A 72,089-nucleotide genomic window follows, 5' to 3' on the forward strand; every position below is an offset into this window, starting at 1 on the left:
CTCACACAATAATTACACGATGTTTTATTTTTATTTTCTTCTTCTTTTGCTGTTGGCTTTTATAAACTTATAACGCGGCCACGTAGTACACTTTTTATAACTTCATTCTTATTATATTTTTAATGTTATTTGCACGTATTTACTTTTGAAACATGAACCTTACAACAACAAACACACCTCAACATTGATAGCAGCACAAACTGTCAATTTCAGTGATACCAAGCTTATAAAAACTTCCAATTTATATCTGGATAATCTGTATCCTCCAAAGTGAGTACAGAATATATTGAAATAAGAAGTGGTGTTATTTTATACGATTATGCTTACTCTATGCTTTCAAGACTATTATTGATTACAACTGTGTATGTAATCAATTATTTGTTTACATAGATTACAATTGTGAAAATTTAACTTTGCAATATGCATTAGACTACTGATCAAGAACTTTATAATAATGTAATCTAAATGTAAACAAATGTTTCTGCCTCTTTGGTGAACTTCAGCTGAAAATATTCACAGCTGTTAAGTATCAGTTCACTTTGTATTACGTGTGGGTCTTCAATGCCTGTATTCCAATATAAAACACTCCAACATCAACAACAAGTTATTAATTAAAAATTTAATTATATTTGACCGAATAAATAACTATAATGAAATTCAGTAGTTTGGATAGGCTATTCAGATATCAATATAATTCGATTGTGATGGTGGCTGCTTATTATACTTCAGCCTTTAAATAACTATAATCCAATTCGGATAGTAGTTTGACCATAGGCTATTCAGAAATATAAATAATTCGATGTGATGGAGGCCACTTATTATACTTCAGCCCTATCAGAAAACCATATAATTTGTTTATGTTACATTCCTGAAGGATTAACAAAAAATATTGTTACATTCAATAGCATTTACGATAAATTAAGTTGTAAATTAAAAAAAATATACTTGTTATAAATTAGTAATTTAAAATTACATTATAATATCGGAACTGGCCAACAGAATTTATTTAAAACCAATTGCTACATATTAACATTAACAATAAGTTATTCACACATGTGATTTGTATGGTACTTAATTTGAACTTATGTGACCAATTCTCCGCAGATTAAAAAATGTAAATTACAACAAATTACTGTTAAAACCAATTAGTTTAAAACTTGATTATATAAACTGTTAAACAATATTCACACACAGAAACAACAGAAAATAGAGCATTTGTATGTACTTAGGTTATTTGAGGTAATGCGACCAATAATCTCTATTTAATGTACTATTATAATTTAGCACTCACACAAAATGTGTTACACGATGTTTTAGCATTTTTTATTTTCTTCTTTTTGCAAAAATGTTGGCTTTTATAAACTTATACAAACGCGGCCACGTAGTACACTTTTTTACAGTAACTTCATTCTATTATATTTTAATGTTATTTGCCGTATTTACTTTTGAAACATGAACTTACAAAACAACACACACACATTGATAGCAGCACAAACTGTCAATTTCAGTTAAAAGCTAAAATTGTTCGAATTTTCCATTTCTGGATAATCTGTATCCTCCAAGTGAGTACAGAATATATTGAAATAAGAACATTGTATATCAAATCTTTTATACGTTTATGCTTACTCTATGCTTTTCTATAAACATTGATTAAATGACCCATGTGTTGTAATATTATAATGTTTACATAGAACAATTGGTGAAAATTTAACTTTGCAATATGCATAGACTACTGATCAAGCATTTATAATAATGTTAATCCAAATGTAAACAAATGTTTCTGCCTCTTTGGTGAACTTCAGCTGAAAATATTCACAGCTGTTAAGTATCAGTTTCACTTTGTATTACGTGTCGTAGCGCAGTCTGTTGTATCCATATAAAAACACTCCAACATTTCAACAACAATTATTAATTAAAAAGGGTTTAATTATATTTGACCGAATAAATAACTATAATGAAATTCAGTAGTTTTGGATAGGCTATTCCGAAATATCCAATTCGATTGTGATGGTAACGGCAATTGTGCTTATTATACTTCAGCCTTTAAATAACTATAATCCAATTCGGTTTAGTAGTTTGCATAGGCTATTCAAAATACTCAATAATTCGATTGTGATGGAGGCACTTATTATACTTCAGCCCTATCAGAAAACATATAATTTGTTTATGTACATTCCTGAAGGATTAAACAAAAAATATTGTACATTCAATAGCATTACGATAAATTAGTTGTACCCTACCCGATTAAAAAAATATACTTGTTATAAAATCCCTGTAATTTAAAATTACAGTATAATTTCGGAACTGGCCAACAGAATTTAATTTAAAACCAATTGCTACACTATTAACAATAAGTAGTTATTCACACATGTATTTGTATGGTACTTAATTTGAACTTATGTGACCAATTCTGACTGCAGATTAAAAAATGTAAATTACAACAAATTACTTTAAATCCAATTAGTTTAAAACTTGATTATATAGAAACTGTTAACAATATTCACACACAGAAACACAACCTTTTGATTTGTATGCTACTAATTTGTGAGGATGCGACCAATATACTCACTTCAATAAATTTGCTCAACAAATGAGTTTAAATAGACCGATTTAATATATAACTATATGTTTTTATAGGCTGACCTTTCTTCTTTAAACCTTCCTCTATTAAAATAACAATTAGACTCACACAATAATTACAGAGATGTTACAAAACAATGCACAAGTTTGATATCAGCACAAAATTCGGCTGGAATTAAAATAGAAAAACATTATGGCTGTGTTTATATTATACTGTGTTTACGTAGAACAATTGGTGAAACTTCATCTTTGCAATCTGCATTACACTACTGATTCAAGCACTTTACAAATTTAAAATATGAACTTTCAGTAAATTTTTTAAATGTGAACAAATGTCTATTCTGCCTCTTTAATGAATTCAGCTGAAAATATTCACAGTTGTTAATTCATAACAGTTCACTTTGTATTAGTGTCGTGGCGCAAGTCTGGCGGATCCAATGTAAAACACGATCCACCATCAACAACAATTTATTATTAAAAAATTAATTAAATAAACTATTAAAATTGGACCGAATTATGAATCTAAATTAACCATTCTCGGATCCAATTGAAGACACACAAAAAAGTTTCATTAAAATCGGTCCACCGTTTAGGAGGAGTTCATTAACATACACACGCACACAAGAAATATATATATATATATATGAGGAAAGAATATACTTTTAAAAAGGGCAGAATAAACTCATAAAATTAATGATGGGATGACAATTGTTTCCCATTATATCAAATCCTTTGAGGCTCCAGCACATATCAGATACGCAGAATGACGATCTAATCCAGCATATTTTAATCTCAAACAAATGCCTTGCGAATCACAGTTGTTACGTAATAACCAATAGAGATATAAAGGATATTTATTTTATACTGCCAGCAACGTCAAGAATATGTGCTCTCAATGAACTATTTGCTCAATATAAACACCCTTTTCTTATAAACAGCTGTTGTGATATAAAAATTGTATGTTGCAGTGTAACGGCAGATGGGTTGTGTAACAACAGTTACTGATTGGTTATAAGAAATATAATTGAGTTTTATAGTTATATATCAGATGAGCCACTAAACGAACATGTCATGTTTAACATTACATAGTTTTTATATAATAATTGGCGACAAGCCAATGAAGGCAGTTTTTGACAATTTACGTTTAGAAAGATTTAAATTATGTAGAGTTAGATGGAAATTTGGCTTAAAATATAAAATAACAAAGCAATGTGATTTGTGAAAATGGTCTACATAAAACCAAACACATTTTTGGTGCAATCACCTGTTGCAAACGACCTCACAACCCAATGGAGCTGAGGACCTTCCTAGGCATGGCGAATTATTACTTTAACAAGTCAATAAAGAATAAATTATATAATAATTTGTATATGGTTCAAAATTTTCATCCAATGAAAAAGCCAAACTAGCCAAAAAAGTTCAAAAATATGCTTTTCAGGTATTTACTGTAAACGTAGGCAAAATATCTGACACATGGCTGAATCACAGATCGCAATGTGCCAGGCGGTGTCCCAGAATTTTGTATTTACGTGAAAATAAACAGTTGTCGCAGTGCCCTTAAATGTATTAATGACAGTTACTATATAACCTTTACTACAGGTGACAGCATTATTGATTAGAAACAATTTAGTTTATTCTGGATTGTATTTTTACAATATTATAAAGTTACATTTAATCAATAAAATTGAGGGGGTGTGTACGAAACGCACTAGAAATTTCTTTCAAAGTGCATTTCTTATGCCGGAAAACCATTGAGGGATAGCGGGTCCATATTTTATTAAATACGTTTCACATTTTAAGGTTTAATTTAATTTATATATTTAATGTCTGGATCAATTTATTGACTAAACAAAATAAAACAATGATACAGCAAACAACTATTTATAAATGTGGTTATGTACTTTACTTTATGAGGCATAAATACATAAATATATTCATGTTTTGGATGAACAACCATCGAGGGTACTAACCAAAGGTATAGAGTTAAGTAACCCCCCAAGTAGCCGTGCATTTATTTTCATAAAATAAAACAAGTATTCAATATTATTAGTAAATCGGCACAGTCTTAAAGTTATTTTCATAAGAAAATTGGTTACGAGTTGGTAGATATTGTTGTAAATAGTAGCATTGTTACAAATGACTACTAGAGTGAACAGATTTATGATAGTCTCTACTGGAAATGAGAACGCATTGCAGCGAAATGGATCATATGCGAAATCGTTTGGAACATTCCCGTTACAGCGCAATTTCAAATCATAACTGGATTAGGTTAAGCTTTCAGCTATTTAGGTTTTTTACTATTAGAATGATGTATAATTTTTGAATTAGTATATTATAGTAAATTAAATATTATTATTTATATTATTTTTCCTAATAAAAATGTTGTATTCGTTACCGTACCATAGGTTTAATTTAAAATTGAATAAAACCAATTCTATACCTAACTTTGTATTTCAGAAATATAACAAGTGAAACATTGATGTGATATTGACGCTTTTAGAGGTAAACTTATAACAATATACCACAACTAGCACTTACCCGTGGCTTCAAAAGGAATTCAATTTTGAAAAACAGCCATCTCGTGAGAGTATTATTTTTAAATGGCATTCCAAAAAATTTTGCGATAAGTGATAGTAACTAAAAGATGTTCCAATCTTTTAATCAAATTCAGATAAAGTTTTGAGTTAAGATGCTGAAGTCGTAGAGTGGAAGTGTTTGTTATAAGTATCTCTGAAATGTATCAAATTTCTCAAAAAGATTCCGTGACATTTTATTACATAGATCCAACTACTTCAATAACAGTTTAACTATTAGGACATTGTGGAGAAATACAAAACCCAATAGGAAATTAATTTGAATTCTTTAGCTTTTAAGTAGCGCACTTATCACTTAATAAATTCATTTTCTTGTAACTAAATAAAACCCTAATATATAAACCCAAAAAAGAAAAGGTTATGCACGTAATTCGGCATTTGTAAAATGTACCTTACAAACATATGAAGAACATTACACATTTACTACCATCTTTTAAGTATGTACAAATAATTATTTTTATTACTGTTTGCTTGTACAGGTAATTAAAACACATTACTATTCCATGGTTAAGCCAACTCCATAAATACAATGGAGTGTAAAGGGAATTTCATAGAGCGATGGGGCTATCCCGGAAAGATATTCAAATAGGAGTATAGCTATGAAAAATGTCAGCAAAATCGGCTTAGTGGTTTTGAAGTGTTTACGTAAAACAAACTAAACACACATTATTAGACTTTTAAATAGTATTAAAGATGAGTAGATATTGCTATCATTGTTAGTTATTACAATTATATTTTATAAAACGTGTACTATGCACTGTGCATATAATTATTATAATACATTTTACGTTAAAGATACATATTAAGCATTTATTAGGCATGTTTGTAACAGAAATATATTTTTTAACTAAATGATCTATTTTGCTTTCTAAGCCATTAGACTTATTTTACTTTGCTTTCAATCTATGTTCGGCTCTTTGACAGAGAGTGTGGCAACTGATTTAACTTTCGACACTTTCCCAATACTCTATTACTGACTTCTTGGTTGTTCTTTCCATCAAGCCCCGACAAGGAACAGTTCTTGAATATAATTGAAAATCGATCCACATATCTTGAGTTTGACGTTGTTTAATGAAGCCTGTAAGAGTACCATTCTGACCAGATCAGCACCTGCTCAATGTACATGCATATGCCGGTTTGTAATTATTAATCTTCTTGATTTCTTACATGATTAATCCTTGATTTCTTTGTCCCATACTTGGACTCTTTCTAACTAAAATTTCTGTATTGGACTTTAGATTACCATAAATATAGTTTTGATAACAGTTACAGAATTTATTTTACTGTAAATATTTTTGGTCAAAAGTTTGGATAAAATTTCTATAAAAAGGTTAGTTTATAGCAAGAAATTAATTTTATTTAAATTTAAACAACGATTCAGTGACCAAATATGAGTTAGTAATTAAGTTTAAGGCGTCATTATTTTTTTTTATTCTATATCACCTATAAAGCTACAATAATATTCAGAAAATGAAAAGCGTAAATCATGAATAATAAGATTAGCATTTGCGGTCTCTGCAGATGGATGTTTAAGTGAAACATTGCAATCACTAGCAAAGCTCTAAATATTTTACTTACCTTGGTAAATATATACATGGCATTTTATAATTTTAATTAAGACTATTATTATTTTATACTTAACATATAAATGTTACCTATATAAATTTTTACATAGTTTATATGTGGCAGTCTTTTTATCAATATAAGATGAGTTAAAATTTTCATCAACATAATTTAGTTAATTGTAAATATTTTTAATGTTAGATATTTTAAAGTAAAAACGGTGAATATACACAAATTTATTTAGGTAAAAATTACTAAAACGAAATTTCCAATTGATCACGTTAGGACAGGATTATGTTGCAATTTTAATTTTGATCTAAGATTAATGTTTAAAAGTCCTTAACTGATGAGTTATCTAATTAAGACATCATATTTGGATGAAAAGCTAGAATAATTTACTTGTTTTCACGTGTTTTTATTTATTCTTTGTACATTGAAGTAAGGAGCCAGAAAAACATGACAATTGGGCACATAAGAGGTTTCTGGACATAAAATTTTAATTCATATTATATACGGTAATAATGAGATTACTATAACAACATCCTTCCGGAATATTTCTGAATCTGCAAGCATTAGCTACACATTGAAAAAATCATTAGAATTGAAGACTAAATTATATATTATCGTTATAGCAAACTTATGCTGAAAGGTAAAGTGTAGCATACATTACTAAACAAAACATGTTGGAACTAGTAAATGTTCGTTAGTAAATCGATGCCCTTATAAAAGTTATTTGGAGTATGTAATATTACTAAGCTAGGTTTAATTAAAAATATATAGTTTATATTTATTATATATCCCAAACTTTAAAAACATAAAACTAAATCCTGAAATAAATCCTTTTTAAGGTTTTCAATTTACATAAGACTATGTTTATACTGTGTGTAATGCACTGTTAGTAACAGTAAGGGGCAAGAAACAGGAAGACAAATATATCTGCAAACAAGAATAAATTACTGAGCAACTTACGGGGTCGGGTCTATCGGCAGCCGTAATGGCAACAAATGGCTTTGATACAATCTTGGCTTACGGTCAAAAGTAGATTATTTTTTGACCACACTAGACCGGATAATAGGTCTCTTTAGCATATAAGATAGAGCACTTTTAAATTGCACTTTGCCTTAAAACATAGTTTTAAATTTGCAGTTTAAAAAGAAACTTATGTAAAATTTAATGGAACTCTAATATTACCCATATTTCAGTTACCTTAAAATAAATTTTAGTCGATTAAAATTCGTCAAAATTATACATTTCTTTCAATGAAATTTACTTCATGTGCTTATTATTATAATTTATTAAATTTTAAACCCAATGGTTTTGAATTTGGAGTAAATAATATGGAATGTACGATTCGTGCAATTATGCATGAAATTAACAATTTATGAGTGCAACAAGGTTATACATCGAAGTTTTGTTGTGCTACGTGAAAAAATGCATAATAATGTCCAGAGTTATGAACTACATCATAAAACGTACAGGGCAACTTGATTTAAATCTTGACACCGTTGTGTTTCCACGGCAGTTAAATGGTACCATTTCAAACCACAAAGCGTAGTTCCCAACCACCTCTGTAAACTCTTTCTAGGTAACAAAACTAGAAGAAGTCCAACACTAATTTGGTCAAAACTCACGCAGCCACAAAGCATAAAGGATATTTAGTTAAAACGGTTTCCTTGTATTATTTAATTTAAATGCACTTAATAAATACCCTAAGATGGTCCTAGGTATATGTTTCTTCAATTAAAAGTTTGGTAAAATTCAAGCTTTATCATAGGAACTGAAAACCCCAGTTTATGTACCTTAACTTTACTCCATAACCATAAATATACAATAGTATTCATAGTACAAAAGTTATTATTTTTGGAATTTGATGTCGGGTTTTTTTTTATATACATACTATATATTTGCGTACATTTTCAAAATATTTTTGAATAGTTAAAATATCTTTTTGGAGTAAAATTGAACATGAACATCGTTTATGCATGTTTCAATTAAATAAGCTAATGTCTAAGTGTTACTTTACAAAGTAGTTAAATCTTTTATTTAACAACATACGAAGAGCCTTCTAAGAAAACAGCAATAAAGTGTAAGTTCTCTCGCTGTTAGACCGGCTGAGGTGTTAATAAAATGATCTAACATTGCTACAGTGGAGGAAGGACGAAACATTGTTACATCGTTAACCTCACTAAAGGCCAAATACAAATTTTACTTTAAATACAAAGAAATAACTATAATACTCCACAATAAAGCTTCGTTACAATCTGGAAGAAAATTATGAAGGGTGTTTATGCATTGTCATAACTGTTGTATAACGTTTTTAATAACTGTATAAAAATAAATGAAGATAAAGCAGATTTCTTAGTGGTTGTTGGCTGGGTGTTGGTTTATTTAGTCCTGTTATTGTGTCAAAGTGGTCTAAATGTTCTCACATACTAACTGATAAACAGTAAGAGATGAAATGGCAAAACCATTGGTATTTATATAAGTTCCTAACATGCTTTGGTTAGACAAAACGAAGCCTAATAAATGCTATGTCATTCATAGTTGTTTTTGTGTTTTGATTCTTGTAACAAATTTTTTTATGATTTTGTGTCCTAAGATCATAAAATAACTAGTGAGTGAATGTTTAGCTGCCTTAAAATAACTTTAAATTTTATTTAAACCGTGGGAGTCTTATAAGAAAGTAGAATTTTAATTTTCCACCCAATTTTTTAGAGTAACATTAGAGACCTCTAATTTGTGCCATTCTTATTCTTTGTATAATACCTTCAAAATGAAGTGTGATTTACTAGGGGTTCTTACATAACAATATTGGCTTACCTCCCCCTCCCCCCCAAAAAAACAAGAACGAATAACTGTACATTGTATTAAGCACTTAAAATATTTACGCTCAAGAAATAAAAATTAAAGATTTTATTATTAGTTTTAGACTTTTTTATACAAGATGTGATTTAAGGTTTTAAATTGATATTTTATTAAAATAATAGGTCTGCAACATAACAAAAACCGAGTGTCACTTATATTTAAGGCAATTCTATAGATATCCAGTAGGGTAATAAAATGGATTGAAATAAGAGAAAATAATATTTTAGATATAAATTACCTCTATAAATAAAATGTAATTCAGCATAATCATAAAGGGTAATCAAGACAGAACAAATCAAAATAGAACAGGAAAATATTTTAGGGGTTAGGTCCGTATTACAAGAAGTAAAGCTCAGCAGATGGTAAGAGATTTCATCCCTTTACCTACTGAGTTAATTTATCGCACTCACCAATATAAAAATTAGAGATTAGATCTCTGCAAGCCGTATGTTTTAGCGATGTGAACGCAACTATGAGATGATTTCCCGTCCCGCCGTTAGCCAACAGGTCTAACTTATTAACGTAAGTTCAACACTTTAGTTGGGCGAAACGCATCAAGACTATAATTATTTTCAAGTTTATAACATGTAACCAATTTTAATATATATGTAAAGCAAAATATTTAATTAAATTTAGTTATTTTGAATGTTTCCATTTTTACCGCTTTTAATAGTATATGTAACGGTTCAGAAAACAGTTTAATAAATTATTACACGATTTCTACGAAATATATTATTACTTTAAACGCAATATACTTATCTTGCAAATTTTAAAAAGATGTCTTTAACTTTATTATGGAATCATAAAATATAACAGCTTTCCGCACATCGTAAACATGTTTTATAGCACTAACAATTTGCAAGAGAAGAGCTTTAAAATACAGCGTACTTAAGAGGGGTTTTACTGTTATAAAGTTCAATTAGTTGAAGAAATAATTTATTTTTAGTAGTTTTGTGTTTAATGAATAAATATTTCTCAGCATTTATTTACAATATATTTTAGATTTTACTGTTACTTAGTTATTATCTTTCTTCGCAGATATTACAGTTATGAAATATAATTATATTGGAATAATACTAAGGAAAATAGTAATGAGAATTAATATAATTATAAATTTATATACATTTAAGATAATTAAAACTAATTCCAGAAAAATCTATTCTAGTCATTTGGAGAAACCCTTACCTCTCCATTATACTCTATTTAGATTCTTCATAACTGGGATTATGAGTTTTAGAAGCGGTTGGCACCAGGACATTTGATGTAGAGAGTGAAATTTTCCTTGTCCTCACTGAAATCTCTCATGGTTTTACAAATGCCGTTTCAACAGATTTGAAAACACAAGGGTATGCCTTAGAATTTAAAGTTTTATTTAACTTTTATTAAGTTTATTTTGGGTGCGTAGTAGTCTTTTGAGGTTGCTGCGGAACTGAGATTAGAGCACCTTATTCTATTATTTAAGACAATGTAGAGTGACGCTGAAAGTTTATTCGGAGGGTGAGCATCCCGGCTGTCTTCCAAGGCTTTCTTGTATTGGCAGGCCATGTGATAAAGAGATTATGGGATTCTGACTATTTAAAAAAATGCTTCTTCACAACATCTCATAGTTCGTGTCTCTGCAGAACCACAACAACTGCGTGTTCTTCCATCCCTCGTGGGTAAGTGGACTGATTAAAAACATATCAGTAATGTGAGTACCTTTAATATTTCTGTAATTTATGTTTGATTGCCAATTCTCCATTTTGCATTCAATCTAATGGCAAAATATAAGAATAAAAAATGTGTTTTCTTTTTTGTGAAAGTAGCATATGTAGGACTTTCTAAATAAAGTGCATAATAAATTTGCCTTCGACGCTTCTAAATAAGATTGTTATAGTAAAGCTGCATAAATGGGTGTTTTAATTATTAAATAAAAGACAAAAGGCAGATTGAATTCTTTTTTATAATTTTTTTAGTTTATTAGCCTACTTTCACTCTTCAAATTATAAAATTTTCTAAAAATATTTTGGAAAAATTAGTTATTATTATTAAATAAGTTAACATAAAATGAGGGCTAGATATGCATTTTCCTTTTTGATCAAATACTTCGAATGTTTTATTCCTGATTGATAGTCATATGTTGACAAAATATATTTTCATGACAAGAAACCTCTTGATACTAATGTGAAGTGCGATAACATTTTTTTGTTTAACTAATAAGATCGTAAATAATTAACTCCATATCAAGAGAACTTACTTAGTACGCGTGATGCATAGAACGCATAGCTGTCAACCAAAGATTATAATGAGGGGACGAAGGAAGTATGTCGTGAATGCTTTCAATATAGCAAACTTGCTTGGTTGATAAGAGCGCTGAAATTAAAAGTATATCTTCTTTGTACATCAAAGAAAGTGAGGAATACAAAAGCTTCATTGCAAGTAAATTTCTGCACATGGTCTACTAGTTCATGAAAGTATTGATTGATATAAAAATCCGGCAGTGCAATAAAGTATTCCTTTGAAATTTCTTTCGTTGCATAAAGAACCAGAATATTTATACTTAACAGCACATTTAATAATATCATATTGAAAATAAATGAATTTCGACGTTTTCAAAACACAGTAGTTAAAATTACTTGCAAAATTACAGTAGATGTATATTATTGTTAGATGTATAAAACAGAAAATACTGGATGATAAATATCATCACGTTTAACAAGAGACTTAATAATTAAGATAGTACGAGAACACAGCGAGGTTCCAGCATTGCGTAACCAACACTAAATTAAATTAAATGTAAGTTAATTTAAATTTAAATCTAAGTTAAATTTAAAACACTCAATACTGACCTATACTGTCAGATGATTTATGTTTGCTTTCTATCGGAATGATATGAGTTGCAGGAAAACCTTTTATGGCTTTAACCAATATCATGATTACCAATATAGTATACTTATGACTTTACAAAGTAACCCAAACATGAAACATATGATTTAGGCATTGCCATTGCAAGGTATTATAAAACTCAATACTGATTGGTATTAAAGTGATTTATAAAATAAATTACAAACTATGCATTAATGTAGAAACCTGTAAAAAACCATTAAATGCGTATATTATTACCATTGGTGTGTAATAATATTTCACTCTGCGTAGATAAATTAACTTTCCATGAAAATTTTAAGGTTAATTTTCTTATGAAATATAATACTTTATCTTTACCAAGTACTTCAAACAAGAATAAAAAAGGTTATTTTATCTTTTTGGGACTCGGGGAGCTATTATTCTGATAAATGAAATGTGTTATTTTTCATTCAAAACCTGTGACAAAGTTTAGTTATTTTCAGAATTGAAAATACTAATGTTTGCTTTTTTGGAGCAAATAGGTAAAACCAAGTAATAATGGGAAAAATAAACATACACTACCATCTACATCAATCCAATATGATTTTCTGAAGAAGCGGTGCAGAGCGGTTTTCAGAACGTTTCCACAAAATATCATTTTAGGTCCCTAGTTTACCTTAGCAACGTTAAAGATTAATCAATACAAATTGATCAAATGGAGACATACAATAAACAAATGCTAGTGAGGTAAAACGAACCTTAAGACATTTTTATTTAAAGCCATAAGCTTGTTCCAAATAGATTATGTATTTTCTTTTTTCCAAAGCGATAAGTTCGATTCGTAATTTTGTCAGTGATACCAAAACATTATTTTGGTAAAAAAATGTCGATTGTTTTATTTTTTAAATAAAAACAGTCATCAAGAAGGGCCATGCAGATATCTATGAAGTACACTTTTATGTTGGATTTAGCCTAATTAATTCAATACATGATCAATAACATAATTTAACCAATAGATTGGCCAAAATAAAGATTTCAAGTTTTTATTACTGACCTTGGATATTGTTTTTGATAAGAAGAAAAAGTATAAAAAGGAATACGATTCAGAACCAGCTTGGAGTTATTTAAATAGTGGAAAACTTGTTTAAGAAATGTGATATCCTGAGATGATTGGAAGGCTTGATTCTAGTTAAGTAATACACTTTGTAATGAATATAATTCAACTTTTTGATAGCATGAAGCAAGGTAATGGTTTAAACTTTCGAGGCAGAAGTTTAATCACAAAGGCACCATTAATCAGCCTGCTCTTGCAAGGGTTCTTTCTCTTCTGACATGCACCTCGGCAATATACGATTGTTACAAATATTCCTTACATTACAGTTTGAATTATAGCAAACATGTTTTAGACCTTACGACAGAAAACTGATTTATAATAGGAAATTTTGTATTTTATATCCTAAATTTATTTTACAGAAGTCGGTTAGCATTTTATTAGGTACATCTTGGGTGTTTAAAACGTATAGAGTTTTGATATCAATTAAAAATGCATTTCTTTAGTGTATACATACTCCCATAAAGATTATAATTCAGCTAAAATATATTTCAATTACTAAATTTGTAAATGGATACAAAAATATTGTTATAACTAATTGTTTTCTTTAGTGATTTAGTAATAGCTTAAAACACAAGACCCTACCAAATACCATGAAAGTATGGTAAAAACGGAGTAAATACTCATCTGTCCTAAACTATTAACCTTGTGTTAGTAATTGATTAAAAAACCTATACTAAATATACAATCTAAAGTGAGTATATGCTAACTTATCAACATAAACTGTTGATTTTTATAAATTATATTTAATAATCCTTTGGAACCACATAGGAATAGTATTTCTTTGCAAATGAAGATTATTTAGTTATTTTATACCTCATTGGTCAATGTAAATTAAATGTTTAATTCTTGTAATATCACACACACAAAAAACAAATGAATCCACTTTTAATTGCTTGCAATACAAGTATTCTGGAATTCAAATTTTACTTAATTTTGACGTTATTTTAAAGATTTTTTTACTTGGGACTAAACAAACAAACTTGAACATTAATAAATATAATTTTAATTCAGTACATTTAAAGAATATTAACTATTTTGTTATGTAATTACTAACAATTGACGAGTATTAGAATTAGTACTCATTAATTAATTACTATTTTTATTATACGTGTATATTATTGTTATATCTTAGTGTGGATAAATGAAATGAATGAATGAGTTAATGTGATGTCCAGTGATATATAACAGTCAGCAGTGAATATTAAATTTGCTTCTGGCCTAGCCTGCAGTGACTTTACCATGACAAGTCTGGATGTATGTCCATACTGCATTACTACTCCCTCACTATAACAATATTTTAATCATTTTGAACACATCTGGATTCATATAATAATTATTACAAGTATATGAATTAAGACTTCAAACATCCCCAATGTTTGTTTTCAGACCGGTTTAAATGTTAATTAAATGAACTTCAGTCCTGGAGGCCATATAGGAAATTAAGTTAGATTCTTTAACACTCGATGTTTTAAGGATCGTTGATTGATTTTAAACGTAAAACCACTGATAATTCACATAAAACATACACATAAAACACACATACTATTTAATGATGGTTAATCATCATAACCTTGAAACAGAATGTTGCTGTATTTGGAGTTTGTATAGCGAATGGAGCGTTCACGTGGACACTCATTTATTTTCTTGAAGCTATAGGAAAGTAACTTTAACTGTACCTTTTAACTGTGTTGAATGTGACTTTGTAAGTTCTTTATTACATTCAAGGTGTAAGTGGGTTTGGTTCTTATTACTTTACACAGTGTAAAATTAAATCGTTCTAATGATTTATACTTAGGGATATGTGTTTGAAGATTCCTTTTGATTTGCAAGCCCCGTTTATATAAATATATATTTACGATTATACGTCATATACTTCAAAAAGTTAAACTCTTCAAAATACAAGATAATAGTTTTAATTGTTATTCGAATGAATTTGTTATTACAATCTGTATATTATGTAGAACTCTGAGTAGCCAAAAATTTCAATTTTTTATAATGAACTATTAAGTTGTCCTTTAAATGTTATTTTTTTTGAAAATTGTGCTACGTAACTTTACGAGATACATATTGTAATCTTTATTTAATCCTTTTAGACAATGGTATTAAATAATTGTACAGTCCAACTTAAAATTGATAATCTTATCAGAAACTATATATCTAATATTTGCTACTTAATTAAGTACGACAAATAACTTCCAGAAAAATATGAGTCAGCTTTCCTATTTAGTTTTTGTTCATCGGAGTATATTAAAATAATTTACTCTACATTATTGGAGATTAATAGTGATCGTAAGATGATTACTGCATTGACAGGAAAACCCAATCTTGGAACATTGGAAATAGCTGTAACAGTCATCAGTGTAATGGCTGGGAGGAACAATTAACTAAAGGGATATCGCTACATCAACATCATCTGCGGCACTCAACTTAGACTATCGATACGTTTCTACTACTCTTAGTGCTTATTCTCGTTAGTTTTAAATTGATTTGTTTTTTAGCCTTATCAGAGTGGACGAATAAAGTACTACTCTGGTGGCTACGTTTCCAGAGCCCTGGTGTCGTGTGGCGTTGGATAAAACTCACCGGCAAGCAAAAAAATAATTGATAAACTGACGTTGGAGATATGTTTGCCTGAAAATTAAATATAATGTTTTAAATATGGTGTGTAATCTGTGTAGGGTTCCTCTCACTTTTACAACTGAATATTAATTTAAATAAAGTTCAGCCAGTGAGAGATCCGGGTTCGACTCCCGGCAATCATATGTTAGTTTGCTCATTTAAACACATATGTGACAGATACGGCCAAATACAAAATAATTGAATCGGAAAAAGTAAGTGCTCTGTGGTGTAATGGTAATGGTGTAATGGTGTAACTTTTTACGTCATGAGTAATTTTTTAAAATATTTAATTGTAAATTAGTTATACAATTGGGATTGGTCGCTTGTGTAATATATTTAAAATTATATTTTATATTTCACTACGTTAAATTATGAATTTATTGGCAAAAGCTGGCGAAAAAATGTTGGGCAAGGTATTCGACATACAAGGACATAACTCGAGAGGAATCAAGGACAAAAGCCTAGGAATCTGGCAACGAGAAAGAACCATATTGGCCAAAATAGGGTGTTAAGGGTACTAAATTCTTACGTTGTATTTTCCCTGTGATTTTGCCTGTCAAGTAATTGTTCTCAATTTCACTTTAAGATCTGAATTCAAGAACCAGAAAAAAGTAATATTAATTTATATTTTACTTGTAGTGTTTGCTTTACTAATACTTTATTTGGTTTTGTTTAATAATAGTTTTTAAATTATTGCTTTATGTATATACCAATAGCATTGTACAATTTACATGTATTCAATAACAAGTTTCTTTGTTGATACAATGTTTTGAAAATAACAACTTTGTTGTTTTAAAATGAAAGTGTAAAGAAAACAAATGAAGCCAAGCATCAAGTTGACGTCTCCACCACAGCCGAGGCTCAATATCCTGCACAGACAGCTGTTATATCCTGCTTCCGAGTCCTCGTCCCTTTATTTATTTTGATCCTAACCAAATATCACAGTGTGAGTTGTTGCAATATCAAACTTTCACAAAATTTGCTTGTTTCTTGCAATTAAAAGTACAATAAATGGGATTTTTAAGTGAATTCAAAATAAGAAAATATTTATAAACTATCAAAAATAGTGATAATTTACGAGTAGTATATTTTTAAACAGTGACTGCGTTACGTACCTAACTTTTCTCTAAAATTATAATAGATGCATCATTTTGAAATCCCATAATTAAGCACTTATAAACATTTACTTGTTTAATTTATAATTTTGGAAATTAAAAAATGAAATGTGATTTAATATTTTCCTGGAAAGATTTAAAACTATTTGAACATGGGTACAACGGTATTTGAAAATCAATTTTAGTTACTAAGTTGGATATAACAAGCATACCTATTATGCAAAAAACTCCATAACAAGCTTTTTTATAGTTTATGACAAATATTTAAATAAAAAGCGTTCAATTCATAACTCTACCACTATAAACTAGACCAAAAATCGCTATTTTGATTAACATTGTTCTTTAAGGAGGTGAACGAAGGCCATTGTGCTAGCGACTGTAAAAGTGATCAGTTAAACAGACTTTTATCGCCCGACTTTACCCCTACAAGCAATTTGCATGCCAAATATATCAACATTGTACAATCACATAGAAAACAAAATTAAATTTTCAGATGATTTTGAAATTCAATAAAGTGTAGAGAATATACTTTAAAACACTAAATAAATCATTTATTGAGGACGAGTAATGAGAGGGAAGAAGTATTATCAAAGCCAAAATGTATACAGCCGACACACTAATTTCAGGCTATACATTTGACTAATAAGAACGCACATGTACTGTTGCAAGCTCCTCCAATCATCTGTAACTGTCACTTAAACTTTTATACGTTTTAAATGCAATATTCTGATAGTATTGGACCACACTCGAGTTGTGGTATCATTGGTATAATACGAAGAGAAATTAGTTTTTCAAATTGTCAAAAAAATTGCACACTTAAAAGCATTATTACTGATTTTAAAAAAAAATTAATTTTTTTGTCTTAAAAAGATGTACACTGTCTCTAAGCATAACATTCCTTCAGGATAAAAACAATGCTAACACTTATAGACAGTTCTAAAAAATAACTTTATAAGTTACTACAATTATTTAAGTTACTACCATCATATGATCTAAACTATAAACTAAGACACGTATTTTCAAACATATGTCTGAATCACATTTGTTATAAGTTTTTATACAACCAAACATTCACCATAGTTTTTATATCAACTTGTTTTATAAATTAAATATTTTACAATAAGGTAAATATGCGTTACTATTTTACTTTAGTTTTACATTTGTGATTTTAAAGTTTAGAGTTCAATTTAAATGTTGTTGTATTTAATATGTATGAATGTTTTTAGATAGTATATTTATAGATAATGCATTTTACAACAATAGTTTTATATTTCAGACTCAATTTCCTTGTCAAAGAGACTATAATGTTTGCAACCAATCTCACTACTACAGGCATGTAGAAGAGTGAAATCAATGCCGATTTTAACATGAGGCCTTATGTAAGTTTATGGGCGTGTTTGCTTGTGCGTGGTACTTACAAAACCCAAATAAAAAAGTAACCTTTCAGTTCTGAATTAGGATGACTTCGTTATTCATTAAATTAGATGAGATGCGCGGTATTCTACTGTACCGTAGTCGTAATTATTTATGCTGAATCGCGGTAGGAAGTAGGCTCTTTGTTAACTAGACGCGGTGCGTGGACATTGTTTGTTGGTTCGAGACCGGTCAATCAGCTGATCGTGTTATTTACGGTGATACGTTCCGAACCTGTTGGGTGGAGAGAGGGAGCGCAGTCTTGGAGTTTCCACGAGAAGGTGCACACGTCCTGTTGAGAAGCGGCAGCTCTTCCTCTAACCCTATAGTTTGGGATTTAGAGTAATTCTTTTATCGCGTGTAAATTTAATTCAAGTATTTAATTTTTCTTCAGTGCGTATTAAATCCCTATCAGCCTCCGTAATCTTCAAAGTAGTAAGTCCCGTACCAGCGTTTAGTTAATATCTTTTATTTTTATACTGTTGTAATTAAAATTTCTAAAGTTTCCCATCTTGCAGAGTCTGAGAATTAATTCACTTTTTTGAAGTATTGTGGATAAAATTTTGGTCGTAAAGTTAGTATCAAGTTTTGTGTTATATTGATTTTTTGAACATTTTGAGAAGAGAACTTTTTATTTTATTTTGTTAATTTAAACAATTTTTGGAGAAGTATACATTTTTAGTTTCATTTTAAATTTTAATTCATTTTTGATCAGACTCTTAATTAGATTTGTTCGATTGTGTGAAGTTTTGAAGAAAATCGAATCTAAAGTTTGTAACCTTTGTCAAATTTTGAGTGAACATTAATCTCGGAATAAATCAAGTATTTCCGAAAAGTTGTTTTGATTTACGAAGTATTAGCTCCATATAAATTTAATATATGTACTATAATAACGGTACACTACGGTGGAGAATTTTTTGTTTAGAATTACTGTTTAAAACACTTTTGCATTTGAGAAAAACTTTCTCTTCAGATGGAAGACCTTATGTTCCAAATTTAAGTATACTTTGTGAAAATGTATTTATGTATTTATACTATCTTAATTAAAAAAAGTTGAAAATCCAACAAATAAAATGTCCTTACCTGTTTAGAAATATGTCAGATGTAGCTGCCGCCAGGCCCAGTTCATCGTCATAAAAGATAAGTAAACTCGTGTAGTCAGGCTCAGATATATGCTCCTTGTGATACATTGTAAGTTTGAAGCAATTGGGATGATTTATTTATCGCCGATTTATATATATATATATATATATATATATATATATATATATATATATATATATATATATATATATATATATCTTGGAAATTGTTCAAGTTTTGTACAATGATATTAGCACGAAATAAAAAATACAATCCCAAGATATCTTGTAGAGTACATGATCAATCTTAGTAGAGTGTGATCATCATTAAAACAGCATTAACGGCATTTTTACCGAATAGAAACCAAAATATTCCAGGAGCACGCTATTCAATTAACTCGCCATCATAAAAAAAACAGCACACAACAATAACAGCAAACATTATAACTGTAAAATAACAGAACAAGACAGTTCGACGATCAGGCGGTACTGAAATAGCGAGCTACCTTGAGCTACCGCCAACTAACAGACGATTACACTCCACAAGACCCGGCAACAGCAAAGATATCCCGGATTAATTTTTGGTTAAAATTTATTTAACTTATTAACGTGATTATGGACTTAAAGGATCAGTCTTACTGGGTAAAAAAGGAATAAGTTTATCAAAAAACTCAAACAAATATTCATGGAATATTCAAGAAGGTTACTAATACAAAATAAATTTTGAAGCTATTGTATCGCGGTTTATTTTTGATTTCAGTTAGCTAGCTAGTTTTCAGTTTGAGTTGTTACAAATATTCCACAAAATCGACTTAAAGGGCTGAAAAGTAAGCAACATATAGTATACTTACGAAATGCAAACTAGTTTACACTATATTTAATAAAAATATTGGGAAAAGAGTAATTTCACTATTTTTGATTGATAACAAATTTGTGTTTCAATTATTACACCAACATTTCAATAAAGCCCCGTTTTCCGGAAGAAATGGGAAATAATTTGATTTTTAACTCTAAATATGTTAAATAGGATCCATATTATGTGTGAGGAAGCGAATAGTTCAAGGTTACGACTTAGGACCGACTAAAGTTTGTTGAGACTATGCCTTGTTCTGAAAGTTTTTATGCATTTTCCATTCTTTCAGGTTTAAAGATAGAAGTATAATGATGACGTCAATTTCAACATTAGCATTTAAATAACGAAAAAATCAGTCCCATCAAGTTGCATTTTCTACTGTCTGAAATGTTTCCAAAATATTACTGAGTAAAACATATACTTATTTCAATAGTTAGGAACGTAATACTTACAGATTTTGGTTACATTAGCCTACTTACCTTATAAAACTTTATAATTATGACAGTTATTTTTTGCCCTCAGCAAGTATAATTCACTAGGTAAAGCGTAAAAACAATAAAATTCTACATTCCATTTACTATTTGTCCACTATTTGATAGTGACTGTACAGTAATATTACGGATATAACAATAAATTAATGTAGTAAGAAATGCAATTTTGACCTTTAATAATATTTAATGTTACAGATGAATCGGTTAACGAGACTTAGGATTGGAAAAGAATTGAGAACCTTTATCTACCAGTTCGTCATTTTAACAAATTACAGAATAATTTTCAGGCATCGATACGAGGCGACGGGTAAATATTATTATAGCATCCCTTCTCCACAGGCCATACAAATTCCTACCAATTTTGCTATGATTTATTCCAAAACGATATGTGGTAGAAAAATTAAATCCTCTTTCTTACACACCTTTACTAGAATAAGTAGTGTTATTCATAGTCACTTCATGATACTCATTTTCAGGTCTCAAAGACAAAAATTCAGTTATATAATGAGCAGTGAAATTTTGGAGAACACTCCACCTTAAAAAAAGAACTTTTTCGCTGCTCAAGGACATTTTCCAATGCATGCAATACAAGAACTACCTGGGATCCTTAGTACATTACCTGGAAACATTTCCTTACTATCTTTGAAAAGTATAGTTTTAATTTTAAAATCACTACCTTTTAAAGACGAAATATTTTAAAATTGTTAAACAGAGAGATTACCACTAATATCCTTAAGGCTAGCATTATAAATATTAACTGTAGTACATGATAGAACACTGCCTCTCATTATAACAATACTGTATGTTTACAATCTTTACAAAGGGGGATATAAAACCAGGCAAAAGTCTGCTAAAAGAACACGAAAATCTTCTGGCAAATTGAAGGCTAAAAGTTTAATAGTAGAGATAAAAATATATTATTCCACCATGCTTCGCAGCTGCACTGTAAATCCCCTCAACCTTGACGTTACTCGAAATATTAGTACGAATAAATAACTTGCACCTTGTCATTTGCTAGATAATTGACGCTCATTGAAAGAAAAATACATTTTAGAAAATGATTCTGTACCGATGTCATATTTGAAAGCTCTACTAGAAGAGCAAGATATTGAATACGAAAGTTAACCCTGAAATTTCATACTGCACCTATGACATTAATTTTTTAAGGCCATCGAACCTAAACGTTTTGTGAAAGCTTCGTCGTTTTAGATACAAGAATTTAATCAAAATCCACAAACAGCTGTGTTAAAGTATTTACTGTTTTTCATTACTTGAGGCTTAGGAAACAGCTTTCATCTCAGATAATAGTATTAAACAGTTAAGGAATAGCTGAAAGTAGTTCAAAAAGAGTATTGATGTTAATAGCAGATTAATCCCAAAATAATAATTGTTAAAACAATCAATATTATGGCTGTTTGTGTTCTATTGTGATTTTCTTACGTACTATTTCGACTTTGAAGTGTTTCAAGTTATTATTACTGCAAGGATATCATAACTCCAGAATATACACATGTATAATCACAGCCTTGTCGCTAAATTACCTGTAAAATTATTTTGGCAAGTTCATTTATAGTTGATATTTAATGTTTGTATTTGTACATGTAATCGGAAACCCAACCCAACAAAGTGCGCAGTTTCACATCATGAACTTCTAAATAAATGACATCGGACGAATATTGGAAACACGTGTTGCACTGAGAGAAGAGGCAGCAGCTGTTTAGCGTCTGGAGCAGCCGATACACCTGTCATCGTCATTTATCTCGCCCTCTACCAGCAAGGGAATATGGCCAATGATAACTAGAACTCTGATCTGTGCACTCAAATAGAACACAGAGTGAGTGTAAAAGAGAAGAAGTCACTTGTGAGTGCACTGACTGTAAAGTAGCACTTTGCGTGTTTCAAAGTTTTGAAAATGATCATAATTTGCCAAAAATGTAAAGAAATTAAATATTCGGTTTTAAGAGATATGAGGTGCAAATAATACATTATCAAAATTTTTTAATAATATTTCAATACAATATTAATACATAAAACAAAAGAGTGATTTTACTCTCTGGAGTCCACTAACAATAATGTTTCTTACCCTAGGAGACAATTGGCAATTAATCTCAATTGTAGATTAAAAAATTTAATTGATTGGAATCAATAATGCAGTCACTTAGACGCGAAAAATATAAATAAGAACAATTAAATATTTTTTACTTTACAATATCTTAAGCATAGACATCTTAAATAAGTGCCAAATATATAAGCATACTTCTGTCCCATAGAAATAAATCATATTACATAGTATTGTTGTTAGCTTCACCTTTTAATTTTCATAATCGCTTGGAAAGCTGCCGGTAACCACTAGTACCTAATAAAAAATTTTCAGAATTCTGGTGTTTACTAAACACATTTAAGTATTGATTTTATAAATCGCATTATTTCCTCTGGTAAGTAAAAGTATTTTATTTGGTAATGGGGACTGATTTATGTTTTGTTAGTGTAAGCTCGTGGAGTTTTAACAAATTTCATGTTTAATTGTATCTTAAACGTTACTGACTATAAACATAAACCATAGTCAGACAACATATACGTTCAATAATTTTGTAAAACGATTATATTTATGTAAAATCTGTATTATAATGACTAGTACTACCCGGACGATGTGTTCTAAGCTGAAACCAGTCTTGATACAAATATATTAACTTAACTGCTTTGAGGTGTTCAGTTCTTTTTGGTCTAACTACTTATACATTTCAAAAGTTTACAAACTTCTTAATGAATTTTATATCGGAACAAATGAACAAATGATATAATTTCTTATGATTACGCGGCACGTGTCGGGGGGTGGGAAGGCCCTATACCCGCCATGTTAAATTTGTGAACTTTAGGTACACTTTTCTCAATAAGAGATATTGAGTTGGAATTTTATACCTGTATACCCCTATGTATTGTAAAGCTACACTACTAGAATTATTTTAATATCTTTTTTAATTGTTGAAATTTTTTTGTTTTAATATGCTATTTTTTACTAACTTTTTTTACATAATTTTTTTTTCTCAGCAACTACAAATTAAAATGTTATAATTCTATTGCTGTTACTTGGTATTATTTAGGTGTACATGCATAAACAATTTCAACTCTATATCTTTTATAGTTCCTGAAAAAAATGTACCTTTGTAAAAAAAATCAAATTTCGGTTAACGAGCGTTAAAGAAAATCTACTAACAGTTCTGCTTAGAAGAGTCCTGCGCCATAATCTGGATCATCAGCATCCATTTCCTTGTCTTCTTGCAGCTTCCTCTTAGCTCTCCTGGCCTGTCTAGCAGCTTTTGACATTTCTTCTGTTGCCTTTTCTGCTTTCTTCAATCTTATTCTGTCCATGGTGCGAAGTGCGTCGACCGACTTTTTAGACATTTTTAGTCCTAATTTATCAAACACCCTCAACTTACTGGAATAACCATCATTGAAGGTTAAAACTGCATCATTGGCACCAAGCTTCAAAGTATCTAACCTAAAAAATGTGTTTTTTGGAATTTTTGACCAAACTATGTTATTAAAACTTTCATTCTGGTTTTGTGTTTGGCCATTAAGGCACTTTTTTAAAAGGTCAGGATTTGACAAGTCAGTAAATATTTTTTTCCATTGCAAGTAAGATAGCTTCAGGAATGCTGTGATTATGGCTATAAGACTGCTTCAGTTCTTTTTTATTTATTATAGGCACACCAAGAATCAGCTCCCTTTGGGCATAGGCCATGTTGGGGAGTTTTGTCGGTCGACAGCTTATGGAAATAGATGGCCCATATATTCCTTCTCATGCCTTGTACTCCAGTGTTATCCGACACTGCTCGTCTAATGGCTAATCCATAATATGTCTGCAACTTGTCAATATCTAGATCAATGAGCCTAATTTTACCTCCAATCTTGTTACCGTCATCCAACATTTTGCCTTTATAATCCCTTTTTAGCTACCGAAGTCTCGTCCCCATTCGTTTTTGTATGTGGCCGATACACTCAAGCTTTTCTATCTTTACGTCTTTACCATACGGCTGTTCAGAAACAACTGTCTGACAGCTCTTACTATCACCGTCTCCTAAATACTTTACGTATCGCACACCGTGATCAACAGAGTCGTAAAACAGCTTTACCGCACCACCAACCTCCATTGTACCACTTGAACCTTGGAAATTTTTTGTGCATACATGAGCCTTAGGAACTTGCTTAGTATTTTCAGCCATAGTGCAAGTATGGCAAAACTTAGACATAACATGCATGTCGAGAACTTTGGTAGTGTCTACACTAGTAACAGACATAATTCCATTTTTAGATGTGTGGCCGCGCTTCTGCCACGACCCATCAAACGCTACTGCCAAGTCAGAATTACAACCATTTTCTAGACTGCTTCTTCTCGTGCTAGGGCCATACTATCTTTAGCACATGCTTCTACAGCTGTATTTAGTGTTTGTGCGTATACAGAATACTTTTGAGGTGGAGATGGTAGATCAAGAAGTGAACAAAGAATATTGCCTGCGCTAAGACCCCGGCCAATAGTTCTCATACCATAAATAAATCTTAGGTTTATGTCATATTTATTGTTTTCACAGAGGTCTGAGTTCCTGAAACGAACTCCAGTGGAACATTTTGAACATGCAATGTCAATATTTACAGACAGTCCATGTCGTTCTTCCTGTGGCACAGCCAATTCGACACAGTCATAGCCACCGCAATGTTTACATCGTACAAAACCTTTTATAACCTCACTTAGTTTGCCTACATTAAAAATACAGTTACCATTACCTTTGGGCTCAAACCTGTCGTAAACAGAGAAGTTCAGTTTTTTTGAAGAAGAACTTGGTCTTTGTGAAGTACTGAGGCCTTCAGGAGTAGTGATAGAGCTAGGCCTAGGCTCCGAGGCAACACTCGGTGTTTGTGATTCCACTAACTCAACTGATTGCAATTTTGTGTACCTATTCCCTTTGAAAGTACTTTTCTTCTTATAAGATACATTTAAACGAGGCATTGTTAAAAACACAACACAACACAATGACTTGAACTCATAAGGAATAGAACTCACGACGAAACAAACTCAGAAACACAAATTTTGTTTATGTTGACTAGAAAAGTTGTAATAGAAACAAACAATTCAGAAAAACAACAGATGTTAGCAGTAGACAGTACTGGCTGGTACTACCAACATAACTAAATCAAAACACACCAACTGTTTTGTGTAAGTAGTACTATACAAAGTGAGGCCTAATCTGGCGCTACCATAAAGCAAAAAACTTAAAACATACTATGTTGTTATATTTAAAAAAGTATATTTAGAGGTATCTTATTTAATTTCTAAAAGCAGATAATTAAAGAAGAAGTTTCATTCTACAAAACTGCATTAAAAATAGAAAATATAAAAAAAAAATTTTACCCTTCCCACTCCCCTTAAACCTTTTCTTGAAACATTGCTTTCACAACTCATACAAATAATTTTACCTCGCTACGGATACCATATTCAGTAACACAATTGGAAACAAAGTTTTAGTCTAAAATTTGATGAACAACGATGTAGTTTATTGTTTTAGGCGAATTTTGACTAGAAAACTTTTATCACAAAATAAATCTAGTGGTTATTTAGGGTGTTATTCTCTATTATCTTTATAATAAGAAACTGTTAAATAACACTATAACTGTTAAATTACACTATATTTAAATAATAATAAATACCACATAAATGATTGGGTAAGAATTACAACGAATACAATACATTAAGGGTAATGTGTTATTGTTATAACAACTGGTTCAAGCACGTTGAAAGTAATTGAGAAAGGTTGCAAATTAAAAAGGAAATATAAAACAAAACTGTAATATAGGCTATACTACAATCATAAACTTATTATTTTAAATGACATTAGATTATATTTTCTGTTCCAATGAATAAACGAACAACAGTTACACAATATTTGTGTAATTGATAGTTTAGGAGAACTTGAACGGAACTGATAAATCCCTCAACGGCAAACAAACTTGTCTGAAACTGAGACAACTGTTGTTCAGTGTCATCCATGATGTATCTGTTGAGGTAATGGGCCACTTTGAAAGTTTCTATTGATGTATTGCTTAATACAAGTTTCTTAAAAAAATAATACACATATTGTGATCCATTCGAGAGTACTTACAAGTTACATTGAAATATAATTTATACTATTATGATACTAATTACCACTAGCCAGTTTAAAATTAGATATCTTAAATCAAATTAACAATGCGATTTCAAGAAGACCTATAAAAACATAATTCAAGCAAATTGAATATTTAAAAATTAAAACGGTATATGGATCAAAACTAAACAGAAGATTTGTTTACAATAATCTTTAGCCAAAAACACAGTAGTTACGAAGAGTATGGCAGGGAAAAAGGTTGCTCAGCTTATTACTTATGTAAACATTTGTATTGCTTTCAACTTTTCTTAACTTGCTATACAATGGGTATAGTTATCAAGGTTTCAAAACTCTAGTGTAGCCTATCTAAGTATCCTTCTAAAAGCACTACGGAATGCCGAGTTAGAGCGAGTCTGGCTGCAATGCTTCAAGGGGTCACGATTGTCTTTGAGAGGGTTTATAAATTATTCAACATTACTATACCAACGCTGCTTATATGCCTGGATAACTAACTGATGCATGGAAGATTGACTGCAATGATACAAGTGTTATGACTGTCAATGAGAAGGTTATATCAATCAGTCTTTACTGCTGTTACCATGCCAACTTTGATAATACGAATGGCTCCCACGGCTAAGCAGCTGTTGCTGCAGGGAAATGCTGACTGCAACAATAACACAATCAGGGGTTACGACGTCTAAATGGTTCTCTTGACCGATAGCCATCATGCATGATTGCTACAATACTAAAATTATTTTAGGAGGGCTTATGAATCACTCACCACTACGGTTACCATGCCGTTTGTATATGAATATTATAAGGGTATATTATTAACCCTATGAGTATTATAAATAAATAAATAATGACTTTATTTTAAAGCGAATTTCAGTATTTACAAACTGCTTTTCAAATTAACTCAGGTCAATTACATAATAAGCTGAAACAGCATAAAATAAAGTATACATAAGTGGCTACCTAATAACTTAAGTTGATTTCTTTTAACTTCCTTTTAAAACTACTTAAGGGTAGGGTTTTAACAGCAGGTGGTAGGGCATTGTATTCCTTGGGTCCAAAGTACGAGAATCCCCTCTTGCCCCTCTCCAGGTGAACCCTCGGCAGTTGCAGCATGGCGTCCTGCCGAGTATGACGTTCCCTGACCGCCGACCGCAACATCAATCTTTTGTTAAGGTACGCAGGTCTACCAGTGTCAAGAACCTTGTGGACTATGGTGACAGTTTGTCTCCTACAAATCTCCTTAATAGTTAACACACTTGCTTTCCGGCGGTAACTTGTAATATGGTCAAATTTACAAATATTGTAAACAAACCTTACTGCACAGTTTTGGAGCCTATGAAGAATTGTAAGTTGTTCCTGACTCAAGCTGTAACCAAACACGGGAAGTGAATATTCAATTATAGGGAAAATAAGGGCCTGCACAAGTTGCAACTTTGCAGCCTCGGGAAGAATATTCTTCAGCCTGTAAAGCATCCTAAGTTTGCACATAACTCTACGATGTATCAACTCAATCTGGCTATTGAAAGTAAGCTCCGAGTCTATGCTGACTCCAAGAATCTTCAGCCTATCACACCTTAATAAATCAACACTATTGAGCGAAATATTTCCCATATCAGCATTTAGGGTATGTTTACCAAAATGCATGACCGAGCACTTTTCAGGGTTCAGCCTGAGACCGTGATCTTCTGACCATTTACTAACTGCTAACAAATCATTTCTCAGCTGAATACAAGCCTCGTTTGCCTCTGAGGGATGGTAAGATAGCAAGAGTTGACAATCATCTGCATAGGCATGCAATGAACAGAAATTTAACTGGCTGTCCAAACCTGCAACATACAAAATAAACAGAATTGGCCCCAAACAACTCCCCTGGGGAACTCCTACAGCTTTAGGTAACCATTCTGAAAACCGACCATCAACCTTTGTCACTTGAGACCTGCCTCTCAAATACGATGAAAACCACCTCAGAGACAAATCATCGAACCCGTAAAACTTCAACTTTGCTAGTAAGACATCATGATTTACCCAATCAAAGGCTTGTCTGTAGTCCAGGGCAGCTACGACACTGCACATTTTGTTATTTCTTGCCCTGCAGACTTCATCGACCATATTTAAAAGTGCAGAGCAAGTGCTGAAGCCTCTCCTGAATCCTGACTGTGTTTCGGACACGATTTTCTCATTTTCAATATATAAAATAATTTGTTCTGTCACGACCTTTTCCATCACCTTTGATATAGTTGGGAGTAAAGAAATAGGTCCAAAATGAGAGGCAGTAGAAGCATTTGGTACCTTGGGGAGCGGAACCACGACGTATTTCTTCCATGCCGTCGGATAACAACCATCCATCAGTGATTTATTGATAAGGTGAGTAATTACTCCAGAACAATATGGACTTAAGCCTTTCACCATATGGATGGATATACCATCTACTCCGAAAGCTGATGAAGAAATGCTGTTTATTACTTGTCTTATTTCATACTCACTCACTTGCCTAAATTTAAAATCACTCCTGGTTTCACTGTGTGAGTTATTTTTATAAAAATTAAGCATATCTGTACTTGAGGTGTTTCCTGCACCCATTTTAGCAAAGTAAGTGTTCAATACATCTAGAGTTATTTTGCAGGTATTCGTATTATCTTGACCAGTATTCTTCGCTCCTTCTCTTCGCATCGCCTTCCAGAAAGCTTTAGGATTTTTCAGATCTAAATTTTGTTTGAAATAATTTTTCTTTGCAAGCATTATGGCATTGTTTAAATTATTTCTCAATTTGCAATAAGATTGCTTAATGGTGGGGCATTTTGTTTTTACATAATCGTTTTAACTAACTAACTAACGGATCACATATGTCAAAGATATTTATTATAACTTAATTATAACTTAAAGGGGGTAGTGAAGGTTATATATATATATATATATATATATATATATATATATATATATATATATATATATATATATATCCTTCACTCCACAGTTCTTTCTTTTAGAACTGTTCTGAAAATATTAAACTGAAAAGTCTCTATAAAAAAAATATAAGATATATGGTGGAAAAACTAACTATAGATTTTTTTAGTAAAATTTATCAACAGGATAAAATTTTATGTACATAAATAATGGAATAATTTTTTAGTTAGGTAGTTTGGGATCATGTAAAGGTATATATATATATATAGTATATTTTAGTAAGAAGGATAATTTTAGAATGATTATAAATGGACTGTTGTCTGTAAAAAATCTTAAAATATCAAAATTTACTTTTTCATTGAAAACAGTTATTTCTTAAAATTATTGTTAAAATATATTTTCTCTAATGCCATGCTTGTAAAAAGTAAATACACGTTACTTTTAATTGTTATATTACCTTAATTTTTATCATACATACAACGTGTCAACATTTTCATATAGAAATTGATTTAATTGGTTCCTTGTAAAATAAGGTACATTTAGCTCTATATTCGGTCGTAATAAATTTACGTTACTACTTTAATAGATCTTTACTTCTTTATTACTACTTCTAATTTACTATACTTCTTCTATATTCAGTTTTAAATGCTCATTTTATTTCAATACAAAATTATATGGACCTTTTAATTGCATGCTGTAAAATATGTTTTTGTTGTATTGGAAAATTAAAGGTAGTTTTAACGAAGAAGATATTGCTTAAAAGTGTTATACCACTTTAAAAATATCATGCTCTGCCAGTGATAAAAGTTATTTTCCCTGTGGTTGAAGTAAAACTGATTAGAACAAAATTCGGGTAGCGGTGTGAAAAGCAAAGTTGATTACTAGCGGGACTAAAATTGTTACTTAAGGCCATTTGTGTAGTAAATTACAAGGAATATTTAGCGTTTTATTACAACCTTAAAATACATATGTTTGAATTACGGGCGCACTACATTCCAAACGAGTTGAGAGATATTCTAACCTAGTATTAGTCCGTTATTAAGTGGAACTATAATGTAGTAAATTACAATGAATATTTAGCGTTTTATTACAACCTCAAAATACATATGTTTGAATTAACGGGCGCACTACATTCCAAACGAGTTGAGAGATATTCTAACCTAGTATTAGTCCGTTATTAAGTGGAACTATAATTTGTTTCAAGTAATAACGAGTATGATTTTAGTGTAGGTTTTTGATGTGAAATATTATATTTAAATAATTATAATGTTTTGTTTTACATAAAACATACGATACTAATAATTTCAGTGGTTCCCATAATGTCAATGTCAATATCAATGTAATTGTATGCTTTTTTTCTCTTGTGAACAAAAAGTATAGGTTGCTTCACCCAAGACGGTACAGCTTTATTGCTGAAAAATATAGTACTTATGGAGATTAAAAACTGAAATGTATTTACTACATACATCATCTGGAAACATTATTGCAAAACCATAAGAGAATTGGAAGACATACCCTACTCGCCAGAATCTAATGGTAAAATTTGGTACTACAGAAACCTTGTTTTAATCAATGTACTTAAATGTTGATATAGCCTGAAAATTGTTTGGATAAGATACATTTAGTTTAGTTCAATAACAATAATGGTTTTGAATATCTTAATCTTATACACAGGATAAAAGTTAAACTTATTTTGAACAATGAGGCCCTTTTTTCTAAAATAATAGTATAGAATAATATTATAAAGCAATTGATAAATATTCCAAAACTTACCATATAAATGTATGGGGATACTGGTTTTAACTTTATTTGTACAATTAAACGTATGATGACCTAACCTAAACTAACTTCAAATTTTTAGAATTTTCTTTGGAGAGATTTAGAAAGAACAGTAATTAATTTTTTAATTCAATATATAGTTAAAATTGTATTATATTTTTATCATCCATAAAGTTTACTACCACAATTTTGACGATTCTCAAGGTTTGACTATTTTACACATAACATTCTTAATTTGAAGGCAAATTATTTTCGATAGAGACATATTAGTCCCAATTATATATAGTTTTAAAGTTTATTATTACTTTATTTAAAAACAGTGTATTACAAAGTACGTCTAAAATGGTTTAGTGAAGAGAAACAAAACACCATGAATTAAACATTAATAATATCATAAATTCCAATTAAGTGCTTGTTTTTTTAAATTTTGCTAGAAAAGTAGCATGGGGGTTATAAAAAATATTTAAATTTCCATAACCTTTATTTACAAAAAAGTTTAAATTTAAAGCATATAGTTATAATAGTACGTATCATGAATCAATAACGATGTAGTATCATATTTTGTTGTATATTTATAACAATGATAAGGAAAAACCACTGTGATGTACAACTCATCTCTCTGCCTACATATCATTTGCATTGATTCAGTTAAGACGACGAACACAGTAATCTAGCATATAACATAGAGCTAATGTCAATGAGAGCCAATGTGTAGCTGCAGATAAATTTATAAACAAATTGCAGAAAGCGAAGGAATAGTTTAGTCACCATTGAATGAAGTTATAACTTAACAAAACGAAGGTAAAACTCTAAGGTTTACATCTTAATGACTGTATATACTTTTTTTTGTTGGCCACACTTTACTTACTTACAATTGTTTTAAACAAGGAGATTTCTATTGATTCTATAACAAGAAGAATGAAAAAACTGTGAAGATTAAGTTTATAAAACTATACAATATGCTTTGTATGTAAAATAGTAGCCTATATAGAATTAATTCTGTAAAATTAGAAAGAAAATCAATTTTTCTTGAGCCAGTTTTTATCTGAAGAACTTATTGCTGTAGTAAATAGTTTAAAGAGTAACACAGCCCCAGGCATTGATGGTATCAGTACGCAGTTAGTTAAAAGAGTTTATTTGAAAATAATTGGCGTCCTTCTTTACATTATTAATTTAAGTTTTAAAAGTGGAGTTTTTCCTGCAAAACTTAAGGTTGCTGTTGTAATACCTATTCATAAAAATGGATCCAAAAGCCTTTGCAATAACTATAGACCAATTTCTTTACTGTCATGTTTTTCGAAGGTTTTTGAAAAAACTTATGAAACATAGGCTCCTTGAATTTTTTACATAGCACAAACTTTTTTAGTGATAAACAATTTGGATTTCGATTCTGGGATGAATACAGAAAATGCATTGATAAATTTCATGTATTTGTTGGATTGAATGAAGGTAAATGTGTTGCGGGTCTGTTTCTCGATATCAAGAAAGCGTTTGATACCGTCAATCATAAAGTTTTACTAGATAAGTTGTATAGTTGTGGGATCAGAGGCAATGTATTTAAGTGGTTTCAAAGTTATTTAGTAGGAAGAAAGCAATGCGTTAAAATAGGCTCAGTTTTTAGTGAGGTGGGTGATATACACAGTGGCGTGCCCCAGGGCTCGGTCTTGGGGAGCCATTTTGTTTATCATATACATTAACGATTTTGTGTAATGCTAGGCTTAAAGGAAAGTTAACTTCCTTTGCAGATGATACTGCTTTCTGCTATGATAAATCCAAACTGGGACTTAGTGCAGTCAGATATGACAAACGACCTTCGGGCTTTGCAGTGGGTGGTTTACCACAAACCATATGCTGCTGAGCGCAGAAAAAACTAAGTTCATTTTATTTAGTCTTAAGGGTAGTTTTAACGCTTTTGAAACAAGTAAAATACTCATGTGCTGATTGCCTCGATGAACAAGGTGTTTGTGTGAATAATAAATGTACATACATAAGTAGAACCAATGAAATCAAGTACCTAGGGGTTTTTTGTGGACAAGGAGGTTTCTTGGAAAATTCATTTGAATAAACTTAAGGGTAAAATCAATAATATTTTAAGGTACTTTTATTTCTTGAAACATTTAAAGTAACAGTGATATTTACGAACATTGTATTTGCTTTGGTGCAAAGTAGGTTAGAGTACGGAATTATACTATGGGGTAACACATTTAAACACATATCTAAACCCAATTTTAATTCAACAAAAACATATAGTAAGATTAATTTTGTAACAAGTCTAAATTTGAACACACACAACCTTTGTTTGTATCCCTAAGAATATTTGCCTCTTAAGTATTTGTTTGTATATAAAGTTCTTAAAAACTGTTTTTAATTTAAAAAGTGGAACATGCCCCAAAACGACAATGCTTATAAACAGAAACTAAGAAAATGTTGATACTTTCATAGTACCTAAACCTAGAAATGTCTTTTTTACTAAAACCTACAGTTTTCTTGCGCCTAGAATGTTCAATTTGCTACCTAAAAAAATTAAGGTTGCAAAAAACAAGTATTTTTTTCAGTTCAGATTAAAAAAAATGGCTTATTAAATTAGAAGATATAAGTTTTCTATTTACAATTCAACAATAGGTTTGTCCTAGTTAATATTTTGGTCACAATTTATTTAATAAAACCAATTTAGCTCAAAGTTTTTCTTACACACAAATGCAACAGTTTTGTTCAAACTAAAGTTAGTTTAAGAAAAGAACACATATAATTGCCATATCTTTAGTAATTAGAGGCTTTTTTGAAAAACCGACAACATTGCAAAACTATTGCTTTCTGAAACGCTCAATGTTCAATGTTTAATGTGAGCAGAAGGAACCTCTAATCAGGCTCTGCCTTAGAGGCCCTATATTTTCTTGAGAAAAATTGCAAGTGTTTTTAAAAAATACGTATTAGTAGTTTATAAGTATACATTGTTATTAGTGTGTAGTTAAATACTCAAATGTAACTAATTCTTGATCAGTGCTGTATTTTGTATTTGTTGTAAAAATGTGTTCTCAAGAAATAAAATCATTCTTCTTCTTCATTCTTCTTCTTCTTCTAATTAAACAATAATTTTTCGTATGTAATTACTGTAAAACACTTACATGCGTTTATTACAATTATGTTAAAAGATTAAAAATTATAATTATACAAGACTCACAATTTAACTCGTATACATGGTTGACCATAATGCCCTAAATTTTGTTTCTTCGTTTTTTAACGATATAGACCAGGTATGTTATCTTAAGCTATAATGAAATACAAGGATTTAATATTCTAAATATTAATTAAAGTTGGAAAATTACCTAACTTTAAGATATGTCTTATAATTTTATATTATATTAGAAATGATGTTCAATGTTCATATAAATGAGATTATTCACGGTTATTTGGAGAATGGTCATTTCTGCACCGGTGCGTCTACACATTAACTTTCGAGCAATATTTATGTATAAACATTAATCTTTCCTGATACATGAATTGTTATTAAAGTAGCCTGAACCACAAACGTTGTATAATAGTGCTTTAGATAGAGTTATACACATATTTACTGGTTATCATCACTCAGTGAATACTATAAACTTAAACATTTGGAACGGAATTTTGTGAATGACTGCGCACCACAGACACTAAAACGCGATTCAAAATCATTCTTTTGTAACGGATATAATATTGACAGTGATTTTTCAACCGATTAATTCGTGTGTTTCCATGTTTGCTCACCCGCTAACACTGCTGGCCAACATTATTTATTCATCAATATCACAAATTGAGAACGAACTAAATTAATCATTCATCCAAGGTATACGGATCCATTATTCGATATAATTCTGTAAAATAAAATATTAACGAACTAATTATATAAAACAAGTTGTGAGATTCTATGAGATTACACATGATCCTGTTGCATATAAACTGTTAAAGTTTTATCTATTATGATATTTAGTCACAATTCAAAACACATTTAGCAATTTACTTTATAAATACATATTTTTTTTACGAAAAGGAAATCCTAAACCAAAGAGCAAAATTTTTAATTACAATAAGTTTGGAATATTTATTTTTGAATATCATAATTTACAAAACAATAATTAAAATTTTACATTCTACAATATAAATTATATTTTTTATGTTTAACCACAACATAATCGAAGTGGATTGGCTGAAGCCCGTCACTCGAGACGCTCGAAAACCTTTATTTATGTATATTTGTATGACCGTATATGAAATGTCTTGAGAATCAACGAAGGTATAAATCTGAAACATTGCATGAAACTTTATAACTATTATTCTATGCAGGTAATGTACAGTTATGAGATGATGCCTGTAATTCCATGAGATTTAGCTGATCATTAGGGAACAATTGGTTTGATAGGTAGTCAATTGATTCTTATATTGATTACATATAATCAATAAGTATTTCTCAAAGAAAAGACATGAAAATACATTTGTGAAATAACTGAGCAAAATCATATGGTATTAAGGATGCGTTTTAAAAAGTAACGCATGTAGCCTTGTTTATCCGCAGGATATCTTGAGAAACAATTTATTTATATTCTTTAAAGTTCGCATGAAATTCTATTTCAATCTAGCGAAGTATAATCTATATGTTCATGCTTGTCTATTTATTGCATATTATTATATCATCGAGGGGCGTAAAAGTCCATTTAAATCTGCAGGACACCTCTAAGTTGAAACGAACCAAAGAATGGATATTCATCATGCAATTCTACGATGCCTTTTGTGCGGCACGTGGTGTGGAGCACGTCCTCCTACATTGATACTAGTGCAATAGGTCTGAAATATCGGAGATGCTTATATAACATGTCGTTGCAAGAATTTCCTTTTTAATGACGTGTACAAGCGTAGCCTTTTTAAATGAAATAAGAAACACTCCTGAAGGTAAATGATGTTCATTAAAAAGATATTCCAATCTCATTACAAATTCAGAATTACTGGAATTTAAGTATTGACAGAAATGCTTGGAGCCCTAAAGCCGGAAAGTAGTTTATTTCAGTGTAAATTTTTATGTAGCAAAAACGCTAAAAAAATTTCAACTGGCATTTATTTCAATTTTAGCACGTAAAGAAGAATTTCTTTTCAGAAGCGATTATATTTTATTGCAGTTTTTCTTGCTACCACTATCAGACAAAATATATGTCCACAGTCTGAGAAATCTAATTTATTGAAAAGTTTTCTACTTTGGATTATTTTAATCTTCCTCCTGCTTGACACTTTCCCGGTGTTTTAGTTACCATTTCATTGTTTCTCCAATGTAAGTAATACATAATTAATTTTGATATAAAAGTATATTTCAGTCAAAAAGAGCCTAGTATTGGTAATTGTAAATTAACTCCTAGTAAAATTTAGTTCAAGTGATAGAGTAGAGTTTTTCACACATTTTTCACATCAAGAAAATGTATTAATCCATAGGCCTGGAGAGTCTTCTTTGTCTTAAAGCGTCTACATTCGGCCATAGTAATTTGAATCTTGTGCAATATATTCGTACGTGTGTTGTATGTAATCTATATTATGTGTATAAAACTTAGCCTTTCTAGTTAAAGGTTAAAGTTCAAATACAGTGATTTAGTACCTCCAATCCTAAGGGTGGTTCATCATCATAAACAATTTGTTCGTTGTTGAGACTATGAGAAAAATGGTCATCGGTCTAGGCTATTGAGAAATTTAAAATTAATACAGTTCTTTGAAACATCATTTAAACCCCTATGAGTATTTGATCTTTATGAAAAATCTTCATTTTGCATTAAAAGTATACTTAGGTTCAACAGCAGGTTTAATTGTAAATGATCAAACATCTATTCTAAGGATTGCACGATTATCCTAAAGTAGATTGATCCTATTCTTCGAAACAAAGTGTTCTATTTTAACTTACAATGGTGGAAAACGTCTGAAATCCCATTTCGTTCAGCGTCAATAACAAAGAAAACTACTGAGCCATTAGGTTAGTTTTGCAGTGTTGGTAGTTTATTGAAATATGTTAGTTAAGTAACAAATCATCTCGGAGCAATATTTTACAGCCAGAGTTTCAAAATGACACTTCTTTCAGTCAAAGTGTAACATAAAGAAATATAATATCTCTTCTGCTACCGTAATAGTTCACTTCGACAAAAATTAGTAATATATATATATATATATATATATATATATATATATATATAATATTAATATATATATATATATATATTTATATTTATATACATATATATATTTTAAAGGAATTAAATTATTTCTCGAGAAATCCACAAAGATATTCTTATCTTGTTTGTTTTTTTTTTCAAATCCGATCCGTATAATAATGAACATATTATCAATACCGAACACTAGAGATTGAAAATCCACAAACCAGTTTAAATTGAAAGAATTTCAACCATCCCGAAGCCGCTGGGTTAGGAGAGAATCACGGAGATCTAAATCATTGATGTTGAAATCCTCGATAGTTAAAAATTTTTTTGTACTTAAAAGACCCATGTTAGATGGTGGTCCAGCACCACGAATTACGAGTTACCAAAGTCATTAAATCTTTACAGTGAATTGTTTCAGATTGAAGCCAAGCTCCGAACCCATAATAATGTCAGGTTGAAGAACTTTACATATGATTACCTGCTTATCAAATTCGTATATCTGCATTAGGGTCTTTTTGTTAAAACATTTTATTGTTTTGTTTGACAGTTTAGTATTGTAAACGCTTTCCTGGTTGTGTGAATGTTTGTTTATTAGTTGTATTATAGTACCGAAATATTTTTTAATACAATTTTTGTTTCCGTTTTCAATTTTAACTTCGGTCAATTTTTTACCAAGTGTTGGTTGAAGCAGTGATTTTCTTGCTTCAATGATTTTTATTGAAATTTAAAAAACACGACGTAGTACAAGGAGATGAAAGCAAGTATGGATGCGACACATTAATCGTTAACTCTGTTCATGAGAAAAGTTTACGAATGATTAACAACTGTCGTTACCATGCCAACTTTGAAAATGGGAATGGCTCTTTTGACTAAACATCTTCATTAGGGAAGAACGGACTGCTACGCAACAAAGGTTATGACTTTCCGTGTGAAGGGTTTATGAATGATTCACTACTACGGTTACCATTCCAACTGTGAATGGCTCCCTTGACATAACAACTGGTCAAGGGATAGATTGACTACAATGCTACAAGAGGTATTCACTGTTTGTGAGGCAGATTTATGAATCACGCACTACCGTGGTAACGATGGAAGCTTTAATATATGAATAGGTCCCTTGACTAAGCAGCTCTGTTTCTTTTAGAATCTATTTTGACAAAAATTAAAGCATAAAGAACATTATGTTTTACTAAATGGAAAGAAACGATGTTTGTATGTTTCTTAATTTAATAAACACTATTAATAGGCTAATTAATTTATATTAATAAAATTTTTACTGAAAAATTCATTATGATAAATCTAGTAAATAGGAAACATTTATCTAACGCATATGAGTAAAGGTACGTAATCCAGCTCTAAATCGGTTAATGCTCTCTTATATCTACAAAACATTAATATATTATTAGAGATGTAGCCTCGAAAAGTGTTTGATAAATATATATATATATATATATATATATATATATATATATATATATATATATATATATATATATATATATATATATATATACGGTAATAAACATTTTTAGCACTTTTTAATGTACTTTTATTTCGTATAATGTACATATTCGAAACGAACATTGTACGAAATAAAAATACATACAGGTGTTAAAAAGATTTATTATTGTATATATTAATATATTCTTATTCACCGAAAATTAAAGTATGTTTTAAAAGTAGGTTTCACATTGTATTTTACATTTATATACATATCACTAGTAATGTTTTGACACGATCTTTGCAGTGTCTCATTATAACTCTTAAGTCTATTATTCTCAATCATTTTCATTTAGAAATTTGTGTTATTGCCCCTCAAGTAATATCAAACTCTGTTTGAAATTGTTTTAAATATTTATATTTATATAATTAACAAATACCTATTATATTTTATTTTATATACTGTAATAAATTAAGAATGAACGAGTATATGGATGTTTGAATTATATGTCTGTATGGAAAACAAATAAGGCATTTTGAAATAAGAACTAAGGGAAAATATACACATAGGGTATATACCAAATTTTCGTAAAAAATGTTACGCCCTTTCAGTGATAAAATTTGTGTGCCTGTGGTCGAAATAAAGTGGATTAAAACAAAATTGTTTCCATTGCGGGTTGCGGTGTAAAGGGCAGAGTTGATTAATAGCGGGACTAAAAAGATTACACAAGGCCCTTTGTGCAGTAAATTAAACAAGCCGCAATTATAGCTCAAGTTCTCTTAGAGATAATGCTGGAATTAACTTTAGACGTACACATGAGTTGTAAGACACTGATTATCTAATATCCGTGTAAATTTGTTTTGACACTATTATATATTTCTAATCAAAACCTAGAATTTTAGATAATGGCTTTAAAATAAGAAAATTATAATTTTTATTATGGGATTATTAAAAAGAAAACAAACAACAACACTAAATCTGACACTAATTACATCTGATTAAATATTTGTAAAACTAAAATGGTCACATAGATGAAATTGTTTTCCAAAAAGGAAAGATAATTTTGGGTTTTTTAACAATATTATATAACACTAGACACATATCCAAAACACACTATTCATTTGAATGTCCCATAAAAGAATATTTTAAAAGCAGCTATTAAAATCAACAATGACCAAAATAAACAATAAACAAGCTTACTTGGAACAATAAAAATTAAAGTATATATGGTTCTATGCAATAATACTATGTTTAGAAAATTTAGTTTGAAAGCTTCTAACAGCTGCAATTTTGAAAATAATAATTAGAAATATATGCAAAATATTTTTTTCAATGTAAGGTGCCTAAAAATCAAGACGCTAACAAAATTTTTAGTAATATGGATTTAAATCTATTTGAATAGTAATTTTTTAACAATGTAAAACATACAGATACTAAGAAATTGTTTTCAAACATGGTAAGGTAAATTTGGGTTTTCTTTAAACGTAGAAAACTATTATAATGTACATTGATTTCTTAATTGTGCTGCCTGTAAGGATAACAGGTTATCGGACATATCTTATCGTTATGTGTCACAAGGATAGAACATACCGTGTTGAGGATTGATCTTTTCGTAAGTCTCTCACCTTATGTGGTGTGGATAGCATGTTATGAGTAGTGTACCTGAATTTGAGCTATGGACACCAGGTAAGTGCCATAATGTGTACAACGATTTCTGTTCAAAATTTTCTTTGCATTGATAAAGTCACCGGGATATTAATTTGAATTCTTAACACTACATAAAGAAGTAATTTTACACCTTAAAAAGGGGCTGCATCCTTTATAATACTTAATTGTGTCAACATTTAATATGCATAATAATCTTTTCTTTCAAATCAACCATCTGCAATAACATGATATACTCTACAAATTATATTTTAGTACAAATGTATATAAACAGTATATATAATTTTATATACATTTTATTTTTAATGTATATAATAACCAACAATGTAACGACCTATAGCCATATAAATTTGAATAGCCATGATCAGTTTCAAGTAAATCTTGATCAATTGTTTTGGTAATATTTATAAACAATTTTTGAACAGCATAACAGGTGATATGACCTACATAACCACCTGAACATGTAAGGATCCTAATTTTATAACATGTGACGTATGTGCTATGAATAATTAGATTTCTTACTAAACCGTGAATTAGTGTTTTATTCAAGTTGATAAAACGTAGTATATTTTCGTTAATATTACTATGATGCTATCTTTTATTTTGCGTAATACGCTATTTTATTTACTGTGTGTTATTTTTTACAATCCATTACTTTAATATTTTAATTGTAGAAAACTAATGATTGGTTTGTATTATATTTTATTCTATTTTTGTTCTTATATTAAATTTTTGTTATGTTATTATTGATAAAGCGTAGCGAATCTGTAATGTTGAAAATAAATCTTCCATAGCGATGTAGGGGAGAATTTTGGCCGGGTGTGTTGCATCAAACTCAGATGGATCACATTTGAGGACTTTTCTCACAATATTGTAGTACTTAGTTATTTAATAGATAATTATTGAAAATGACTATTCAGAATTTGTTTTACTCACGGTATTGAATGAATAATCAGCTGTTTAATTTTCGTTTAAATTTTTACTTATGCTATTTTGTTGTAGCCCTTTGCACAATTGTACGTTCTTTATTTGATAATGAAATGAAAGAAACGTAATTTGTAGTTAGACTATTGAAATTTCAAAACTCGTAATGCTCCAACGTTAATTATCACCATGCGTTTTTAGCAGAAATAACATATTAATTCCAGAACATGTAGCCAGAAGAATTAACGCGTAGTACTTCTTCGGAAATAAATATACTTTTTTACTTCCTAGAAAATTATATTATTAGAATTAACTAAGTACCGAATAAATATTTATAATCGATAAAGTAACCGATAGCTTTTAGTATTCATAAGTTTAAGGTTTAAGTCATGTGGTTTCGAAATAATTCTCACTAAAACAGCGATAACGTGTCACTTAAACGTACTACGATTTACTTATATGTGGCCCTTTAATTCTTTCTTCCTGTCACCACCACCATCGAACCCAGTGAGAATGATGAACCTGTAATAATGAAGACACTGTCTTTGTGTGATATTAGACACTATTCTCCTGCAGATATTACTATACAACGATACGGCTAAGGGTCAGAGCTTAATTGATTGAATTTGAAAAACTGGGAAAGACATCCCCAATTGATGCAAAGTTTATTTATTTCTATATGAATTGTATTTAGTTATGTAAAGTTCTATTTAATATTGTTGGAGAAATTGGAAATGTAATAAAACATGAGAAATCCACATTGTTCTTCGTCAGTAAGAAAGTCATCAGATGTATAAGATAATTAACTGACAAAGTTGCCGTCAGGATCACTAAAAGTGCTCACATTACAGTGACACTACCTCCTCCAAAGACTATAAATACACAGCATGTCGTCCTGCAGGTCCCGACACAATGAATTACTGTTATATTCTGTGGTGTGCTGATTTATTAAGTAACATTGGAATTATTTAGACTTTTAACCTCATTTAATGAAGTCTGTAATTCTCTCCTCTTCAATGATAAGAATACGATTCTTCAAGAGTCAGAAAGATATTTATCACCAAATATACTATATAAAATATACATTTCAATATTTTGTAATATATATTTAAATTAGCAATATGTGGTCTTCAAACGAATATGCATATTTTCTCAAATGCAAAATAGTCTTTAAGAACTAATTCAATGCAAACTAATCTTATCTTAAAAACTCAGAATATTATTACATTAAATCAATAAATTCATTAATTTTCTGAAGGAAACGCAGTTTCTCTTTTAAAAGTCGGGTTTCATAAATGGGCACTGAGAAATTAACACACGCCTAAACGTATATGCAGTAAAGAATACTTATTAGGTTAAATCAGCACAACTTTCACACTCTCACATGTTAGTGGCAGAATAGACTAAAGATATTTCTATATATATTTAGACTGTGGTTGTTGTGAATGCAGCTGAAATACATTATATTATCTATAAAGTGATAACTAGACCTGAAAATGATACTATAATGTAAAAAGACTATAACATTTAAAGTACCAAAAATAACAACACTTTAAATTAAGCACGTAAATTTAAACAAAATCCTCAATCTAAATTAAAACAAAAATCTAAGAACAATTTTTTTCTTATTTTTTAATAACATTTAAATAAAACAGCAGAATATCTAATTGTCCATATCTTCTCACTTTAAAACGTTCTTTATAATAAAAATTTAGTTATATGAGTACATAAAAAAGTAAGATTCAGGTACTGCTGTCTATTTCTGAGTAGAGACTTTTTTTATGTTAAGAGGCCTAGTAAGAGCTACACAAAATCCAACATTGAGTTGTATGGTTTAATTAAGCACTTCAAAAGTACGTGTCTTATTATTTTGCGTAGATCACATAAAGATAGTAATTAGTCTAATACATTTACTAATTTATAAAGTAAATATTTTGAACCGTCTTTAGATAATATAATCGTTTTTATACTTTACCGAAGTTACCTGTATGCTTAGAGACCCGGTTTCTCTTTCGAAGACCGAGAAAAATGAAACTTGTTTGGTAAAAAATAACCTAAATTTACTAAACAAGCAGCTGACGGAGGCTATCTGTATTTACCATAATAGAGAAACTGTCAGTGTTTTTGTAAGTGCTAATTACTTTTATAAAGGGGGCTATTTTGTATATATATGTAGTATCACAAATCAATTGGAAATGTAAAATCTTTGATAGCAAAAAGCATTTACGTATCACAGAAAAGAGGATGTCTCTTACATAATCAATGTAAATGCTCCAGCCATAGCCTTAATTAAAACATGTGTCGAAGGAAAAGTTGAGGGTATAAATTAGTCATTAAACAATGTTATCGAAACATTCGTAAAAACGTCCTTTGATTTTATATATATATATATATATATATATATATATATATATGCGTGTGTGTATATATATAAAATCAAAGGACGTTTTTACGAATGTTTCGATAACATTGTAGACATGTATATATTTACCCGTATTTATATAAATAAATTAAAAAATTTAAACAGTAATACACTTAATTTATTTTTATAGTATTTAAAAAAACATTAAAATGTTAAATAGGTAAAGAATGTATGTACTGATTCTATTTATATATTTTTTTATTTTAATGATAACCACACGAGAAATACATTTACCGACATCTTTAATGATATCTGAGAAAAACCTCCATAGGTGCCATTGATGGGATAGAAAAGTGGCGCTATAAAAAGTGTACAAAAAAAACGTTATCATTAATATGATAAAGGGTATTGATTTAACGATTTAAATTATAAAAGAATCATAAAAAAGATAACATCACGGATAACAAGTTAATTTTTCTACATGTTTTATTGGAAATTTGTAATTTATTAATTTGCTTTAAATTTTAAAAATATCACTTAAGTCATAAATAATAAAACTGTTAATATCTGAAGCTTAAGTAAATACTTTAAAACACAATATTTTTAAACAATTTTTTTAAATCACAAGTAAGCCTTGTTATTAATTATAAAAATGTAAATATCTGAAGCTTAAGTAAATACTGTAAAACACAATATTTTAAACAATTTTTAAATCACAAGTGAGCCTTGTTATAAATAATAAAAATTTTAATATCTGAAGCTTAAGTAAATACTGTAAAACACAATATTTTTTACATTTTTTTAAATCACAAGTAAGCCTTGTTATAAATACAGTAATAAAAATTTTAATATCTGAAGCTTAAGTAAATACTGTAAAACACAATATTTTTAACATTTTTTTAAATCACAAGTAAGCCTTGTTATAAATAATTCGGGATTACTTTCTATAATTGCATTACTTTGTGGAGTGATAACAGTTTATTGTACTCTTCCTGTCTTTATTGAGGGTATTTCAACACAAAGACTTAAGTACAAATAAAAACAAGTACGAACAGTGAGCTGGATTTACCAGACTTGTAAAACGAACCACGTGTAGTGTAAAATATCTCACCGTGTTATCGTTGCTGACACAGTAACGTAATGTGACGTGGATCAGGTGCACATCCTTGTCCTTTGGTGACAGTTCTATTTGGTTTATCCCAGACAAATTACTTTACTGAGAACAAACTCTCTTTGAATTGCACTGAAATATAAACATTAGCCTACTTCATCTATAGTTTATTGTGGATTATTGCCATGTCTTTTTCGCTATTTTATTATTAACTAACATGTTTCCATATAATAAATATATATATATATCACATAAAAATATTTCACTGGGAATATGCGTATTAAAGGATAATATAATTGATACTGATTCTGATAGAATTTTAATGTATATGCACACAAGAGAATAAATACAAATATTAAAAATCATAAGTAACTATTATAGTACTCCAAAATACTCTTAATAAGTTTTATTTAAGCAAAGTAATATACGTTAAGGAACTCAACGAGAATTGCCATAGTGTTGCTTAAAATTATTACCTCTTCACTCTTACGTATGTGCCTCAAGCTTGCATTATGCATCCGTGGTTACAGTGCGTACAGTAACTGTGCAACTATAATACTTGTAGTTATATAAGAGGCCACTCTTAACGTAGCTCTGCGACACGGTGTAAGGTGCCTCCCGCAGTCAACGTGTTAAATGTTTATTTTATTTACATACTTTAGTTAATTAATTTCCTTGAATACTTGATAAAAGTGATATAAAGTGTTCAATCATGAGAAAATTCGTACGTTTATGCATATGTGATTATGATTTGTGTACTTTACATGTAGTTTTTTGTAATTCTAAAAGTATAGTGCTACTGCATCTACTATTGAACCAAAAATAATTTTCATTCTGGCTGATACCGATTGTCGGATAAATGCACTCGAAACAGCACAATATAGTACGATGACGGCCAGCAATTGAAGTGACAGTTACACAGATAGGAAGGGTTGGTGGCAGTGAATGTGCATAGCTGCTATCAGTCAACCGTGTAATTGACCGATACACGCTCAGCTGACTGTGTGGCCATAACCAAATGGACTTTAATATGAGTTCGTCTCTCAATGTACTAATTTATTTATTTTTCATTTCCTTTAGAACGATTAATACGGTGATGTCTTACAAGTAATTAGTATTATCTCATGCATTAGGTACCCATTTTTTATTGTTCATAATTATTAAGAGGAGTAGAGGTAAGGTAAAGTTCAAAGTAATTTTTATTTCAGGTTTCGTACGTCTAGTTCGAATTAATTATACTTCTTTCTCAAAATTGGAATTTTCTATTTTAATCCAAGAATAAATATCCATAGACTTATAAGTTTCCAATGAGGGTGCAATGAAAAAATTGAATTTTTTTAATTGTTTGGATATATGTATTATTATTGAAAATTAGAAACTACAATATTTATACTAATACTAACACGTTGCATTACTTACATTATAACCATTATCATTCATATTTAAAGATGACATGTGTTACAGTAAAAAACATGTTCTTGCTTCCCAATTCATGTTCGCAATATTCTATTACTCCCTTAGTCCAGTATAGTAATTGTGTCAGGATTTTTATACCTAATCAGTATCGTATACGTTATCAGTGAGAAATGGATGCGATGTCATTTCAACGATTCTTTGTCATACATATTGCATTTAGTATGTAATGTATGGCTTTATGATTCCACTTGCTACAACCACGGCCTCACTGCACTCGCTGTTTCCTCAAATTGTAGTCACGTGGAGCAAATGGTTTGTTGTCATCATACTAATGTCCAGTCCCTCCGTTTTATCTCTTCAACTACAGTAAATAAGTCATCACAATTTCTAAGGAAGACAAAATTAATTCCCTACATGTATAAATTCACAGCTTTTTTTCATTAAGTAAAATCCCGAATAATAAATTAGTTTGCGTTGTTGCATTTTGAAATAAATCAAGCTTGCTCAATGATTTTACTCTATAAATTTAAACGCATTGACAATATTGTTTAAACGAATTAAACATGTAGTCGTGCTGACATATAAAAATTTTGTTCTTGTAAATCCTGATTAAATTTACAGGTTCTTCAACCAATATTTCGAAACTTTGAGAAACAAGATGGGATTTTAACTGCTGTAGAGACCAGTAGGGACGTTTGAGATAAGAATATGCCTAAATTAATCCTAGGGGCTACAAGAACGTCCATGTAAAATCTCAGTGCAATCGTTGTAATAGTTCATGTAAAAAAAGACCAATAAATAAAGCCACGTTCCCATTAATAACATTGTTCAAATTTTAATACTTAAGTCTAGAAAACTAGTAACTCTGTAAAAGTTTGATATTGTGAAAACACACTGTGATATTAGGTTATCATCCAACTGAATAAAGAGACGAGAACTCAGAAACAGGATATAACAGCTGCCTGTGCTGGGTGTTGTGTATTGCTGTGGTGAAGACTTTAACATGATGCTTGGCTTTATTTGTACTGTATTTTTTTTCTACCTCTAGTGTGCCTCTTATTAATATTAGTCGTTTCTGCCTCTTGACTTCTAGCCTCGAATCCTACAATAAAAATTTGGATTGAGAACCGTTACTTGACGGTACGGACTATAGTGAAAGTATGTGACAGGAATCTAGTACCCTAAACGTCCTATACGTTCCAGATGAGATCCCTACGTTGCCATTTTCTTAAGCCTGTGGTCTCACGATTAAATTACCTTCCTAAACACCTTGCCCAACATTTTACACCATTCTCTGCCAATACATTCGTATTTGCCAGTACCCGCCGCTGTAATTTGGCAAAGCCTACTATAAGTTGCATAGTTTTTGATAATATATGTTTAAAATTTCCATTACTGACCAATATTGTAACGTAAGCAAAATATTGCTCTCAGAATATTATAGATGAAAATATATTATACAATTCACAATAAAATATTGTTACATGTCTTTAATATAAATTTAACCAAACAATTTCGTAAAATAGAAAATACGTAGTATAAATTAGCTTTCATGCTTGTCATGTTAGGTATAATATAATGAATTTGAGACATTGGCTGAATTCCTTTGCCTTGAAATAGTAATCTACATGTTTTTTTACTTAAAAAGACTCATACATTATACAGTAACGCATTTACAAAAAAGGGTTTAAATCGGCTTAAGAGAGGCTACCGAAGAAATAAATTTTAAACAAAGTTTTCATGAAAATCGGCCTCACATAGTTTTAAACTATTACAAGTTTGTCATAATGCCTCCATTTTATACCTTTCATATATGTAACCAAAATATATTTAAACAATCGTGTTACGTTCACCATGTTTCGTATATGAAGGGATCTTGTTTCTGATTGTGATCACCTAAGCACCTTTTTTTCCTTTTTGACACAATCAATCGGAATTTAAAGGTTAGATTCTAAGAATTTATTTTCTGGAATCTAAATGAACTTAGTTTGAAATAAACTCAAAATTTAAAATTTTTCCTTTACCATGGTTAATTAAAAAAAATAGAACACATCTTCTTCCGTTGTCAAAACTACCCTAAGTGTGTAGCTTATGCCCGTGACATGATTTTGGCTCATAAAGAAAACGATAGATCCTAATCATAGAAACGTAGTTTTCTATTTTTATAGAGAGATTAATCTCCTTTTAAGCCCTGTTCGGCTTGTCCTCATGGTATGATGGAGCACATGGCCTTCGGTATGATTTTACCAATCAGAATAAGTGGGACTTTATATACAATATTATTTTACTAGAAGTGCTAAGATCACTGAGACGGTCTAATCGTGCAGTATTTACAGAGAAACTAAATTCTGACATCCGTCATCAAAAGTTATAATAATGAAAAACGTCTGTATCCTATTTACTTTTCAACATCGAACATCAAAAACCCTAATAAACCATAACAAACACTAATAAAGTATAAAACTGTGAATTTGTATCTCTTATAGAGTGATTTTAGCGCAAAACAAATCTGTTAGGTTAGTGGTAAGTTTACGTCAAACAATAATTGTCAACCATAGTTTTTAAACAAAAATTCCCTAGTAAATGAGGAAAATGTAAAATGTTTTACTCAATAGTGGATTATGTCCACGTTAGATAATTTATTTACTGATTCACCTAAACATTTTATGTATACAGCAAGTACAATAGTTATTGATATTTTAAACTGTCAAGTGCAGCATTTTACAATTTTTCCTACTTTTTACTATCTTTATATGTTTTAAAATATTAATAATTTAACAAAAAAGGTTATGATTACATTATTTCAGTTGATTAAGTTGAAACATCAACACGGTTATAGAGTTTTAATTAGTACTTTTATAATTTCGCTATGATAAATTTTAAAAAATCTCAATGATAAGAAAGCAATTAATTTACACATATTATGTGTTTGAAAGCCATTTTGTTTGATAATATGTAAATACAATGTGTGTAGTGCTGAGCTATAGCTTATTAAGGAACTCTTCGTTGATACTCATCACACCATGTCACTATGAGTATCTTCATTAGAGTGGAATGGTAGAGGAGGTTATACGACAATATTCCTATATTTAATATTACAGAAATATTCTTAAAAACCTGTGTCACCTACTTTGACAGAATAGTTTATTAGGTCTGTTGAAATTTTAATGCCTTAGCAAATTTTAATGGATATTTTAAAATGTTTTATATGTATAAGTAGCCAAAGTAAAATAAGGTTCTAAATAAAGTTTCTAATTGGTATCTTTAAAATATTTTAGTCCATTCCTTAAGAATGGGTATGCTCTGAAACAGTGGAAACTTTGATAGAATTAAGGGAAACCAGAAGTTAGACATTTAAATATTTGGGTTTTACAACACTGAGAAAATGCGACAGGAATGTTCGGTGGATCCTATTCACTCCTTGTCGAAAGCTTGATTGAAGCCAATCACATGACCTGGTATTGACGTAATGAGCTTATTGGAAGAGTCAGTTATAAAACTAAGATGCAGGATTTACGGCCTATTTGTAGTGTGTACGAAGAGTTGGGGTATCAGTTTCTAGTGTTAATTTTATTACGATACTTAAACAGTCTATATTGAATTTTGCGAAAGGGAATACAATTTATTAAGTTTATAATATGATAGAAAATATGACGCGTACTACTAACCACAGGCAAAACTTAAACCAGACCATCACCTAGCCTAGGAAACGAATCCTAATGGACTACTATTTACCATTTTCAATTAACCCATAAACGTAGCAGGCGTTTGGTTTGAAACCAAATTTAAATTCTTAAATTTAAATAAATTTAACTATTATCATGAATTAAACACACGTTAAAATCACGAAAATATTGCAAACTAACATAAATCTGGTTTCGTCTACAATTTTAGAGAAAAACTGCGGTAAACTCCCAGCAAATTAAACTCAATTGTGACTCTTTTTAAATATATAATTATGTTAAAACTGCTATAAACCAAGAACTTTAAGAAAATAAATTTATTCTAAATGTTTTATTTCACCTCTACACACTTGTTTCTAAAAACAGAGCAGTTAGAACACTCATGAAACAATTAAAATCCACAACATATATATATATATATATATATATATATATATATATACAGGGTGAGTTTTTTAAAGTGATCCAATAGCTAACTTTTTAATTACATGACTTAGCACCACACTTTAAATTTGGAACTTGCTCAATTTTAAGTTTCACTCAGGAATACACTTTCAAATTTTTTGAAGATGGCCGCCATTTTCCAATATGGTGGCCAACTTTAAAATATTTTATGGAACACCCTGTATTTTATGTTGTTTTTAGATTTTACTCTAAAAAATAAAACCTTTTTGTACCTGAGAGTTTTTCCATATCTCTAATGGTTCAGGAGCTACGTGGACTGGAAGTTTTCATAATTTTTTCAAATATGGCGCCCAACTTTAAAATCTTTTATGGAACACCCTGTATTTTATGTTGTTTTTAGATTCTACTCTACAAAATAAGACATTTTTGATTCTGAAAGTTTTTCTTTATCTCTAATGGTTCAGGAGCTACGTGGGCTGGAAGTTTTCGGATTTTTTCGGACTGATGGTGAAAACTTTCAGTCCACGTAGCTCCTGAAACCATTAGAGATATAGAAAAACTTTCAAAAGCAAAAATGTCTTATTTTGTAGAGTAGAATCTAAAAACAACATAAAATACAGGGTGTTCAATAAAATATTTTAAAGTTGGCCACCATAATGGAAAATGGCGGCCATCTTCAAAAAATTTTAAAGTGTATTCCTGAGTGAAACTTAAAATTGAGCAAGTTCCAAATTTAAAGTGTGGTGCTAAGTCATGTAATTAAAAAGTTAGCTATTGGATCACTTTAAAAAACTCACCCTGTATATATATATATATTATATATATATATATATATATATATATATATATATATACTAGCAGACCCGACAGACGTTGTCCTGTACACACGTCTTTAATTCAAAAATTTTAAACATTGATCTGTAACAATCTGGGCTGTTTTGATAAAAATGTCTATTAAAAAGTTATTACAATATCTAACTTCATCACATGCACATTTAATCACACTTCGACCACCCGATAGTGTGTGAGTATAACATGAGTGATGTGAAATGTAGAGGATGTTTTAAATGAAAACTTAAACTTACTTAATCTGAAGGCAAAAAAGTTGAAACTAACTATTTTATAACAGGTATATTTTTTCAATTTAAAACTTAATTTATCGTAATGCCATTGAATGTACAATATTTTTTGTTAATCCTTCAGGAGTATACACAAACAAATTAGATGATTTTCCGATAGGGCTGAAGTATAATAAGTGACCTTCATCACAAATAGAATTATTGATATTTCTGAATAGCCTATATAACTACTATCCGAATTAGATTATAGTTATATAAAGGCTGAATTACAATAAGCGGCTACCATCACAATCGAATTATTGATATTATTGAATAGTCTATCTAAACTACCGAATTTCATTATCGTTATTTAAAATTACAGTATAGTATCGGAACTGGCCAACAGAATTTAATTTATCTAAAATACTAAATAAGTATTCTGTATAGGGCTGAAGTATAATAAGTGGCCACCATCACAATCAAATTATAGATATTTCTGAATAGCCTATTTAAACTACTAAAATGACGAACTGAATTAGATTATATTTATTTAAAGGCTGAATTATAATAAGCGGCCAACATCGCAATCAACTTATTGATATTTCTGATTAGTCTTCTACACTGTCGAATTTCATTATCTTTATATTTATATTTCTTGTGTGCGTCTCTATGGAGCTGAACTCCTCCTAAATGGGTGGACCATCTTGGAATGTTTTACATTGTATCCAGCAGAATGCGCTACGATCACAGTTTCAAATGTTTTCTATTTTAATTCCACGTTTTCCTGACAGTTTTTGCTGCTATCAAATATGTGTGTTGTTTTGTAACATCGTGTAATTATTGTGTGAGTAATATTACATTAATAGAGATAGAAGATGTTTGAAGTACATAAAAAACTATACTTATTTATTGAAGTTATTGAACTAATTTAGAAAATTTATTGAACGAAGTGAGTATATTGGTCGCATAACCTAAGTAACATACAAATCAAAAGGTTGTGTTTCTATGTGTGAATAACCTATTGTTAACAGGTTTGGTCACTTAATTTCAAATTAAGTAGCATATAAATCACATGACTGAATAACTATTCGTCCTTTTCCACGAAGACGTGGCATTTTTCTGTAAAAATAAAATTCTGTATAACAGTACACAATGAATATGAGTAACATATTGAATATGTAATTTTAATTAAGTGACTTCTAAATTAAAATGTATAAACAACGTAGACTACAGTATCTAAAATACTAAATAAGTATTCACTATAGGTCTGAAGTACAATAAGTGGCCAACATCACAATCGAATTATTGATATTTCTGATTAATCTATCTAAACTACCGAATTACATTATAATTATTTAAAATTACAGTATAGTATCGGAACTGGCGAACAGAATTTAATTTATCTAATATACTAAATAAGTATTCCCTATAGGTCTGAAGTACAATAAGTGGCCACCATCACAATCGAATTATTGATATATCTGAATAGCTTATCTAAACTACTAAAATGACGAACCGAATTAGATTATAGTTATTTAAAGGCTGAAGTATAATAAGCGGCCACCATCACAATCAACTTATTGATATTTCTGATTTAGTCTATCTAAACTAATGAATTACATTATAATTATTTAAAATTACAGTATAGTATCGAAACTGGCGAACAGAATTTAATTTATCTAATATAATAAATAAGTATTCCCTATAGGTCTGAAGTACAATAACTGGCCACCCTCACAATCTAATTATTGATATATCTGAATAGCCTATCTAAACTACTAAAATGATGATCCAAATTATAGTTATTTAAAGGCTGAAGTATAATAAGCCGCCACCATCTCAATCGAATTATTGATATTTCTGATTAGCCTATCTAAACTACTGAATTTCATTATAGTTATTTAAAATTACAGTATAGTATCAGAACTGGCCAACAGAATTTTAATTTAAAACCAACCAATTCCTTCATTATTAACACATGTGATTCTCTATTAATTTTAATATTACAATTAGCTCTCACACAATAATTACACGATGATACAAAACGACACACAAATTTGATAGCAGCACAAACTGTCGGGGAAAACCTGGAATTAAAATAGAAAAACATTTGAAACTGCGATCGTAGCGCATTCTGCTGGATCCAATTTAAAAACATACCAAGATAAAAAACAATTTATTTATAAACAAAAAATTAACTGATCAATCACTGCACACTTAATATTTACTAATTTCAGTTAAAAGTGTATTTTACTCAAACTTCCAATTTTATATCTGGATAACCTCTATTGATATTCCTGATTAGCCTAATCTAAACTACCGAATTTCATTATAGTTATTTAAAATTACAGTATAGTATCAGAACTGGCCAACAGAATTTAATTTAAAACCAAATTCCTACACTATTAACAATAGTTATTCACACATGTGATTTGTATGCTACTTAATTTTGAACTTATCTGACCAATTTTGACTGCAGATTAAAAATGTAAATTACAACAAATTATGTGAAATCCATTAGTTTAAAACTTGATTATCTAAAATGTCAAACAATAGTTTATTCACATATAGAAACACAACCTTTTGATTTGTATGCTACTTAGGTTATTTGAGGTAATGCGACCAATAATCTCTATTAATGTACTATTAGAATTTTAGCACTCACACAATAATTACACGATGTTTTATTTTTTATTTTTGCCTGTTAGCTGGCCTTTATAAACTTATAACGCGGCCACGTAGTACACTTTTTATAATTTCATTCTATTATATTTTAATGTTATTTTCCGTATTTACTTTTTGAAACATGAACCTTACAAAACAGCACATACACACATTGATAGCAGCACAAACTGTCAATTTCAGTAAAAGCTAAAACTTCCAATTTTATATCTGGATAATCTCTATCCTCCAAAGTGAGTACAGAATATATTGAAATAAGAAGTGGTGTTATTTTTATATGTTTATGCTTACTCTATGCTTTCAAGGACTATTATTGATTAAACGTATGGCTGTGTTGTAATATTATAATGATTACATAAAAAAATAATTGGTGAAAATTTAACTTTGCAATCTGCATTAGACTACTGATCAAGCACTTTATAATAATGTAATCTAAATGTAAACAAATGTTTCTACCTCTTTGGTGAACTTCAGCTGAAAATATTCACAGCTGTTAAGTATTGAAACCGAACATCGCCGCTCGCACACCCACAGCAAACCATCAGGGAAGCGCGCGCCCATGGTGGCGAACGGGATGCCGGATCAAAACTAACTAGGTAAAATAAAGAACACCGTGGTCAGTATACTCAGGTTCATTCACTAAGACATAACATAGGCCTATCCAGGCAATATAAATATATATATATATATACTATAAATAAAAAAAAAAAATAAAAAAATAAAAAGTGCCTGCAGTAGTATATACCTCAAACAATCCTTGTCAGGTGCACCTGCATACAAAAATTAGAAACGCCATAATTTGAAACAAGAAATGCCAATTCCACCCGGTATCCTTCGGCTAAGGGCGGGCTCCTAATGAAATCCAAGAAATAACTAAATAATATATAAAACTAACTTAAAATTAAATAACAAAATATAAACTATATAAATGGAAACAATAACAATAACAAATAAATAAAGAATATGAGCAGGGTATCACAGATGTTGACTAGAAGAAATGTCCATCATGGTGGCCGTCCTTCAGCAGAGCGCAAAAGCGAAGGTTCTCTGCGACCACGCATGATGGAGAGATGACAGGAGAAAAACAACTCATCTCTTGGACCTCATCAGTGAGGGGCCGTAAACTTAGCCGCACATGTCAGAAGGAAAACAGCTCAGCAAAACTAACAAAACACTTAATTAAACAAAATTTTAAACTGGAGCTACTCCTAACTAGTACACCACGGCTCGGAGTCTTGACGCCACTCTCCCGGAAAGGCCAAACGCCTTCAAAAGGTCAGTGGCCTCTGCAGCCAATAAACCACACACACATACACTATATAAAACACACATGAGCCGGGGAGATATAGGTATTGAACCGGCTCAGACTCCCCCCCCAAAAGGAGGAACTCCCCTCTGTTAATTTCTTCAAAAAGAAGAACCAAACGAAATGCCTCTCCCCCCAATGGTTGAAGAATTATAAACCGGAAACCCTGAAGTCTGCAGAAGGGAAAACCAAGAAAATCCAGTTGGAGGCAAGAAATCCCTCCAAGAGTTGCGTGGGTACAAAGAAGAAAACAGGAACCTTGATCAGGAAGAAGGAGCAGAGGTGATCAGGCCTCTGGACCTAAAACCCTCCCGCACAGACTAAAGAGAAATTACGGATGACTCCGGCAAGGCTTCAGATGGTATATGTGCGCCTTCCTGAAAATCTTCCCGGACTGAGGATCTCCCAGTCGGGCAGTCACCGGAGTCAGAAACTTCAAGATGCGGTGGGGACTAGTCCACCTGTAGCAAAGTTTAGCAGCTCTTTTATCCACAGCCGAACTGACTGGGTGAGCCTTGCAGTAAACTAGATCCCCCACCTGGAAGGGATTGGCAATACGACCTCGGTTGTACTTCCTCCTTACTAACTCCCTAGCCCGAATAAGATTCCGCCTGGCTGCCTCCCAAGTGGTTTTCACATTGGGAGTACCAGGAGGTGGTAGAAGATCGCTAATTTTCCAAAGGTTCGCCAAAGGGTTGTTTGGCGGAAAGCCAAATAATAACTCGAAAGGTACCGCCTTGTGACTTTCATGCTGGGCCGTATTAAAGGCAAATTGGATCCAAGGTAGTTGTTGATCCCAGGTGGTCTGATTTTCCGCATGAAAGGCAATGAGAGCAGATCGAAGATTGCGATTAAACCGTTCGGCGTGAGAAGGCTGAGGATAGAAAGGGGAAGTAGTCACATGGCGGATTCCGTGCCCAAAGCACATTCTTTTAAAGATATTGGAGACAGACTGTGAACCATTATCGGAAACTAAGGTGACGGGGATTCCAAAGTGTTGAAAAAAATGGTTACGAAGTGCTTGCACCGTGAGCTGCGCGGTAGCACTCCGCAATGGGAACAACCAAACAAACTTGGAGAAAGCATCCACACAAACAAGTAGGAACTTATTTCCGGACTTGCTACGCGGGAGAGGCCCAACATAGTCAATGAAAACCTTCTCCAAAGGTTTTTCCGCCACCTCAGATGACAAAAGACCCAACTTGGTATTTTGAGCGGGTTTGCTTAGCGAGCACAGTTCAGAAGAACGTACTCGAGCTGCAATATCTAAGGGCGGGCTCCTAATGAAATCCAAGAAATAACTAAATAATATCTAAAACTAACTTAAAATTAAATAACAAAATATAAACTATATAAATGGCAACAATAACAATAACAAATAAATAAAGAATATGAGCAGGGTATCACAGATGTTGACTAGAAGAAATGTCCATCATGGTGGCCGTCCTTCAGCAGAGCGCAAAAGCGAAGGTTCTCTGCGACCACGCATGATGGAGAGATGACAGGAGAAAAACAACTCATCTCTTGGACCTCATCAGTGAGGGGCCGTAAACTTAGCCGCACATGTCAGAAGGAAAACAGCTCAGCAAAACTAACAAAACACTTAATTAAACAAAATTTTAAACTGGAGCTACTCCTAACTAGTACACCACGGCTCGGAGTCTTGACGCCACTCTCCCGGAAAGGCCAAACGCCTTCAAAAGGTCAGTGGCCTCTGCAGCCAATAAACCACACACACATACACTATATAAAACACACATGAGCCGGGGAGATATAGGTATTGAACCGGCTCAGTATCAGTTCACTTTGTATTACGTGTCGTAGCGCTGTCCGTCGGATCCAATATAAAACACTCCAACATCAACAACAATTTATAATTAAAAATTTAATTAAATTTGACTCAATAAATAACTATAATGAAATTCAGTAGTTTGGATAGGCTATTCAGAAATATCAATAATTCGATTGTGATGGTGGCTGATTATTATACTTCAGCCTTTAAATAACTATAATCCAATTCGGATAGTAGTTTAGATAGGCTATTCAGAAATATCAATAATTCGATTGTGATGGAGGCCACTTATTATACTTCAGCCCTATCGGAAAACCATCCAATTTGTTTATGTACACTCCTGAAGGATTAAAAAAAACATTATACATTCAATAGCATTACGAGAAATTAAGTTGTAAATTAAAAAATATACTTGTTATAAAATTAGTAATTTAAAACTTAATTAATATCGGAACTGGCCAACAGAATTTAATTTAAAACCAATTCCTACACTGTTAACAATAAGTAGTTATTCACACATGTGATTTGTATGCTACTTAATTTGAACTTATGTGACCACTTCTGACTGCAGATTAAAAAATGTAAATTACTACAAATTATTTTAAATCTAATTAGTTTAAAACTTGATTATCTAAACTGTTAACAATATTCACACATAGAAACACAACCTTTTGATTTGTATGCTACTTAGGTTATTTGAGGCATGCGACCAATATACTCACTTCAATAAATTTGCGAAATGAGTTCAATAACTTTAATAAATAACTATAGTTTTTATGCACTTTAAACATCTTCAATCTCTATTAATGTATTATAACAATTAGCACTCACACAATAATTACAGAATGTTACAAAACACACAAATTTGATAGCAGCAACTACTGTCGGGAAAACCTAGAATTAAAATAGAAAAACATTATGGCTGTGTTGTAATATTATAATGTTTACGTAGAACAATTGGTGAAACTTCATCTTTGCAATCTGCATTACACTACTGATCAAGCACTTTACAAATTTAAAATATGAACTTTCTAAATAAATGTGAAAAAATGTTTCCCCCTCTTTGATGAACTTTAGCTGAAAATATTCACAATTGTTAAGTAACAGTTCACTTTGTATTACGTGTCGTGGCGCAGTCTGGCGGATCCAATGTAAAACACTCCACATCAACAACAATTTATTATAAAAAAATTAATTAAATAAACTATTAAAATTGGACCGAATTATGAATCTAAACCATTCTCAGATCCAACTGAAGACACACAAAAAGTTTCATTACAATCGGTCCACCCGTTTAGGAGGAGTTCATTAACATACACACGCACACAAGAAATATATATATAAAGAGAGATATATATATATATATATATATATTATATATATATATATATATTATATATATATATATAATATAAAGATAAACACCTTTACGTATTGGTTAGAAAAATGTCATTTTAATATACAATTTCTAGTTTGTTTCAATACTTTTTCTGGCTTCTTCCAGATGTTTAAATACTTAGGTTTCTTAATTTACTTCTTCATTTGGTTTTTGATATTATAAATGAGTACGTATTCATTGAATTTGTAGAAATGCATTTATCTATGATGTTACTTTAGCACTTTGTACAAGTTATTTTTATCCAAGATAGTAGAACGTCTCTTTAAATTTGATAAATTATTGTATTCCGATTAAATGTGGTGATAAAATTTCTAAAGAGCATGACAGATACATTGAAATCAAAATAGTAAAACGTTATGTTTCTTTGGTGTGGAGTTCAGAACCAGTCTAAAACATACATCAAAACTTGCAGTTTTGAGGAGATTGGACTAGTCAAGGGAAAGGTTTATTAAAATAATTTGGTCGACTAATAAGAAAAAATATTATTACAATTCGTGAGCAGGTAAACTTTCAATGTAAACAATTATGGTTTATCCCTGAAAATACTTTGTAATACAAGTTTCAGGCAGGTCTTTACAATTCTCCCATTTTGATTCAAGGTTCCTCTCAGAGCGGCTCAAGTGAAATGACCTTGAGATTCACCCCCTTATTACTTCCCATTGGTAGGAAGTGTCTCCCTTCACAGGTACACAACATATGTATTTATTTGAAAACAAACTTTATTAAAAACCTACTAATAGCTTACAATTTCTTTGTGTACATCGTCTTAACACAAAAACACATTACTTGATGTGAACTACTTGTCATTACTGAATTATGCTAAAATTTTACATGTAAAATCAAATAAATTTACATTCAATTTGACAGACAGTAACTGAATATATTTATTCTTATGCGTAACACTGACGACGAAAAAATAGCAGAAAACAAAATTGCAAACAGCATGAGTACAAACCTATATACTTAATCATGTGACATTTTTATTCAAGAGATAAATGAACAAGTATTAAAGTGCACAGTTAACATTGTTCATAATCTATCCTTGTAAGATTAAATAAGATACCACAAGCATTATGACTGAGGTTTATTTCGGTGGGAGTGAGAAAATCTACAGACCGTACTCTAATGAATAAACTCATTAGTCGTGATAACATCAAGTCGTGTCCAAACATAACATAACTGCACTGGCTTTTATATCTTAATATACAAGGCCCAAATTACAATTTACACATTTTCAGGGCTTAATATTTTTAGTATCTATGTATGATATAAATATATAATTTAGGTTTACGAATAATTTAAAGTCAATAAGTCTTAATGAATTTGAATCTCTAGTACACTTTGTGAAGGTCCAGTTAAAGTAACCAGCTGTTTGGGTAAATATTTTAAATCGCTAATAAAATAATTGACAGTCCGTAATGCTTCAATTTATGAGACGTTCTCAAGGAAAAGTTATATATAATTATATTTTTCTTTGGAACCGAACTTAAAACGTCTATTAAAAACTTATTATTTTTAAGATATATTCACTTAAATAAAGATTTTTTTATTAACAAAGGGTTTAAAAACGTTTAAATTAACTTATATGCTAAATTAAATAGCATGAAAATAATATTAATACTTATAACGTAAATACAATTTTTTTTTAGATATTCTAAAACGTTTAAATGTACGATGATTCCTTTTGACTGTTCATGAATATTGTGGACAAAATTTGCACTTTCGGTATTCAAATTTCTTATTCTAATATATAAATATGTTTTCTGATGAATGTGAATAATATTTTATCAAATGCTTACAAGCCTATGTTGTAAACACTGTCAAAAATTAAATCCATTTAATACACACTTGAATATACATACTTTTTGAGATGAATGAATACAAAATTAAATGAATATGACACTGATCTTCGCAATGTCTTAGAATTTTACTTACGTATCAAATTATTGTAGGATCCTTACCTTAATATTTTACAACAGGATAAAAAGTGTAATCAGCGGATAATAAAGCAAATCCCCTCACGCTACTTGTTGATGACTTGAAGTTTCGATATATGTCTTCCTGGAGGAGTAGTAAAATACTGTTGAGTAAGTTGACTTATATAATTCAAACTTACAATGAAATTCTACACTCGGTACATCCGTATTCATAATGAAACACTGATCCACTGGGAGAATTATTTCCTTTCCTAAAATGTGTATCTGATGACATTAATTATATTTGTAACCATGTGGGCAACCAAAATATTAAAAATTTCTTTAAAACGCTATGTCCTTGACAGGTTGAGAAATGCTAAAACAAGTAAAAGCATTGTAATTTAAAGATTCTTCCACTAGATATATATATATATATATAGATATATAGATATTTTAAGTTCGTATAGTTTTTAGAATTTTAAAACGATTGCCTCGTTACAACTGATATAATGTTGCATAAGATAATTTGATGTACCTCAATAATACGTGGCAATTTTACTTTACAACATCAAGGACGATCTTTAAATTAAAACACCATTTGGATAAAATAATAATAATGTTTAACATTTTTTAAAGACTTGTGTAACTAATTTTCTGTTAAATTTTACTCTTTCATTTTTATGATCATTTATTTTTGTTTAATTATATTGTAAACCAATAAAGCTGTATTTTAAAATAATTCCATCTTAACAAAATCGTTATGAGTTCAAAGATTAATTGAATAAACGCCTTCAAGATTAAAACGGTTCGGTCTGCTCACATTTGATACGTATTATAAAGATTCCTTATTTCCATCAAATCATACTCATTAATGTTTTTCATTATTATAAAACAGAGATATTTTAATTATTAACATCTGTTTCCCTTTTATTGAAAAGTTAAAGGTTGGAAAGCAATTTTTGAGGTCTAACCTTAATTCTGTTTGGTATTTATTCAAGTATTTTAAATTACAGTCAGACAGAAATAAAGAGTAATGTTCTCCTTAACGATGACTACGAAATTCACTTCCCTTGAGTAACATAATATTCATTTACTTTTCTAAAAACTGAACAAGAGTATTATGTAACCGACACCTCTTCTTAATCTTCTTTCAGCTTGAAACTTGACGAAGTACGTGTCTGGGTGTGAAATTTCCGTCAACTTTGAGATATTAATGTACCGTTGATATGACTACGGAAATGAATCCTTTTTTTTTTTTTTTTTTTTTTTTTTTTTTTTTAACAGAGGGCCAGGTTTCCTAGGCCTGGTAGTTGCCTCTCAGCCATCCGGCTTATTGTGCACCCTCTCCCAGGTTTAAGCTGTATCAAATCCCAGGCCTTTACAAAACCATGAGATCTTCTGAACAATGCCTTCCTGTTCCAACCCCTCTTCCGTATGCATAAGAACACCTAGGATCTTGAGCGTTTTGCTCTGTAATGCCTGACATTCAAATATGACGTGCTTGGCTGTTTCGTCAGCCTCGCCACATTTCCTGCACAGTGTTTCCTGAACTGGAATACCTATTCTGTTCAGGTGACTTCGGAATATCCAATGACCTGTAATAAAAACCCAGTCACCTTTCTGATCTCCGTTCTACTCATTCTAAGGGCATCTGCTGCAATGTTCCTTGATGGTCCCTTGAGCATCCGCTTTGCCTGTACATTCCCCTCAGTGTTTCTCCAATGTTGTAGGTGTTTGTTAGCCATCCACTTGGTAACTGATCTACGTGCTAAGTTATATGAGACCCCACACGTTGGTTCAGGACCGGTAAGAAGACGGTTGGCTCCCAAGTTAGCGCAACCGTCTGCCCCTTCATTTCCTGTGATTCCTCTATGTCCAGGCACCCAAGTTAGAATAACTTTATTTGGTTTTCGCCAGCAATTTCAAGACCTTATGGCATTCCCCAGACTGCCTTCGAATTACAGTCATGGGTTGGCCAAGGCCTGCAGAGCAGCCCTGCTGTCCGAGAGTTAATGTAGATGTTTTTGCCTTTGTAGCCCCTTTCCACATTAACTCTTGCACATTCTGCAAGGGCTGTAACTTCAGCCTGAAAGACAGTTGCCAGTTTACCTAGGCTAAAGCTTAAGTTAACCCTCGGTCTGGCTCCCCAGGACCCCTGCCCCAGTACCCTTTCAGAGTCTTTGACCCGTCCGTGTACCAGGTTAGAGCCTTCTTCATGTAGTCAGGCTCACCTTTTGACCATTCCTTCCTCTCAACAATGTTGACTTGAAATGGTTTTTCCCAGTCCGTAACCTTTGCCATTCTGTCAGGACATCATTTCTAGAATATCCAGTTTGAGAATGTCAACGATCTTGGAGTGCTTACTAGCATGGTGATAATGCCAGTTCCCATTGCACTTCAGTCTGTAGGCAGCCATCCTAGCCTCTCCTATGACGAATATGTCTAGGGGTGGGAGGTTTAGCACTACTTCCATAGCAGCGGTTGGTGTTCCTCTCATGGCACCCGTTGTCCCCAAGCATGCCAACCGCTGTACCTTTGACAGGTTTTTTGCGGCAGTCACCTGTTGGACTTTTGGCCACCATACCACTGAGCCATACACCATCATTGGCCTAATGACTCTGGTGTACAGCCAGTGTGACATGTCGGGTCTAAGCCCCCATGTGCATCCTACTGCACGTCTCACCATCATCAATGTAGTCTGAGATCGTCTGATTATGTATTCCATATGACAATTCCAGGTGAGTTTATCATCCAGTTTGACACCTAGATATTTGAACACTCCCTGCTTAACTGTATCTGGCCCCCACATAGGACTGGCTGTGTGATTTCCAGTTTCCTTCTTCTTGTAAATGGTATCATGACGGTCTTCGAAGGATTTACTACAAGTCCTTCTTCGTCACACCATCGCTCCACAATGGCCAGTGCTCTCTGCATCATTTCCAGACACGTTACCATATGCTTACCTCTTATGAGTATAACAACATCATCTGCATAGCCTTGAGCATACATACCCTGTTCATTCAGAGTCCAGAGTAAGTCATCCACAACTATGTTCCACAGGCTTGGTGATAATACACCTCCTTGTGGACATCCTCGCTGCGTTTTGACCTCTCTTGTGATTCCGCACAGAGATGCCTGTGCTCTTCTGCTCTTTAAGCATGTTACTTATCACCTAACAACAGTTTCCTCCGTACCCCTGGATGTAAGCTTAGACACTATAGAGTGAGTACTCGTATTATCAAAAGCTCCTTCTATGTCCAGGAACACTGCTAAAGCTATTTCCTTTTGTTCAATAGCTTGCTCAATCTTGCCAACCAGACAGTGTAGGGCTGTTTCACAAGATTTACCTTTCTGATAGGGCATGTTGATTTGGATGTAAGGGACGATTGATGAGGGACTGTGTTCCCTTAAAATGCCTATCCAGAACCTTCTCCATGGTCTTGACAAAGGAAGGATGTTAGGCTTATTGGTCTATAAGCCTTTGCAACCTCATAGGAGGGTTTGCCTGGCTTCGGGATAAATATAACCCTAGAGGTCCTCCAAAGATGAGGGGGATGACTCCTGTCGCTGTCGCTAGACTAGTTCTAAACAGTCGTAGGAGCAGGCGGTATCACCAAGTCCCCACTCTCCTGCAGTAAAGCGGGAAAAAATGCCATCGGTACCTGGTGATTTGAACGGCTTAAAAGACTCCAACGCTCGTTTTATCCCTAAGCAGTTGATGACAGTCTTTGCCACAGTTCCAGTCCACCTTAGACGAGCTATCTCTAGGTTCTCGCCGCCATTCACTAACAACTGTTTCAACTGGTTTGAAACGATCCTGGGAAGTGTGTATTCAGTAAAACACTGAAGAGTCTCCTCAGGATCCTTGGTGTGAGTCCCATCTTCCCTAAGTATAGTACCCACCGCATTTGTGGGGCTTCGAGCTAGGACTTTTTGGAGTTTTGCGCAGTCAGGAGCCTTATCAATACTCTGACAGAATTCTCTCCACGAGGTTTCTCTTAGCTCTTCTCACCTCTTTATTGTACTCTGTTAGAGCAGCAGGAGTACCTATCCCAGTTCCCTGCACGTTTGCATGTATTATATGCTCTGCGAAGGTTTTTCCTCAAGGTTTCCAGCCCCTGGTTCACCAACATGCTTTTTTTCCTTTGAGTTTTTCTCAATCACGGGGCAGGCTTTGTGGTACGATTTCTATCATGGCGTTTTTCAAAAGAGTTCGCCCATGTCCTCGACCCCTTGCCCCTGTATACCCATTTTCCCTTACTAGATTGTTTTTTAGTCTGCATTGAAAGCTACCCAATCTGTTTCTTTTGGGTTTCTATAGGTCTCCTTTATTTTATACGACCTCATGTCAAAGGAGATATACTTATGATCTGAATGATCTTCATCAGCAGACATCAAGTTTAAAACTTTAGTTGCAATAAAGTTGCTAGTCAGAGGTTATATCTAAGACCTCTTCTCTTACCCCTGTACCTCTTCTTTGTACAAAAAGTAGGTTTACAGCCTTGATTCATAATAACTAAGTTAGATTCTACTATGAAATTCAAGAGGCACTCACCCCGATTGTTGATGTTGCTGCTCCCCCCAAGCGGTGTGGTGGGCATTCGCGTCACACAACCGACAATCAGGTGCCTCGCAATAAGCGTAAGATTCCGAACTCCACAAACCGCCTCATCTCCGCAGTTGGCGGTATGGTTCTGGAGAATCGTATGGGAGGTAAAACTGATGCAAAACAGGATTCTGATGTTGCCATCACCTGTCTGCAAGTGAACCTCTGTCACGGCTGTGTCTCTAGAACACATTTGTGCCATTTTTAGTGATTTGATTTTGTTACTGACATATATACATGCTCTAGGGTTGTTACTGCCAGAATCATATATCAAATTACCTTTAGCGGTGCTCATCCCATCACACGGCTGCCAATGGTCCATGGTTCTTGGATCAGGACCACGCCTATGTCGTCAGCCAGGATCTTCTGGCAGAGTGTTGCCGTAGCTGCTCTGCTGTGTGTGTAAGTTTAACCGCTGATCCACTATTGATCATTACCTCCCTGCAGCTTGAAGGTGATCCTGTCACTGCCCAAAAATGGGCGCATCGCCAGAGTCTTCAGCTTCTTCAGGGAGTCTTCGTCCACATGAAGGACCAGGAATTCGCCGTTGGTACTAGATTTTCCCTCCCAGCAGCAGTCCATTGATCCGTGTGTCAAGGTCATTCTGGTTTTTGAGGGCTTCGAACAGCTTGCTTGCTGTCCACCTCCGATGTCCTTAAGGGATATTAAAAGTGGATACTTTAAACATTCCTTACCAGACTTTTAGCGGGGCCCATTTTCAGCTGAACCCCTTCGAAAGGACTCAGCTCCTGGACCTGCTTCTCTAGCCACACCTTTGTTTCTGTGTTAACAACAGCCGACCACTATCGCTCCACTTCAACATCATGGACAGCTGGACATCCATAACGTTTTTGCCCTTAAAGGCGCGTTTTGCCCAGCACTTTCTTCAGGTTGTTGGCTTCTTCCGTCGATAGCTTCACTTTCTGGGTGTTCGAGCCGGAAATAGCCAGCTTCTCCACAGAGATCCTTTCGGCATATGTTTCGGGTGTCTTCTTAGTGACACCTCCATCATGCCCCTTCCTTCTTCTCTCCCCTCCCTTTGCTTGTTCTTCAGGTGTCAGCTGCGATCGCTGCCTCTTCACACCTGAATAGCTTGGGGTTTGTTGTTTTTGGGCTGGTGCGGAAAGTTTTTTCTTGCTCTGAGGCCCCAACAAACAAGTTCCCAAGTTTGAGGAACCGGCTTCGTTGTTTGGGTTTCATCAGAGCTCGGTTTTTCTCTTCCCCACCTCTTCTGCCTTTCTTTCCGGGGGATTATCGGCTCACCTCTAGCGATAGCGCTTCTATCCTCCGCTTTCGTAGTTCGCCTCTCGAGAGCGCTTCTTTTTTGGCTCTTCCGGCCGAACTTCGCCTTCTGACAAGAGAAGTCTGTCTTCTCCATTGGGTCATCTCAGACACTCTTAGTTGTTCAATCGGTAGCTCTTCTTGAGTTTCGTTTTACCTCCGCTTGAGTTTCAGTTTTGGTCTTTGTTTTGGTTTGGTTCATTCTCCATTCTGATCCCACGAGAACGGGTTTTTGCGGGTCCATCTTCCCAGTGACCCGATTAGGAGATAAGGGTTGAATTACGATCCCAGAAGGGTGTCCCGTTGTTCCCAGAATTCATGTAGTAGACACCGCCCCCAGTGCACGAGACTCTCAGCACGGGTCGCATAACACCTTAGTCTGGGGTTGTTGGTAAAGTAGGGGGTGGGACCATCAGGAAGGAAGGGATAGGTAGCTACTCTCAATTTCAGGGCCAAACTAAGAGGGGGGAAAAGGTTTTCTACCCTTGTCACTGGAATAGTGACAAGGGAAGGTGGCTTCCTCCCCTTGCCCTGCCACTCCCTTAGAAGTTGCAGCACAAGACGAGGATGGTACATCACCCACGATCCCATCTGGGACAGTGGCTGATGCCGAATGAATCCTTTCATGGAATGGGTAATACAATTCTAAAGATCAGTTATGCGGTAGTGCTCGTAGGGCCGGAAAAATAAAATGACTGCCTTCCTGTCCACACGATACTAGAAAACAAAGTTACATGTATACTTGAAACTGTACATGATGCTTTTTATTACGGTGCATGTTACTCATGGAGTTTGTATGACCAGCAGCGAATATTGTTACATTGGTCTTATGGTTAATCATGATAGCAACGAGAAAATAATAGATTAAATAATTTTAAACAAAATACACCATAAGAAATTCAAACTTGTGACATATTAACACATGTAGCTTAAGTGACACAACATATAAGATATAATTTAACAAAGACTTGGTGCCACATTTTATTATTCAAACACTTATATGAAAATCGCATTAATTACTAAGAAATGAGTGTATCACGTAGCAAGATTTTCCAAAAAAGCTTCATATGTTACTAATATTTTGCATGAAACTTTCAGGATAGAAGCTATGGTGCGTAATTTTTGTTCCAACTCTTTTTGTATAACTGTCTGTTTGTTTCTCCAGGACATCTCAATAACAAAATAGGTTATAGAATTGAAATCTTGCATGCAAACATAGAGCCAGAAAGCCTATTTAGAAAATGTTCTACTTGTTCTTCTTTAACTGCATTTCACTATAAAAGTTGACAACAACAAGAAAGAAATATCCTAATAAAAATACCGATCAAACCACTATAATACAAGATATAAATCAAATATCATTGGAAGGACGAAAGATGAACTGGATTTCCTGGAAGTGTTAAGTAACACGAACCACGTGAAATATCTCACATTGTTACATTTACCGTCTGAGTAACATAATGTGACGGGGAGCAGGTGCACATCTTTTCCATTCGTAACAATTCTACCCGCATTATCTGAAAGAATACCTAGAAATAAACCTTCAGCTACTATCGCATTACACTGAAAATAATCTAGAACGATCCATAAAAAGTGAACTAACTAATTGAACTTTACCAGTATTTGTCAGTGAGTTATTATACCTACAATGAGTTTCGTGTTACTTTACTGCAACTCCATCGTTGTTTCTATAAACAGATATCACGTTTCAAATACGTGTTTAATGAAGAATGGATAATTTTAATATCAATAATTATACGAAAAGATAATTTTAATAACACACTTATGTCTGTGGAATATTAAATATAAATTACTATATTATCATTACCAATGAAGCTACGATTTTGAGAGAAAGAATTCCCAGTAATTAGTTAGTGTGTTGGATGTTCGATCCATGGGCAATCCAGTTTTTATCTCGGTGGTTCATATGTACATCTCCCAACAAGATTCTTCATGTTCTGTTCAGGAAAATAATTGTTTACGGCTGAGAAGAACCCGTAAGTTCCTGCTCTCTTATCGTCCAGTTACCTTTGTCAGTACCGCGTGTGCTTGATCTGATGAAATGCAGTTATTAAAGAAAGAGGTGTTTTACAAAAAAACTACATATTTTAAGACTACTCTTTAAAATCCACTCTTTTTATTTTGACAAAAATACGCTTCTTATACCTACGGTAAATTACAATGCCCGAAAGTGCTTTACGACAAAAAAAGACTTCTCAGATCTGTGTAGGTATATATTGCTTTTAATTAAGAAACAAGTAAACTTAACTATGGCACTACAAATACTTCAGACAGGATGACAAACAATGACCATAAGTATATACTTTGAAACATTTCTTTGATCGGAGCCAGAAGTAAAACTCAATATTGGGATAGGAGACATACGTTTTCCAATTAGAAGTGATTATACACGCATATGGACATATAAGTTTCAGTTTCTCTACAGAATATTAAAATTTTTAGTAAATAACATTAAAAAGTTTATGCGCACTTAATCATAATAATATTATAAACGCGTAATTGCCTAGGTTTGTTTGGTTTGTATTCACGCAATTATTCTACATATTTTACTGAAACTTTATATGTAAGCTTTTAGAGTCACTTGGATGAATATAGGCGTATTCTTATTACGAAATCCCCCTGGGCTATGCCCTACTGGTCTCTAAAACAGTAAAAAATCCCATCATGATCTCTAAAGTTGTGTAATCTGAAATTAAAGAGCCTGTTTAAAGTAATCAACTGTTCTGTGTGAATATTGTATTATGACATTGTGTAATTTAACCACTATTTTAATTATAATATTTGGGTTTAATAATAAAAGTGTAACTCACAAAAATCTTTTGTTTTTAGTTCTAGGATGTAGGTGTATATTATTCATCGTGACAAGGCAAACTCAACTGTGGCACTGGAGATATCTCAGAACAAAAGAATGTTGCAAGAGATATTAATAAACGTATGATTGTGTAAGTAAACTCTTATTACATATATGTATTTAGATAATTGCTTTAATAAAATGCATTGTAATGGATTTTACTATTTTTAATTGCTGCAAAATATAAGTTTTAATTTTTTTCACTTGTATTAATATATTAGTAAAAAAATTATTAGAAAATAGTTTACAGTATTTACTTTTTAGAGTACACTACAAGCCAAGTTTTATTATTAAATAAGCGTAATAAACAAACATTTTTACATAACCTATTAAATCAAAATTTAAAATTTTTCCAGTACAGTATAACAATATCAATTGCTGAACTTTGATAAATAAATTTGGTTTATTCATATATTTTTGTAACAAAATACCTTTATTAATTATAAAAAAAGTTATATGTGAAAATACGAGATTACAGTAACACATTGCAAACACATTTTACAAGAAAGGTTCAACTGGGCTCGAGGGATCCTGACCGTTCAGCAAATGACATTTTCCACAACACCACTCTCACCTCGTTTCCAGCTACACAAATTCTCTTAAAGAAATTGGAACTTTACCTGTAATCGTGATTTATTTTTAATTCAACTCTACTTTATTTTAATATTTCTGAAAATAACATAACTGTTTTGTTACACAAAAAAACAATTTGATTTTCTTAGTAACGTTAATCTCTCTCCTTGACACGGTATTTTATTTATGAGCATGCAGACTATTTTCTTGATCCTATTATATAGATTTTACATATACAATATTGATCAATAAGTCGTCTCTTAGTGCCAGACTACTACACTTCTACAAAAAAATATAAAGTACATGGTAAATAGTTTGTTTATTTGTCTAAAGAAACCTTTCACATTTAAATATATTCTTTAATTTGCTTAATTAAAGTGGTTATTGTTATTTTAAACAACTAAATATAGCACGAGCGTTTTAACTCAGGTTCCAGTTAAAATCCAGTTGTACACCTGATGAGACAATGAGGGTACCCCTTCAAACATATTACTGTATATTTGGTAATTTAGTTGTATTTAATGTCTTGAAGCTGGATGGAGTTCATTTTGATCTTCTTCTTTACTGACTTTTATTGGATCTCTTCAGACGAACATGATTTCAGATTAAAGAAGTCAAGTTTGTAACAGCGTCATATTTCAATTGGAGCTAACTCTACATTCACATTAAATCAGTCCTTCCAATCATAGATATAGTGTGCTGGCATATATAATTTCAGATTAAAATAGTCAAGTTTGTAACAGCGTCATATTCCAATTGGAGCTAACTCTACATTCACATTGAATCAACCCTTCCAATCATAGATATAGTGTGCTTGCATATATAATTTCAGATTAAAGTAGTCAAGTTTGTAACAGCGTCATATTTCAATTGGAGCTAACTCTACATTCACATTAAATCAGCCCTTCCAATCATAGATATAATGTGCTGGCATATATAATTTCAGATTAAAGTAGTCAAGTTTGTAACAGCGTCATATTCCAATTGGAGCTAACTCTACATTCACATTGAATCAACCCTTCCAATCATAGATATAGTGTGCTGGCATATATAATTTCAGATTAAAGTAGTCAAGTTTGTAACAGCGTCATATTCCAATTGGAGCTAACTCTACATTCACATTGAATCAACCCTTCCAATCATAGATATAGTGTGCTCGCATATATAATTTCAGATTAAAGTAGTCAAGTTTGTAACAGCGTCATATTTCAATTGGAGCTAACTCTACATTCACATTAAATCAGCCCTTCCAATCATAGATATAGTGTGCTTGCATATATAATTTCAGATTAAAGAAGTCAAGTTTGTAACAGCGTCATATTCCAATTGGAGCTAACTCTACATTCACATTGAGAATCAACCCTTCCAATCATAGATATAGTGTGCTTGAATATATAATTTCAGATTAAAGTAGTCAAGTTTGTAACAGCGTCATATTCCAATTGGAGCTAACTCTACATTCACATTAAATCAGCCCTTCCAATCA

This window comes from Homalodisca vitripennis, chromosome 6 (assembly GCF_021130785.1).
Source record: "Homalodisca vitripennis isolate AUS2020 chromosome 6, UT_GWSS_2.1, whole genome shotgun sequence".
NCBI classification, from domain to species: Eukaryota; Metazoa; Arthropoda; class Insecta; order Hemiptera; family Cicadellidae; genus Homalodisca; species Homalodisca vitripennis.